This window comes from Pseudochaenichthys georgianus, chromosome 13, assembly GCF_902827115.2.
Source record: "Pseudochaenichthys georgianus chromosome 13, fPseGeo1.2, whole genome shotgun sequence".
Taxonomy (NCBI): domain Eukaryota; kingdom Metazoa; phylum Chordata; class Actinopteri; order Perciformes; family Channichthyidae; genus Pseudochaenichthys; species Pseudochaenichthys georgianus.
Window position 1 is genome coordinate 39,745,615 of NC_047515.1, and position 72,089 is coordinate 39,817,703.

The following is a 72,089-nucleotide window of genomic DNA, read 5'->3' on the forward strand; positions in this document are numbered from 1 at the left end:
CACACACACACACACACACACACACACACACACACACAAAGACACCCTTGAACAAAGGATAAACACAAGTGACAGTGTGTCCGGTAAAAGTCCTCTCTGGTGGTGGTTAATGGAAACACATTCACAAGCTCTTTTGACCTCCTCGCCAACTTTCTTCTCTTTTGACACTTAAACTCTTCAGGGATTTGGAAGTAAAAGCAATTAAATACCAAGGAAATATTTGACCTGCAAAGTGTATTTACAGTTGTGGTGTGTATAGTGAAGGCTTTGGCAGGGATCGACTGTAGCTCCCGGGCTCGAAAGACCCTCAAAAAACCTTCTTGAGAAAACTCTGACGACTGAGAAAATTGCAAATCTCAAAGTCAGAGGTTGATGAAGAGCTCGGAGGCTCGTTGGATGCAGGCTTTCTGGGATGGAAAGAGTGGCTGGAGAAATGAGATGGGCTACGTGTAGACGGGATGAGTAAAAGAGAGGAAGCTGATTTCAGTGAGCAGAAGGTTAATTGAAAAACAAATGGGAGTTTATTTCTAAGTAAAAACTGGGAAAGGACGAGGACGGAGTAAATAGTGGTGTATTGGTGTTGGTGAATACATTAAATCCTCACAACACTGCTGGATCGTGTTTCTCAGGTTCAAACTGAAACTAAAAAAAATGTTCTCACCATGCACTTCCCACAACACAGGGGTATCTGATTTACTGCAGACATTGATATTGTTTCTTTGAAGGGAAAATCCCCAGATGTGTCTGAGTCTGATGGATTGCAGTAACGTGAGCCTCAGTTCCTCAGATGCTTGATACCACTGACACTGAATGTTGACTTTGTGCAAAGCTCACCTACACGCAGCTCCTGCCAGCCGAGGATCTGAAAACACCAGATAATATTTCAGGCTTCAGAATGTTTCTGCTCAGTGTTCATAAAGATGATTTTTTTTGAAGACACCAGAAAACACGCTTTGCTTGTTGCAGGAGGTATTGCATTAGTTCAATATATTAAAGAAAATCACTGGTAAACTGAATGCTACATAAGCCTGACATACAAGAGTGAAGAATTTCCCTTAATGGATGACCTGCTCTCTCCAAACAGTTAACCTGTGACATGTGGCAACAGTGATAAGTTCCTACCATATTTACTGCCATATACAGCTGTTAAGAAAAACATACATAGAGTGGTACATTGATGAGGTATTTTTGTATCATCGCCTTAAGATGTTTACATTTTAGATTTGTATTTCTACTACTGTAAGTGCAATGCCTTGTTTTTGATGCTGCGACACACAAATGTCCCAATTTGGGATCAATTAAGTGCATCTTATCTTATCGTTGGCATCGCCTTGACAACAATCAATTGGATTGTTTTATTGGATTTTGGTATATTGTTGAAAATAAGCTTTCTGGCAAACACACATTTATGTTACTTAACGCGTTTTGTTCAGCAGGATAACCTCCACGTATCGACAACACTTTGATGATTTTGAAGCGTAAATGCAATCGCGTTAAACAAACAACGTCACGGTCACATGACTTCATGTCAACACCGCTAAGCTAAAGGTGGCTAATGTTCAGCGTGATATCGTTTAGTAATTTATTTAGTCACTTTTACACAATTAAAACCAAGAAGGCCTCACAAATCTGTGGACATGTGTAACAATTTAAAGTTAATTTGAAATCCTCCTACGTCTACTCCATATTATACTACTTCATGAAAATATTCACCTCAATCCATCAAGAAATTATATAAAACCGGCTTAAAAAAACATGAAACTTTTGATACTTTGTCTTTTTGTAATGCTACCGCTTTAAATGCAGGACTTGTAACCCGTGTGTTTTTGAACATAAGGCAAGATACCCTTTTGAAAGACATAATAACATCTCCTCCCTACAGTCTAAAATATGTATTAATAAGGTTCCACATAAATATACCACATATTATATAGCATCTTCAGTGAGTCAAACGTACATTATGTAACCGGTAATTAGAGGAAAGGCCTAAGGTCAGATGGTACTTTGAGACTGACAGGAGCGCGGGACATGGGGTTTATATTCTTATTCCAGAAGCTAGTGGAGTTACCTGTGACCTTTTCAGTCCCCATGTAGTGAGCAGAGGAGACAGGGTGATTATCCTCAATAAATATGGCCGACGTTATCACATCTGACAGCGCTCTGATGCTGCGCTGCGTGTTGTGACAGCAGACGTCCTGTACCTCATTACAGAGGAGGCACGGCGGCGCCTTTTGTACTTCTCTGGACTCACTCTGACCTCGTGACGGCACAGTGAGGGGAACGGTGGTATCACACGGGACCCTGAGTGTGTCCATCATAGAGGGGTGAAGGGATTTGTATAACAAATCCCCTCTGGCTGGAAGAGAACTCTCTGCTCCACAGTTTCATTTTCCACGTTTATTTTTTTTACTTTTTAATGTTATTTTATTTCTATTTCAGAAATATTTTGGACTGTTTATTTCTAGTGTCTGCCTGCCTGCCTGCCTGCCTACCCCGTCAATTTATAGTGTTGGTCCACAGCGCAAACGTATTAGTTTAACAAAATCCACTTCTAAAATTGTGGCATAGATACGTTATTTTCCCCTGTGCAATTCCAGTCTCACATCTCAGAGCACATCGTCATAAACAAATACCGGAAACAGACCGAAAACATTTAAAAAAAAAAAAATACTTTATTCTGAGTGTGCTTGCTTTTCTCTTTGAAAGTCATCACATAACGGCATTGTAATACACGGTTCGGCTGCATAAAATATCTGCCGTAGTTCTGTATTTATAGAGCCCTGATGAGAAGACCTCTAGACAAACATGAGGAACTGAAAACGTGACGTGGATCATAAATATATCAGCCATTAAACAACATCTTACATTTCTTTTCACACAATACGTCTCCTTGCAGTATCCACACTAATTCGGCTGACTTTTATATTTGATGATAGATAGGCTGTATTTACACCATAAAGGTGCACAGCTGATAGAAAGGGACACCTAGTGGTTAAAGCATGTTATTGCATTTCATTATTTTTATTATTAGATATTAATAGGATCCCTATAAAGTATATTCATTACTCGTTATTCTCTACTAATGTTACGGTGTGTGCAGGAAGCAGGACCCAAATGCAGATTAAAGTGTCAAAAATATCTCCTTTATTTCAAGGCTATACTAGAAACAAAAACAGAACAGAACACTCACCGAAGACCAAGTCAAAACACAAGACGAACCGACAAAGACAGACAGAAAAACCAGAACTTAAATACACACAAGACTAATCACACAAACAAAACACAGGTGAGGAGGGAGGAGAAAACACGGGGACACCAGGTGAACACAGTCGGGTAAATTAGACACACCAGGAAACTAACAACAGGGAACCACAGACAGATTTAAACAAGACACAACGCAGACAGAAACAGGCAAGACAGGAGGTGAAGACCTTTCAAAATCAAACAAAAGACAAGACAAAATACAATACAGACAGATCGTGACAACTAATAGTTAATTAAAGACTGTATATAATGACTATTTTGCACATCCCTTTCAATATTTCAAGATGTTCTAAGGTTTATTGACGTATCATATAGGCCTACACAACTGTGGTGTAGTTCTGCACTGAATGAAAAACTTGGGTTGCAGGTTCCTCAATAGCGCATTACAAGACATCTATCAATATTTGTGCATACCTCCAGCAATGTTAACTATGTTGAAGCACTTATTTTAACTGATATTATACATATGTATTATACTCTTATAAGATGTATGTAGATAGTATAAGAAATGTGCAGAATACGACAGTTTAATGGTGGAAGTACACACAAATATTGATATATGTCTTGTAATGCACTGTTGAGGAACCTGCGACCAAAGTTTTTCATCTCCGACCTTGTCAGGTATTGAACATTCAATAAATAAAGAACACAGAATTATTAAATATAAAACACAGAATTTGTGTGATTATACTAAATGATTTACAAATAAACACCACTGCATATTTACAACTGTTACACATGCTGATGTAACGCAAATGTTTCCAACTTGGGATCAATAAAGTATATCTTATCTTAAGATGATCGATGGCTACTGCCATATTTGCAAAATGTGCCTCTGAACCTTGACAAGTGCATGTTTCAGGCTTATCAATTAATGTAATGTAATGTTATCACAGGGGTCACACACATAAGACCAGCTGTTAAATAAAGCTCTTCTGACCTTAGCTGGCATGTGGGTATATATAGTAATACTGCCCATAATGGGCACAAGCAATTTTCACCCATTTATTAATTATATGTTTTAAATGAGTGTTTCCTGTCCCCTAAACCTCCAGGGATGTACACAGTTTAATACTGGCAACTTATTATTATGGGAAATACGAAAACGTCTTTTAAAACTACAACTCCCAGTAGAGACGTGCCATAGAGAACATGTTGCGAAACAGAATAGCCAGCATGTGTAGTTCTGGGGACGGGGTGGGGGAGGGGGGACGCGGTGGACCTGTTCAAATCCAGTTTTGGACAGTCTGCCGTGGTTCCATCCCATTTCAAGTGCTGTTCGAGGCTCGGTAACCCTCGGAGCACACTCAAACATCCAATCACAGAGCTTGAGGACTATCACGGGGTTTGTCAAGCGAAGCGGAGAGAATACTTACTTCCCGGTGTAATATTCTCTGAAGCAAATGAGCTGCTCCGACTCTCGGTCCTGACGGACTCCAACTTGTGTTTATTAATCAAACAAATAAATAAACACAAGGATAATTATGTGTTATTGTTGAGTAAATGGAGAATTGCACAGGGGGAAATAACGTAGGCTATCTTTAGATGCGGATTTTGTTAAACTAATATGTTTGCGCTGTGGACCAACACTATACGTTGACGGGGAAGGGGGTAGCAATAAAGATAACACCATTAAACAGTTACACAACATAACAGAAATAATATCGATAGCAGCGTCCCTAGCAACCACCTTGGTAACAATGAAAACGTTGTATCGACACCATTTCCTGAAGTAATCTTCGTAATAACTAGCAAACTAAAGATCATGTACATCCACTGCACACATCATCTGAAATAACAACTCATATTTCTCGCATCAAATGACATGAAAATGCATTTTAATGGCCAAACTAACCTTAAAATAGGCATTTTCCACCGAGAATAAAACGAAGGTCGGCCATGTTTTTTTTTTCTGCAGGAAGAAATGTGAAGATCACGTGACATAGACGCCAGCCATTGGAATGAATGGTTGGAAAAAACGTAGGGATCTTACAATTTCAGAGGCGTTTTTGTAGAAATACTACGTCCTATGTTGTGGCCCAACGTAGTTAGTACACGTTTTTTTGTGAGACTGGGTTGGCCTGCCTGCCTGCCTGCCTGCCTGCCTGCCTGCCTGCCTGCCTATCTATCTATATATCTATCTATCTATTTATCTATGTATCTATCTATCTACCTATCTCTCTATCTCTGTCTATCCATCTCTCTATCTATCTATCTATCTACCTATATATATATATATATATATATGTATCTGTCTATCTATCTTCTCTTGATAACTGGCCTTAAACTCTCACTGTACATTTTATTCAATTTAATATGTAATAATCCATTCCTGGCACAATTATTGTATATATAATATCCTGCTTTATATTCTGTTATTGTCCATTTGTATTACCACATGTATATTTTTAACTTTTTTTTAATGCTAATTTATTTATATTAGAGATGTTTACATTTTGGATTATTTATTTATAGTTTTTTATTTCTCGTACTATGCCGTGTCTTCTCATGCTGATGCAACGCAAACATTTCCCAAATTGGGATCAATAAAGTACTTCTTATCTTATTATCTTATCTTGAGGCCTACGCGTGGAAAGAGTCAGCATGTTAGCACTTGTTGTATGTTTCCTCGTCTTGAACTCAATGTTTTTTAGAATATGTGTTTTGGTTAGTTGCTTGAAGAGAAGAGATTTTCACGCTTTGTTCTACATCGTAAAAAAGGTCAGTAAATGCCCTACTTGTGAATGTCTGAAGCTTTACACGTCATTTAAATAGCTGGGGGCTAACAAGCGACTCAACAGGACTACTTAACGTCATCCCTCTGAACATGAGCACCCTTAAGTTGTGACGTGAAGCGACCACGATGCATTGTTTGTAGCCTATTACATCATCTATTGATCTATGACAAGCCATTTACATGCACAACAACCTATATATCACAAGAATAATAGGACCTCTTTAAGATACACGTCCATGGCCCACAGAGAGCACTCCTTAATGCCATTTTTATCATTCATTAGTATTTCTAAAATCATTATACTGCTGATATTCATGTTCCAATTCAAATGTTTTAATCCAGATAAGAGAAGGATCCTTTTGTTGGAACTGCAATAAATCAAATAAATGTTGAGTCTCTCAAATGTTCTGTTGGTCCTTAACGCCACACTCACAGCAATCCCACACCAACGGGCGGCGTACGCAGCAGCAGCAGCAGCAGCAGCAGTGTGCCAGGAATGTGTACATCACTCTGTCCCCTGGTCTGATTGTTCAAAGACTCTTCAAATTTCAACATCTAGGCAATTATCTCTGCCTCTGTTCTATTCCGGCAGTGGCTCAGTCCATAGGGGCTTGGACTGGGAGCCGTAGGGTCGCCGGTTCAAGTCCACGACCAGACCTACATATAGAGTGTGGACTTCTACTTGGAGAGGTCCCAGTTCACCTCCTGCCCTGCCGTGGTGCCCTTGAGCAAGGCACCGGACACCCCCCTTCCCCCCTCACTCCCATTGCTCCCCGGGCGCTGTACAATAGCTGCCCACTGCTCCTAGTACTAGACTCCTGGTACTAGGATGGGTTAAAAGCAGAGGACACATTTCACTGTGTGCTCTGCATGTGTGACCATGAAAGAGGGGTTCATCCCTCCCAATCTTCGTCTGTCATCCCTCCGATTCTTCTTCTTCTTCTATTCATAATTACAATGTGGAAATCGGGTGAAAAGATGCAGGAACGCAGAGGATGTTTCTGTGAATAGTACCAAACCTGGTTTACAGTTGATTTGTTTTTGTACACTCGCTGTGAGATTAGTTATTTGTTTACTTATGAGGCAAGCGATCTCAAAACAACGGGATAGAATATACAAACAGAAAACATGTTTTGCTTCATCTTCAAGCTTGACAGCGGCTCTTTTCTTCCTCCGCAGGCTGAGGAGGTTCAACGTGGACTCCAGGATACTCTGCTACTTCTACAGAGAGTATCCTGACTGGCTGCATCACGGCCTGGTACGGCAGCTGCACTGCCCTCAACCGTAAGGCTTTACAGAGGGGGGTGAAAACTGCAGAGAACATCACCAGGACGGAGCTGCCATCCATGGAGGACCTTTACTCCCAGCGGCTCGGGAAGAAATCCCTCAGGATTATAAAAGACCAGCCACACACTGTCTGTCTGCTGCCATCTGGCAGGCGCTACCGCAGCATCCGGACTAAAAGCACCAGACTCAGGGACAGTTTCATCCCACAGGCAATACGACTGTTAAACACCTGAACTGTTGAAACAACATCCATAACATTCATCTGCTACTTAGTAATTATGTATCTATTATCTAATATATCATTCTTGCATTTATTGCACTATTTCACTTTTTGTAACTATTTGTAACTATTTTTCTTTTTGTATTTACTATTTTATATGTACTTGCACTATATGTTTCTGTTTATCTGTGTTATTGTGTTGCACTGTTGGAGGAGATTTTCCTCGACATAACGATTTTCCTCGACATAACGATTTTCCTCGACATAACTACACTGTTCGTATGACAACATAAAGGATCTTGAACCTTGACTGTAAGCAAGTTAAAGAAACCTTTCATCAAGCTTTTCACACTGACATAAGTATTTAGTCAGTAAAAAATCATAAAACACCCCGATATGTAGTATTAAGGATAAATTGTTGTGCATATAATTATCCATCTTTATTGTGACAGAAGATTAGGTCTACGTGTGATTTTTCTTTTTAAGTTCTGATATTTAAGTCCGAAAAAGTAAAAGTAACTTTTGCTCAAAGCTGTGACCCGAATTCTCTTCTGTACTTTATTAAACAAGCAGGAGCAAAAATGACATTTTCAAAGTTAAAATGTATGTATTTTGATGTTAGACAAGATAAAATCACATCAAATAAAACGTGCAAACCCACATTGATGATACGATAAAGGTGATAACAGAGTATATTATTAGCTGAAGCCATGGAAATGAGTGTCACGCTGGCCTGCACCTCTTAGTTGATCATCAAATTAGCATGCAAATTAATTTCTAGTCTATCCACCAGAGTTAGGAGAAGGGACCACATTCCTCCTGTTCTGGCTGCCTTACACTGGCTCCCTATAGAACACAGGATAGCATTTAAAATTCTTCTTCTCGCCTACAAAGCCCTTAATGGGCAGACGCCATCTTACCTTAAAGAACTCATTATACCCTACTGTCCTACTAGGGCATTGCGTTCCAAGAATGCAGGGTTGTTGGTTGTTCCTAGAGTCTCTAAAAGTACAATGGGAGCCAGAGCCTTTTCTTATCAAGCTCCACATTTGTGGAATCAGCTTCCAGTTTGTGTTCGGGCGGCAGACACCCTATCCGTTTTTAAGAGTGCGCTTAAGACCTTCCTTTTTGATAAAGCTTATAGTTAGGGCTGATTAGATTCAGCCCCTAGTTTTGCTGATATAGGCTTAGTTTGTCGGGGGACATCTTACTTCTTCCTTCTCTCTGTCTATACCTGTGTCCTCTCATGTTCCGATTAACCCAGCTTCCCCACATGTCTTTCTTTTTGGTGTCTATATACGCTGTGATCCGGAGTCATGGATGATCCTGCGGTCCTGAGTCCTGGATCTTGAGTCGTGGCTGTGGTCCTGGATCATCGGTCCTGGATGGATATCCTCGTGGATTCATCTTCCTATTATACACACATGTATTTCCAAACATCTGGACTACCTTGTAAATGTATTATCTTTTCAATTTACACACGGCATCTATTGCACGTCTGTCCGTCCTGGGAGAGGGATCCCTCCCCTGTTGCTCTCCCTGAGGTTTCTCCCATTTTTCCCTTTAAACTGTGGGTTTTCTTCTGAAGTTTTTCCTTGTACGATGTGAGGGTCTAAGGACAGAGGGTCTGAGGACAGAGGGTCTTAGGACAGAGGGTGTCGTATTGTCATACTGATATTCTGTACACACTGTGAAGACCACTGAGACAAATGTAACATTTGTGATATTGGGCTATATAAATAAACATTGATTGATTGATTTACACCCCATACGTTATGAAGCCACAACATAATCTCATAGTCAATACCGCCATCTGTGCTCTGAGCCTGCTTTGAAATGTACATCCAGCTGTGATTGATGCTGCATTATATATGGGATCCTATCACGAAATACAAACGTAGAATCAATTTACTATCTTGGATTAAGATTATGAATCATTTTTACACAAACACACACACACAACACACACACACACACACACACACACACACACACACACACACACACACACACACACACACACACACACACACACACACAGCCAGATGAAGCGATAACACGGTGCTGTGACTGAGATCCGTACTGCGATCAGAGGATGTGCTAAACATGTGCTATAAGGTCCATCTTGTCTTTTATATCTGAAATCTTCTCCTGAACCTGCAGAGCTTTGGGGATTAAAGATGAAACCAGCCGAACCGCAGGTAGTCCTCTTTTAAGACGACAGAGGAGAATGTCATGGTTATAAAAACTCCTTCAGTTTAACGGCTGAAGCGCCGTTCGGACTCTTGCTTTGATAACAATAAGCTTGTTTATTTGTATGTGAGAAAGTATAGGGTTGTTTCATCGATCAGGCTCGGTACCGCCTGTTAGCACCACAATACAAAATAAAACCTCTGTGGCTCAACTTTTTTCTACCACTTAATTATACTGTGTGTGTATATTCACCAGGCAGCAAATGCTTCTATATATGCCCAGGCAATACACCTGATTCTGATGTTGAATGTTTTTGGGTTAAAAACCGGATCATCCGTGATGTGTCACCATGACATGTTCACTGCTCAGTGATCTCATCTCTGTGTTCCTCTCCCAGGCTTTGACAAACTGAAGTGATGGGGCATCCATCCAGCAGTCCTGACATTTCCAAAAAGAAAGGCAGCCGAGCGCAGAGGGGACAATCTCCCAAACCCCATAATGTTCAAATTATTGCAATGCTTTCTTTGTTCTACTTTCCTCTGTTGCCCCCCTTGCCTCCTAAACACGTATGTACAGCTACCTTCTAATTATTTCATTTGGAATTCATACGTACATTGCCTTGTTTGCATGCTGCGGTGACAAATCCCAAATTGGGGTCTATAGAGTCAATCTAATCTAATCTTATTTTAGATTGCAATCTACGGTTAATTGTACATGTATAGCTGAGAGTGGTAGAAAGGGAAAACTACACATTGTTAAAAAAGTAAGGTGGATAACAGAGAAATGTACCATTTTAATCAAATGTCCCACTCGGTTTTACACTTTTATTAATATAAACGCAGATCTTTCGTTAAAGTAGCCCACTATAACACACCCAACCGTTATTAACATCTGCAAATGCTGGTATCTTGAAGAAGTGTTATGATTGGCATTTACGTAATTCCATAATTGCGTGACGGTCTCAATGAAGTCAGTCCCTCTTCAAACATGCGTGCGGTTCAATCTGCTCTTAAATGTGGAGCTATGCTGACACCTAGTGGAAATTGAAGGTACCGCCAGCTGCAGGAAGTCTAGTCACATCAGATTATTTAGAAGAGAAAAAAAGTGTTCTTTTCTTTCACGCGTCCATCTATTTGTGTCCGTGACCTCACTCTCAACCGATGACTCGGTTTGTTTATTTTCGGAGCTCTTACTTTGGCGGGGCCTGCAGGATGTGACAGGGCTGGATTACCCAACTCTTCCCTCAACATCTGGGTGCAACATGCCCGTCCAGATGAGCCGTGTCCTCACTCCGGTCACCTAATCTTTGTTTTTTCTTTCTCCACATGCTATTGTTTTTACTTTCCTCTGTTGCCCCCCTTGCCTCCTTAAAGCTTATTTACCACTACTCGCTTCTTTTTTTTTAGAATCAAACCATTTCTAATTATTTCATTTTTAAATCTTACATACGTACATTGCCTTGTTTATGCTGCGGTGACAAATCCCAAACTGGGGTCAATAAAGTGAATCTAATCTTAATTACTTGCAATTAATGGTTAATTGTAAATGTATAGCTCTGAGTGATAGAAAGGGAAAACTACCATGAAAACATACAAAAACTTAGAGTAAAGGAAGTCAATTTCCTAAAAGGTCTAACTATTGTTTTTGTAAGAACCTACTCTGTTTATTTTCAGTTTCATATTAGTGTAGTGTCTCTACTGTGACATGTCTCCAGTTCAAAAAGCTCTTTATTTCTCTCATACACTGCCTGTACTGCAGCACCTCTTTTCACCCTCTGTCGAGCCCAGTCTGCTCTGATTGGTTAGCTGACCGGCTCTGTTGTGATTGGCCAACCGCTTAGAGATGCCCCGCCCCTTAGCGTATCACGTACAATGTGTCAGAAGAAACTCCCGCTGGAGGTAACTTCGGGATTGTAGCCTTTGCAGACCATATACACAAACCTTTATAACACATGTAGCGGATTAAGGGTAAACTAAGCACATATTATATTTCAAAAGAGGCCATGTTCTTTCCGACAACTGACATGAAACTGATAATGTTATGTTGACATCCCGGCGATGTTTTCTTGTGTTCCACTCTGACTTCACAGACTGAGCTGCGGGCGGACTCTGATCCTTCGCTCCTGACAAAGCCTCCTGGATCTCAGACCAGACGTTTCCTGTGCCCAGGGGACTCTTCCTCTCATCTGACTGTAATTCTATTACAATAGCGATGTGCACTGAATCCTCCGGGCTTTGGTTAACAGAGTCTGGAGTCTTACGTTTTGACCCCCCACCTCTCGAATTCATTCCAGCACACATTTCATTATGACAGGAATCCTAAATCATATGAAAGCTTTAGGGGATCTGGATAGATCAGAGGAAATAGTTTGTATTTCTGACAGAAGTATTTAACTGAGGATGTCCTGAAATCATCCATCGTCAGGCCTGGAAGACACATTAGCTTCAGTGTTTCAGATATAAAAGTCTTGTTCTTTTCATATTATGGTAATTATTTACTTAGATATCTGTCTTTCCTAATAACGCTCCAAATTCTCCAGTTTTCCATAACTTTGAACAGGATAAATAGAGAAGATTGAGAAATATTTCTACAGCCAATCTTGCATTCAACATAAAATTGAATGACAATAAAAAATTGATATTTTCTCCGATTTAAAGGGAGCAAGTCTTTGAAGGAATTTGACCCGCAGCAATTTCCAGAAGCAAGTATTGTGAAATGTCGAGGAAACCATAAAACATCAAACACATGATTTCACAATTTGGCTTTTTCTTCTTTTAACAATGTGATTTTGACCTCAATCACCATCAATAAATGTTTACTCTGAGTTTGGTTTAGTACTGGAGGTTATATAAAAGTTTCACAACATCATGATGGCAAAAACAGAATGAAAATAAAAGTGCAAAACTCATTGAAACTTAAAATAGGAAAGACTAAAAATACGTCTATTGTCTGCAAAATGGCATACTGCATCATCTCTGTACTGAATTAGCAGTGGTTCAATGTTATATAAACAACTGACCACACGTTGTTTGGTTTCTTTTTAGAGTACTGCATATCTGCCTGGCTGAAAACCAGTGGTTCAATGTAACTAAGTACATTTACTAAAGTACTATTTTGACATACTTTTACTTGACGTGAGTAGTTGTATTTTATACTTCTCCTCCACAACATTTTGGAGGCAAATATTCTACTATTTACTACGTTTTTTTTAATACTTGTTACTTTTCAATAAAGTACATTTTGCTAAAAATACTTTGTACCTTATGTAACCATTTCAACTCAACTTATAGGCCTACTCAAACAGAGTATTTGAAGACCATAGTTTTCGTACTTTTACTTAAAAACAAAAAGTAATAAAAACAGAATCATGCTAATTTTCTACTGGGACATGTCTCCATGCTTTAATGTTCAAAAGCTCTTTATTTGTCTCATACTGCACCTGTTTTCACCCTCGGTCTGAAACCAGAGCCCAGTCTGCTCTGATTGGTTAGCTGGCTGGCTCTGATGTGATTGGTCAACTGCTTAGAGATGTCCCACCCCTTAGCCTATTGCATACAATGTGTTGGAGCGTTAGCCAATAAAAGCGAGTGTTACATAGTGATGTCACTATATTACGGAAGTAAACAACGGAGGCGTTTCAGGCAGGGGGGAGTGTATGGGAGACAAACTCCCTCTGGAGGAAACACAAGGATTTGAGCCTTTGCAGACCACTTACATGCACAAAAACCTATACTATATAGCACACTATGGGAAAGGGAAAACCCAAAAAGCATAACAGGGCCTCTTTCAGTAAAGAATCTGAGACCTTCCAACACCGCTAAAAACGTGCGCTTACACTCTCCACAAATGTTTTTTTAATAATTTGAACCGGTAAGGATAGTTTCCCCATGTTAAGGCTTGCTTCACCAGTCAGGCCAGAGGCAGAAAGAATGTGTGCGGGTCCATTTCACACATACGTTACACACACATGTTTGCAGTGGCTCCTCTCTCCAAGAGGCCCGGGCCCCCTGCTTGGGAGCGTAGCAGAGAGTAAGGCGGAGATAGAGAGTGAATAACAGCAGTCTGATCAGACGCCAGCGCTGGCACAGCTCCTCCGGCCGGACCTCAGGCTGCTGGCCCCTCGGCGGGTCGGAGAGACAGGAGGTTCTGGGACTGTGAAGGAGGAGGAGCGGCCAGCTGGAGCGGCCAGCTGGAGCGCTAACAGAGCGGCATTGTGAGCTGACTGACGCCACAGCGGAGCAGAGACGCAGGCTGCAGGGTGGCCCTCTTTCTGGGCCCCCACCGGGCCCCTCTGTGCTGATGGAAGTGGGTCAAACACAAGAGCTCAGTGGAGAGCGGTCGGAGAGTGGGCTCAGCACCGATCAGAGACAAAGAGGCATCTAAACAGGGAGGCTTGTGTACAGCGAGCTGGAAGAGAGGGGCAGGAGGAGTTAAACAACTTACAGAGCAGACAAGAGTGGGCAGATCTTTTTAAAATAGCTGAATAAATAAAACTCTTCTTTGCAAAAACCTCCATGCACTATTTACACTTTAATTTTACAATATATACATATATTACTGGCTGCTTCGTCAATACTTGATACCTTATGTTTACTTGACTTCTTTTTAACTTCCCTTTTTTGGGGTATTTTATTTGGATGTGTACTTTTTGCCTCTTTATTGCACTTTACCTTTGATGTTGTAATGCTGTACATTTCTCCAATATGGAACGAATAAAGGATTTCTATTTCCGAATGTAGTTAATGCAAATAATTAAGACAAGTCTGCCTTATGCATGTGCACAATTTAGCCCGTTTTAACTACTTTCAACCCACAGAAGTCAAATGATGTACGAACACAAAATGTTCCCTCCTGCCATACACACATATGTGTAATGAACATGAAAAGGCCCTTTTTAAAATCTTCAAAGCAAGAGAACCGTCTTGCCAGAGGGAGGCAGTGTTTTCATTCAATGCACATTAACATTCTTCACAGCATCCATTTTGCCTCCCAATTCGTAGCAGCTCTTAAGCTTCAAAATGATCGCCAGCCACAGAAGCAGAGAGCAGCCAGTTATCTTGTTTTTGATGTGGGCACTTTGAAGAGCTGAGGGCTGGCAGAGGGGAGGCCGGAGAACAACAAGGCAATAAAAGAAGAGATCTGAGAGGACGGAGGAATGTGAAGAATGGGAGGCTCAAACCTCCTTCAGACGACGGACGGAGGCACCGTGACACTCATAACGTGAGATGTGCTTGGAAATCTTATAAAGTTATGTTTAGGAGTTTGTTTGGGGAAATTGTGACCACCAAAGCAGAGGAGTGAATGTGAAACACTCAACCCCACCTACATGAGACAGAATGAGAAGCCCTTTTGATAGAATATCGCGTCTTTGCATCTAAACAATCCTTAAAGAGGCCTTGTTATTTAGGTTTGTGTGCATGTAAATGGTCTGCAAAGGCTATTATCCTGAAGTACCCGCTCCGCTGCATGAAACACCTCAATTGGACTCCTTTGTTTACATCCTGAACATAGTGACATCACTATCTAACACTTGCACTTCTATTAGTGCTCCAACACATTGTGATCAGAGCAGACTGGGCTCTGGTTTCAGACAGAGGGTGAAAAGAGGTGCTGCAGCACAGGCAGTATGAGAGAAATAAAGAGCTTTTGAACATTAAAGCATTGAAATGTTGCAGTGGAGGCACTACATACAAGTATAAAACAGAAAATTAGAATCATGTGGCCCTGTTAAAGCACACAAGACATCCCTGAACAGATTTCAAACCTTGAATAGTTTTGTGTTCCAGTTTGCCGCAACATGTGTTAGCGTGGTTCTGCTTTACATCTGTCCTGGCAGCCTGTCAGCGAATCATCTGGTCACCCTGCAGCTGACCATGCTTTGTGTTCACCCTCCCACATGAAGCCACAGCAGGGGATTCAAATCAAGGGAGAGTTTAAACGACTTAAACGTATTTTAGTACAGAGTAACCCATGAGAGAAAACACCACACCATCGTGCGCTTGGTTCTTGGTAAATACTTTATATGCAATTGTTTCTTGATCTTTGCAAACACTGTATATAAAACACTTAAGGTAACATTTTTCAAACATGTAAAGCGCGTCTGAGCTCTCAGACAGACATGACACAGTAATCTACAGCCTTATAAACATTCGCCCCCCCCTCTGGCCTGTCCATACACACCCCTCACCTTCACACACTTACACACACGCGCACAGCCACCGCGATCAGGCTCTCCACTTATTATTCACAGTAGGTTTTATAACACTGTTTCTGTATCGTATGATGGTTCTCAACATTTATTTTTATTATTTAAAATAGCTATCGACATTTATGCTGTAATATTTGGAAAGTGATAAATGTGTATTTATTTACATAAGCTTATTGAGCAAGACTCAATTACAATGTGTGTGTATAATCGTATGTAGGTATGTGTGTGTGTTGACCAGAGCCACCTGATCTTTCTGCGTGAGTCTGACCGAAGGCTTTTTCCACTGATAGCGTCCAATACAGTCCCGTTAGAAAAGAAGAGGAAGGGGTTCTGATGAGTTTTTGCCCCACATTGGTACATCGTTGCAGGGCAGCATAGGGACACTGGTCACCTACTGCCCTGTACAGCGTGTCTGTGATAGCATGAGGACATTATGGGACACTGAAGTGATGGCGGGAGGCGCTCACAGCACGTTGGACTCATCGTACATTCAGCAGAGGCCATCAGTCGTTACGTTGGACGGCTGTGTTTTTAGCGACTGGCACATTCAGACTAATTTCATACGAGATAAAAGTAAGGAAACGTGGCAAATGGTCACAGTACCATGTCTTGATTTTTTTTAAACGCATCAAAAACGGATGCTTGAGAAGTCTTCCAGGTAATCATTCGTATCCTCCCCCTATCTTTCAGACACAGAGATGCAAGCACTCACATGTACATTCATATACACTAAGTACAGAAGCAATTACACACGTACAAATAGTTTGGCACGCACACACACACACACACACACACAAGGACCTGGGTAAGAGACCAAACTAATGTGAGAGGAAAGTGAGGCACATAATCTGAGAGGAGAAATCCAGCCTGGATTTTGGTATACTCAAAAAAGGAACTGATTAGGGAGACAGGCCTGTGAGGACTTCTCAAATGTAAAATATACAGTCCCTAGCACCTATTTTCTAAAAAAGGTGCTGGATCTATAAGTACCTTTAAAATGACACAGTGGTAGAAGCTGTGTCTCCATTGTGTTAAAATTAAGAAATGTTGGGTATGGTACCATGATAGTTATAGTGCTTAAAGGCTTATCCTTTCTTTCACATCCTCATTTGCTTTTACCAAGGTCGAAGGCATTGTAACAGAGATTCAACATTTAAAGAATTTATGTGCTCCAATAGTCTCATAAACTCTGGGTTGGGACCTCGAAATAGGTAACACGCCTATTTCTGTGGAGGTCCCTACATGGCAAGAGTAGCAATAGATCTGGGGTCAGAAGAACAGGGAATAAAAGTTTGTTGTTGTTTCCTGGGTGAAAAGGCTTAAGAACCACACACAGAGTGTCTGCTGAGTGCAAGAGTAACAGTGGTTTGAAGATGTAGATGGAAACGTCGAGTGAATCTCTTGAGGGCGTTTGCAAAGGTCCTTGAAGCCCCCCGTTAGGTCTTCGAGGACCGTTTACTCAAAGTGGCAGCACTTTGCTATCCCTGTGTGTAAATGTAGGTCTTTTGTACCTCCTTGTAACTCTACCTTCCATTGCCAAACTTCACTATCCTCGGCGTATTGGTTCACAGGGTCGGTTGATATTGTTCCAAATTGATAACAGAAAGAAACAGTAGGGGGGAGATGAGAGAGAAGGTAATCTGTCCATCCTTCCACTCTGTTAGGATGGGCCTCAGGAAATCAGGCGAGTTTTCGATCAACCGTCGTCAGGGGTCGAGTCTTCAGGGGAGAACGAGTCTTCGGCAAAGTCGTCCGACGAGCCACTCTTGTGGATGCGTCCGTCGCTGCGCATGCTGTGGAAAGTCTTGCGGAAAGCCTCCATCATCGAGTGCGCCAGCTTCTTGGCCTCCAGCTTGCTCTCGCACTGCACGGCGTGGCAGTGCATCTGGAAGGTGAGGTCGTCGTTGATCTCCCGGTAGATCCAGGCGAACACGTTGGGTCTGACGCTGTGGTCCGCCGTGCAGTAGGCAATCCGCGCCACCTGGTAGGTGTCCATGGTTACGGAGGCCTCGCCGTGCCCGTCCAAGTGGTGGAGACGCACCTGGAAGGGCCGGATCTCCAGCAGAGAGTTACACTGCTGCTGGCCGTGCTGCTCCACCAGACCCACCACCGCGGACTCGGTGCAGCCGGACAGGAACTGAGTCCCAGAAATAGTCACCTTACCCAGGTAGGCCACCTGTAGGAAGACACACAAAAGTACACTTAGTCTTTTGAACAACACCATTTATAACAAACATATGGAGCAAGCGATGAATGCACCGTTATCATGTCTGCAGTTTTTCACTTGACGAAAAATGTAAGCTGCAAATGAAAAATAAACTGGGCTGAAATCCAAAAACCCTTTAAAATCCTGAAAGGGGGCTTTCTCCCTGTCCCTGATGATTTATAACATAGTTTACCAGACAAAGTTACCAATAAAATACACAGTTGAGGGACAGAAACAGATACAACATATTTCAATATTCATCTAAGATTATTCAAGAGTTTTTCAAGAAACAATTTAAAGATGTTTGTGGTGGTACTGATTCCAAAGAAGTGTCTGAATAGAACAATTGTGGCCATAATGATTATAAAATGCATCTTCAATTAAAATGAAATGCCTCTTCAATAATATAGAAATGCATAGATAAAAATACATTAATAAAGAAAAAGCCTGCAGGCACCAGGCAAGAAAAAAACATAAATAGTACTAGAAATCTGTTCTGATGCATAGTAGAAAGGTGATTTTTAATCTTTCAACTTCAGCATCGTTTTAAGCATGCATCTTCAACTAGATAAGTAAAGACAGCAATGTAAAAGGACCTAACACGTTTTCTGGCTGAAATTAGGTTTGTATTTGGTCAAGAGAGGATCAAAATGTCCTGAATGTCTAGTTCTTCAGTTCTTTTTAAGACCTGTAGAAAGAATCTTGTCACACCCTGATTGTGCATGAGGTAAAATGCATCAAAACGTACATGGGAATCCTGACATTCAGTCAAAATGAAATTATGTACATTTACATTGAAGACGACATCATGGTTAGGGTTAGGTATAAACTGACTGACAAAAAGATGCAAAATGAAAACAACAGTGGGCCAGGTATGGACCCCTGGGGAACACCTCAATAATTAAAACGGGTATCAACAAAGAACATTGACATACAAAAATAGGGACCCAGCCTTTATCTTTTAGTATCTATAGAAATCAACCTTCTGCCAAATACAGATGTCTTCATTGTTTCAGATTTAACATCAAGATACTAACGATGTTGATTTACTGCTGTGATTTGCAACTGTTATCCAGGTTAAAAATAGTCCTAACTGTTGCCAAAAAAGTCTTTATGTTAATCAAGAGTGGACCTTCTTCCTTTTCCTTTCTGGAGGTAATGAGTTCCATGTTCATGTAGGGCTGCTCAATTAATCATATTTTAAATCGCAATTACGATTTTGGCTTGCAACGATTATGAAAACAATATAATTGAAATAAAACGATTTTTTTTCCTTTATTGGTTTTTCAGTTGAATTATTCTTAAACTGTTAAAAAGTAAATGGATACTCGTTTTTAATAATTTTGATATCAATTATTGACCCAAATAATCGAGATTATGATTTTTGCCATAATCGAGCAGCCCTATGTTCATGTACACCTTGAGGTTGATTAACCTAAACACTTGTGTGGTAGTGATGAGAGGCTTTTTAAAATGTTCTGTGGTGGCATGCTAAAGGATGTGTGTGAGCTCTTTCTCAAAGAGAACAGAACAGAGTTGAGCTGCAACAAGGACCATTGAATACCGTAGTAATGACGCCGCATACCAGGAGAGCGATAGACTGAGGAGATGGAGCGAGTTAAGAAGGGAACAAAGCCTGAGTTTTCTAAGGGAACGTGGCCAAATCGAGGGCAGTCCAGGAATAATGGCTGACTTGTGCGCTTCCTCTGCATGGTGTCCTTTATCGCTTTATAAAAATACACAGAGGAGGAGCCTGCTACGAGTCAAACACTGAGAGCGGTATCACTCCTGTCTGTGTTTATACTGGAGCAAGGGAATACTCCTCACTCTCAAGGGTTCATTACATGCAGCACACATGGCTGCAGATAACAGGAGTGCAATGATAAGTGTGAATAATAAAAGGAGAGATGTGTATCGCATAACAGTCTGGAACATTTATGGAAGGTTTGGCTTGAATTCATGGCTCAATGGACATCTGTCAATGTCAAGCCAGGCCGTGGTTTCGATTACATTATTCCTTTAGGAAATGTGTGTAACCATTAGATATAAGTGTAACGTTTTATTATATAACTAAAGCAGAGGTTCACCAAGCATATCAAAAGAGAAATAGAGCCAAAGAAAATGATACAAAGCAGAGGCAAAGATCCTGTTTTATTCAACACTGAACAGACTGCTTCTCTTCTTTCACAAGTGTTGTACAGTATACCTGCCCTCATTCTCCACTTTGACTTTCACTGAATGCGATCTTTCATAGTAGACGGATAGTCACTCAGATCAGCCTCTCAGTAAGACGGGAAGTTCATTCATATGTAGAGCAGGACTAGCATTAACCGATAAGCCATAAAAAACAATATTTCTGGAAAGGATGCACTCCCAAATTGCCAAATATTTTTTTTAATCGTGCACTCTTTTGAAAGCTATGGAGCAAAAACGGTTTCTCATCCAAACACATACACATATAAACCTTAAAGGGGTGATATAGTGCTTTAAAAGTATCCATTAAACTCCTTTGTTTACTTCCTTAACATAGTGACATCACTATGAAACACCTGGCTTTGTATTGCATTTGATAACTAGTTTCAAGATTCAAGTCTTTTATTGTCATTTGTACATAGCTATAGTGTAGTTATGGGAATGGAAATCTTAGGTCACAGTTAATCCAAAAGTAACTGAAAGTAATCAGATGACATTACTTTTAAATGTGATTTTTTTTATGGAACTAGTGAACTGTAAACCGTAAACATTTTTAAAGTAACCCCTTTGACTCTGAAGCTCCTAATGACCCATTAGCCTCCTGATGGCAGCGCAACACGACGTAGATTCGCAGTAAGATATTGAGGAAGAGAAAGCAGCTGCCTCATCACGGCTGGTTTTCATTAGCACTGACCGCAGGGGTGGGGGGGGGCATTGCTCCCGATCCATCATCCAGCTGAGCACCACAGGTCTGAAGAGCTGCCTGGAGGCAGGGCGGTTTGTATCCGACCACACGGACACCCTCAGCTCTACAGCGGTCAGTCGCCCAGCCAGCCAACACATCCAAAGCCCCCGCCAAGAGACATCAAGCATCCACAGCGCTGTGTTTGTGTGTCAGACAGCAATAAAGAGTCATTGTGCACTTCTCTCCTATTTTGATATTGAGTTTCTTGTTTAAACTGTGATCGTTTCTACTGATTTCTTGCTTCCTAGTTGAACGCTTCGCCAGGTTTTTATTCTCTTACAGCGGCTGGGAGGTGGCCAGAAAGACAGTTAATGCTTTTCTCTTAAAACTATATATTTCTGCTGTACAGTCTCTGGTGCGGAAATGGTCCAGTTAATGTGCCTGAATAAATAACGTTGTGAGGAAGACTCAAGAGGAAGAGTTGCGACAGTTTTATATTCAGACTGAACTCAGTGAGTGATGTTGCCTTGTCTTTCCAAGGGAAATATTTGTTTTTTCCAAAGGATGACGTGTCCTCTATCGATAAGGTTTTAAGTTGACATTAATCACAGGGAATGTGAAAACTTCTCTTGTCAAGGAATTGTCAAGGAAGGAAAAATTGAATACAAAAACAAGCATAGAAGATATAATGAGAAAAAAGGAAGACAGTAAGGGGAGAAGAGATCAAGAAAAAGGACAAGAATTGTCTTGATAAGAGGTAAATTAAGAGTCCAAAAACAAAGGGAGAATGATTAAAGAGTGTGTGTGTGTGTGTGTGTGTGTGTGTGTGTGTGTGTGTGTGTGTGTGTGTGTGTGTGTGTGTGTGTGTGTGTGTGTGTGTGTGTGTGTGTGTGTGTGTGTGTGTGTGTGTGTGTGTGTGTGTGTGTGTGTGTGTGTGTGTGTGTGTGTGTGTGTGTGTGTGTGTGTGTGTGTGTGTGTGTGTGTGTGTGTGTTGTGAAGAGATGAGAGGAGTGTATACATGAGGTGGGGAGGTCACCAGACTAAGCAAACATCTAGAGTTTGTTTTCTCAAAGTCCAAAGCAAACCTGCAGCTGAAGAGGAAATTGTTTCATTGCTCGAGCTGAAAGAATGGAACTAAAAGAAAATTGGATAAAACTGGTAATAAAGTTGTGTCCAAATAATCTAACACAAACACCAATAAAAGTCAGGACTTGATTCAGACATTCCAACATGTGTTTTGCTTCAGGGCATTGACACTTAAATAAAGTGACGGTGCGTATAGTAACACTTCAATTAATTGAACTTGTTAGCCAAATAAGTATTGCCATCACTCCAGAAAAGCATGTTTAAATGTATTCACGGCTTTCATGTGTAAATGATAATTAATTGCCAATTAAGGAAGTTGCGAGTCAGGAACAATGTAACACACAAGGTGGAATAAAGAGCACTTCCTTTCAAAGAATATATATCTGATGTGTCCTAAATCCTCTATTAAAGAGAGAGGGGTTAACTGAAAAACAGACGGATTATGACATTATTACATTTGCCAAGAAAACACGTGGAAACTGTGAGTCTTTACTATCGAAAAACAAAACGTTTAGGATCAGCCAAACACTTTTGAAATACTGTTTGAAGTTAGATTGTTTGGCAGACTACAAAAGTAATATTGCCAAACAGACATGACACATAATAAGAAGTCTGTTTAAACTGAGTAAAAAACAACATAACAGCCAAAGCTGAATCTTGTTTTGATTTCTGTGCAAACATTATACAGAGATAAGTGGACAATCATATTAAAAGTTAAGGCACCATCTTTATCCAACATCTGATCAGGGTCAAAGCAGCAGCATTAAACGCCAGCAGAAGCAGCGTGGCTCTGGGCTGGAGCTGCATAATAGTTTTTATGATCGACCAGATGTCATATTGCATGATAAGCACATTCCAGAGGACTGTGACACTGCAATCAGGGACTTGTTTCAGTTAGGTGAATGAAAGTAACGGTAGAAAACTGCACGTCAAATATAGCAACTATTATTTTCTGTTTCAGTTTAATATAAGAATGTTGGAAATCATTTTCTTTCTTAAACTGAACTTGTTGTATTTGAGCCTGAAAGCGGCAGACAATCCAAACTTACTTTAACATCTGTTCACGTATCCGCTCGTACCAGGGTCGGCGTCATGGGGGGTCATTCGCGGGCCATGCCCCCCCCAAATGTGTCACTGTGCCCCCCCCCAACGCAGGGTGGGCAAGCCTTGCCACTTTGTCGTTTTTTTTTGTTTTTTTTAATCATATCAGTGAAAACGTTTCCACTAAAAGTTTTTTGTGTGAAATACGTCAGAAATAAAGAATACAAATATAAAACACAGCCTGAGGCGTGCTCACTGCTGCTCTCTGATTGGTGTGTTGCTTGACCAATGACCCCCGACCTTTGTTTTGTTATCATTACGTGGCTGTGTGTTTAGATGAAAGCCGGTGGCGATCTGTCCATCTGTTACACTGATTATACAGTAAAGCCATCGAAAATAATATGATATACAGTACAGTACAAGTAACCTATACTTCTGAGTCTCTATGTTTCATTCAAGCTCGGCTCTGTGTGTGTGGCACGAGTGCATTTTTAGTGCGCAAGCAGTAACGTGGAATGTTGTTGTTAGCATCTGGTTAGCTAGCTATGCTAACGGATATAAAGAGCTGTTTCTACACCAAGCTGTCAGACTGAGAGGATCTATAACCTCAGCTCAGTGAGGTAAGGACTCTCTCAGTGTTTAGATAGTTAACTTTAGTGTAGGTTATCTCGGTGGGTCTCAAACGGTTTGGTCACCATTTATGTAAAGTATTTGCGAGGAACACCTTTATATGAACATTATAGTTATTAAAAAATAAGAGAATAAATGAAAAACGGGTATGAAATACTATAGGACAGTAACACAAGAATACAGTTAAAAAGGGGAGTGTTTAGTAAAATATCCATAAAGAAAAAGAAAATCTGTGTACAGTTCTGTTTCATATGGATGCTGAGAGATGTAGACTATCCATAGATCTCCTCATGTTGCTCTCAAAGGGCACCAGATTGATGCTTTTAACTTCAATATTTTTAAAATAATCTTCCCGGGGGAGCATGCCCCCGGACCCTCCTAGAGGAGGTTAGGTCCACCCCCACCTAAAACATGTTCACATGGATAGGATACTATATGGTGGCCTATGTCCATGTTTCTGTTTTGGTGGTTGTGCCACAACCGTGCATGTATGCAGAAGTCATAGGTGCGCTATACAATAGCACGACACCCTGCAATGTGTGTGAAAGACACTTTACAGCATGTTTTTTTAAATTGAAGTTGCGTTGGTGTTTGTGTGTTGGTTGTTGACGGCAGTGTGTGCCCCCCCTTGGTAAATGATTGCCCCCCCATTCGATTTGTTCTAGAGCCGACCCTGGTACACCCGTTTTTAAAAGATGTGGGTACGGAGGAAAAGAGAGAGGGTTTTATTTTCTGACGCTGCGTGAGTTCCCCGACACACCGGGGACACATATATGTATAAAAGACATCACAAAGGGCATTTTGCATGGTCCCCTTAAAGTTAAAGATGTGAGCACTTCTTCCACCTCTGCTGATGGTGCTGAAATGGGCTGTAACAAAGCAGGGTCTCCTCTCTGAACTACAGACAGACACCTGCATGAGTCCGTGCACACCTCTCTACACATCAAGCAACATTGATACATCCATCCATCCCAGAGCAGGACACATCTGCTGCTGAGCAGTCGGCTTCGTGCCGACAAACCATTCCAGAGATCTGCAGAGTCCTCCTCTTTGTTTCAATGTTCCATGTGTTTCTCCTCTTCCTCCTCCAACTCTGTTGTCTCCTCCTCCCTGTACTCGGTCCTTCCTATACCTTCATCTGCGTCTCTCTCCACCCCCCCTAGCCTCACATTCCCTTCGTTCATTTCTATCCCGCCAAACTGTAAATATTGAACCCATATGAAGTGAGACCGAAATACAGATCAGTTACAGGAACGGTGGCCTCGGGGCTCAGAAGAAAGGAATGCTTCAAGACACCGACAGAAAAGCAGACAGGATGAGGAGATACTGTGAAATGTAAAACAAGGTATCCACTGGAATTCGGCTGCAGACAGGAAACTGCAAGTGTGTATACCTGCTGCTCAGAAACAACTAAGGAATGGAGCGAGTGATGTGAGACAGAGAGGGAAGGAGTATGCATAAACATTTGCATGTGTGGTGAGACATGTGGACACCATTACTGACTCTTGGTTTATGGAGGACATTGTTCTATTCTATTCTAGGAAGCATTGTCTACGTGTACTGTAAGAAATAAAAGAAACGTTTTGGGAAATGTGCTTATTTGTCCTTCTAGTCGATGAGGATGTGAACAATGTTTACAGATGTTTATCTCCCTGCAGAAATAAAACAGCAACATTATGTTTTCCTGTTCTTTCTTACCTGATAACTCCTGTACTTTCAGGCTCTGTTTCGAACTGTTCTACCATGAAAGCAATCTACAGAAGACAGCTTCCCACCCCGAGGTTGAATAGCTCATAACATACACCTACATAACCTATTCGTAGATGTTATTACACAGCTTAGTTGAATACTCGATTCTGATTGGTCAGTTCGGACATTTCAGAGGGCTGTTCATTCTTGACTGAGAACCGAATCAAGGGACTCTGTGCAGTCATATCAATCCGCAGAAAGAAGTCCGGTCAATTAAACTTCTGCTGTGGACAACAAACATTCGTTTTTATCCATCAGAAAACACCTTGGAATACTTTTTGAATATTCATTTTCATATTTATTGAGAGTGCAAAACGAAGTGCTCTTGATGGCTAAACTGTCCCAAGAGAAGGAAAGAGGTTAAAAGGCAGAGCGCTAGACACCAGAGAAATCAACAGAAGAAGACAGACAGGAAGTAAACACTAACAGGAACAGGAGAAGAAGACAGACAGGAAGTAAACACAGTGGTGTTTAGAGAACTGACTTGGAAAGTTACAGATTAGTGATGCCGTCATTTTAAGTGACGTTGCTGTCGCTGCAGGAGAACTGACTTTTTTTTTTTTAGGGGGAACAGGTTGTTCCTTTATAGTCTTGATCACCATGTCGGTGTTCTTTTTTGATAAATGGCCGTCGCCTCAGTGCACATTATCTCTTACTGACAGTCGGTTGAGTCACAGCTCGTCTTCCCAAGCTCGATTGGTCCGTGTATGAAATCATCAGGGAGGTTGTTGACTACAAGCTGACTTATTGAGGTTTCTCTGTGCATGTCAACAACACAGATAAATACCGTTACAATAAAGTCCAGAAGAAGTGCTAACTTTGTCAACACTGTTTTTTAAAAACACGACAGGTCGATAGGGACTTGGCTTGGCAACTGGAAGGTCACCAGTTCAAGTCCCGGCAAGACCAAGTGCTACCGAGGTGTCCCTGAGCAAGGCACCGTTCCCCACACTGCTCCCCGGACGCCGTTCAAAATGGCAGCACACTGCTGCTAACACTAGGATGGGTCAAATGCAGAGAAACAATTTCCCCACGAGGGATTAATAAAAGTCCATCCATCCATCGTAACAAAGGGTTTTTGTTTCGTGATTAAATGAGGCAAACACATTTTAACATTTAACATTTTGTTGATGACTCACTGGATGCAAAAGCAACAATATCCGAGAAACCACAATTACTGTATGTGGCGACAAAGGAGAAACAGACGGGCATCCGAGACAGAAAGAAACTTATTGTTGTAAACAGATGGAGAGCAAAGCTAGCTGAATGCAAAGAAAGTAAGGGTACACAGAGGGAGAAGAAAAAACATCCGCAGCCCGGCCCAGAGAGACAGGAATACCCTGGTCCTCTCACAGGCGTGCGTGCGTGCGTGAGTGCGTGAGTGCGTGAGAGAGAGAGAGGTGCATAGCTCGGGCAGCTGTTGCTTCTGGAGCCACAGCTGGCTGGGCTATCAGCAGAGAAAGCAGGACGAGGATGAGAAGAGAAAAGAGGGGGTGGAGGAAGAGAGAGACTTCGCTGAGGAGGAGATACCTGTCCCAGCGGAGAGGCTCTGGGAACAGAAGAAGAAGAAAGACGACTGAGAGAGGAACAACGAGGCAGTTGTTGAGAGGAGGTTTGGGCCTGATGGATCAGATCTGGGAACAAGGCTTTAAAGTCGAGGTACAAACAGAAAAGTGACGTAGTTTCAGCATACGGCTCTTTCCCAGAGTCCAAGCAGACAAACAAACAGCTTCAATCTGGTTTCATTTCTTCGCCCCCCCCCCATTGTTTGCATTTTCTTTCCAACCAGTAAGAGTTTGAGTTATTTTCCAAATGGCACGAGATGAGGTGTCGGTGTGAAAATACGATTATCTTTCGGAGTATTTGGAAACACACGGGACGTATCTGGCAGCGGTGACCTCATGGTGTTTGCCAAAGTAAGACAATAAATGATACGAACAGTGTCCAAAAGGAAACTTCCAAAAAGTCATCCTGTTGGATAATTCAGAAAAGAGAGGGACTTATTTTGTCCACAACTCAAAATATGTTAAATTGACCGTCATAGAGGAAAAAGAAACCGATTACTCTTACATTTAAGACGCTGAAATCAGAGAATCTTGGCTTAAAAATGACTCAAATGTTTCAGATTTTCCAAGAAGTCGTCCATTGATTTAAAAGTAAACAATGAATCTTTGCAGCTCAAGCACTTCACATTAATTTTCCAAGTGTTAGACAAGAACAGATCTCACTCTTATGTTTCTAAAGTAAATATGGAGCTATATTAGGTTAGCTTATCTTAGCACAAAGACACGGGGGTAAACAGCCACCGTGGCTCTCGAGGCACAGGATTCAAAATTAACTTTGTTGCCACACCGAGGGGGAAATGTGTCTTGTTGCAGCCATAAAAAGACACCATTCCACATACCAATAACGAAAAGGGAGCAAACACATAACCTGCAGTAATAACAGAAAGGGAAAGTCGCTCTTTACCTCGAAAAGACTCCTCACATTAAAACACGGATCATCCCTTTTCTGTTTCTGAGTTGTATTGGAACCAGGGATACTTTTTAATCCATTTCCTTTCCTTCAGAGCTAGGTTTCCATGCTAACAGTTTAGACTCCAAGAAGTCACTCACGGCCCGTCCACACTACAGCGTCGACAACTCCAATCTGCCCATTCACTTTCAATGGGGTGACGTCACGTTGCCTCGCTTTTTCGCCGAACTGAATTGTGGGTAGCAGAGCGGTCCGTCTCCGCCGTCAGAAGTTGAACAATTGTTCAACTTCTGACGCCGGAGACGCCGGAGTAGCCAGCGCCAGCCAGCGCCAGCCAATCAAATCCCGTTTCGGAAAATTTGACAGCTGAAGCCGTAGCCAATCAAACCGTGTCTAAGCTGGGAGAGATATCCCGCCGTTCATTTCTATATTTCAAAAAAAGTCGGAGGAGAAACTAACTATCGCCGTAGCAATCACCCGGTTTTGTATGACCAGACCCTCTTCACCTCCCGGGATACAAACCGGAGGAACCAGGCATGGAGGGAGGTGGCAGAGGCAGTGGGGGAAACTGGTAGGTTTTCGCCTGTTTGGGGAGTTTATATATATATTGCTCCCATAAAATCCCCGGGTTTTTTTTGCTTTGTATGTCGGGGGCGGGAGATTCATGTGATTGGTTGTTGGTCGTGTTGCTTGAATAAAATCCCCAAGCTCCAGACACGCCCAGCTCCAAGCTTTTTTTGAAGCTGTAGTGTGGACGCTCCGTCATACCTGACAAGACCATGACAACCTGTCGCCTCGTAAGAAAATACATCAAAAATAGACATGAATTGATTGACTAGTGAGAGTTTAAGGAAAGTTCACCATTTTGTACATAAAGAGGAAATATGCTCATCCAGGTAAGCTGGCCGTTTCTGTTCAAATTCAATTTTATTTTTATTGTATTGTCATTGTACAGAATACAACGAGATGTAGTTACTGCTCCAGCGAGTGCTTTAAAAACAGACATATGAAAACACAGATTAAAAGGTCTGACAGTTACGACCAGCAAGTAGCGCACACAGCTTCGCATCGTCATGTCGATGACCAGGACTAGTCCGATGTTGACTAAATCCATACGGCTGTATCCACGATTCGCTTGACAGAGATCACCAGGTAGACAGAGATCACCAGGTAGACAGATCAAAACTATCACAACAAACAAGCACGAACTGGAGCGCTGAGAGCCGCTGCACACTCGCGCGCTGCCATCTTTCCTCACCTGTTGGGATTGGTCAACCACTTAAAATTGGACCGCCCCTATCACATACAATGCCTTGATATAAAAATGTTCCAGCATGTTCTATAGATAAAACCCTCCCACAGTCAGGGAGCGAGGTTACCATTGGAGTTCTCCCCCAGAAGGCCCCTCACGTCTGGATCCCCCCACAGGACTGGGAATCCACTGCTTGGGAATGCAGCATTCCTGAAGAGGTTGTTAACATTCCTCTAAACATATTGAATCAGCAAAGTGCAGCTGGCTCCGCTTGCCACGGCATGCAAAGATGGATTAGGCTTTTTTTTTCTGTGTGTGTGTGTGTGTGTGTGTGTGTGTGTGTGTGTTTGCTTGTTTGTGTTGCGCGGTGAGAAGACGATGATCAGTGTGTGTGTGTGTGTGTGTGTGTGTGTGTGTGTGTGTGTGTGTGTGTGTGTGTGTGTGTGTGTGTGTGTGTGTGTGTGTGTGTGTGTGTGTGTGTGTGTGTTGGAGTACAGAGTCTGAGTGTTTCTATAGACAGGAGCACCTCAGTGTATATGAAAGAAGCTTTCACATTGCCAACTCCTTGCATACATATGGCTAGATTCTCCACACTCATATGACGGCAGTAAAAGCTTAAACTTTCCTGACACTGCTGGGTGTTTTTAAATTCATGCCCACAAAATATGTCTCAGCCACACAAATTTGCAATGCGAAATGGATACTAGCGACCTTTTCCTCAATACCTACACATACTGTAATGTCAATATACAGTATGTACATGAGCACTTCAGTGTCAGCCTACAGAGCATGTTGCAGTTCGTCTTGTGCATCACAGATGTAGGAATGTGAAGCAGACGTCATAGGTTTATCAGGCCATCATGATTCTTCACACACTAGTATACATTAGGGATGTAACGATATATCAAATATCGCGGTTAATAAATGTCTCAATACCGTCGTGAGACTGACAACTTTTTTTTTAAAACCTTTATTTAACCAGATGGTCCCATTGAGATCATCGATCTCTTTTTCAAGGGAGACCTGTCCAACATGGCAGCAAGTAGGTTACAACATGAACAAAAACTAGTTAGAGTTGAGTTACTTGATTTATTCTATTGCAGTGTCTGATTATTATTATTATATGAAAAAAAATTAAAGTAAAAAAAAAAAAATATTCTTTATTTTTCAATATCGCGATAAATATCGTACCGTGGACTTTTTAAATTGCGATATTATCGTATCGTGAGTTTTTGGTATCGTCCCTAGTATACATGGTACATTTTAGTGGAAACATGCAGAGAAAAGTTGCCCGGGGCAAACTAAATCCCGTCCCGGCTCTCCTCTCGCCGCCCTTCTCGCCGCTCCTCACACCGCGTATCGCCGCTCCTCTTGCCGCTCCTCTTGCTGCTCCTCTCGCCGCTACTCACACCGCGTATCGCCGCTCCTCTCCGAGCCTGTGCTACCGGCGGAGATGTAAAGTGGATTAAATAGCCGGTGTAACGCGGTGGGATTACCTTCTCTACTCTGCTGTGCTGCTGTAGCTGAGGCCTGGTTTCACCTGCTCTGCTCTGCTGTGCTGCCGCCCGCTGAGGCCTGGTTCCACCTGCTCTGCTGTGCTGCCGCCCGCTGAGGCCTGGTTCCACCTGCTCTGCTCTGCTCTGCTGTGCTGTGCTGCTGTAGCTGAGGCCTGCTCCACCTTGCTCCGGGAACAGCGTGGATACTGTTGTGCTGGACTGGGAGAATGGCGGGTGTCGTGTTTCTGCTGTGCCTTTTCTTGGCTGTGCTGGACAAGGAGAAGATCGCTAGTCGTCCTGAACAATCTACTGGATTCGGGTATGTTCTGCCGCCCGCAGTGGACATCCCCTGTACAGTTTCGGAGGTGTTGCACAAACAATTGCTGGTTGCACTGTCGCGGACATTCATTTCGGAAAATGTTTGTCTTTCTCACATGCCTGCCACGATGGTCCTTCAGAATTGTTTTTTAAACTCTAATCTCACTTTCGCGAAGTTTGCTGGTGACTCTAGAACAGCTGACAATGTATGTGTGTTGATTAAGAGGAAAAGGTGCTTGGTATTTTTATTGTTGTTACTATCAGGAAATGTACAGCCAAATCCAGGTCCACCGAGCAGTATTAGTCAAATAGCTACTCCTGCTGATTTTATATCTAGATCTGGGCTAGGTTTAATTCATTTAAATGTGCGTAGTCTGTTACCTAAATTAGATTTTGTCCGTATTTGGGCGAGTTCTACTGATGCTGATGTCATTGTCTTATCAGAAACGTGGCTAGATAAATCCATTTTGGCCTCTGACATTTACATAAATGGTTACAGTGTATATCGTACTGACCGGCCTAAAAAAGGTGGTGGCGTTGCCATTTATGTGAAAAATAAGTTTTGTGTAACTAATATGGTTTCCAAATCTGTTAGTAAACAGCTAGAATTTTTAGCCGTGAATATTGAGGTAACAAAGGGTCAACAGCTCATGGTGGTGGGCTGCTACAGGGCCCCTTCGGCTGTCAAGGACTCTTTATCGTCATTGGCAAAACTGTTATCTCAACTTTCCTACAAGGAAATAGTGCTGCTTGGTGATTTTAACTGGGACTGGTTAACTTCTGTGTCAGAGGATTTTAAAAACCTGTGTACCTCTTTGAATTTTACCCAGATTATAGACAGTCCTACTCGCCCAAATATTAAGTCCCCAAACAAATCCTCCTTAATTGATCTAATTTTAACAAATGTTCCACATAAATACTCATCTGTGGGAGTATTTGCTAATGATGTGAGTGACCACTGTGTTGTAGCCACAATTAGGGACACTAAGGTCCAAAAGGTTAAACCACGTGTCTTCACAAAGAGAGACAAAAAACACTTTGTGGAGCAGGGTTTTTTACATGATCTGTTTGATTTTGATTGGGGTAGAATCAATTTGTGTGCTGATGTAGAAACTGCATGGTCTTATTTTTATCTTGGTTTTATGAAAATTATAGATAGACATGCACCTCTGCGTAAATTTAGAGTGAAGGGACGAAACAATCCCTGGTTTTCTGCTGAGCTGTCCAGTCTCCTTCATGAGAGAAATAATGCTTGGGCTAAGGCTAGGAAATCAGGCTCAGAGGTAGAATGGCTACGTTTTAGGCAGCTAAGAAATAGCTTCACATCCCAAATAAAAAGTGCTAAATCAAAGTACTATTTGTCGGTTACCACAGAAAACCTGAATAATCCTAGGAAATTTTGGAAAGCCATAAAATCGATTTCCACTGGTGATATCCCAAATGAGCTACCTCCGTGCCTTACCACAGCATCTGGCATTATATCAGACAGGGCTACTATGCTAAATTGTTTTAATAAGCATTTTGTGTCTTGTGGCTCACTGTTTGGCTGTGTGGCTCCTGTGAACGCTCCAATCCTTGACTCTGAACAATGTGGTCTGGAAAACCCTTTCAGTTTTACTCCTTTAACTGTTGGTATTGTTCATGAAGCATTATCCAAGTTAGATCCTAGGAAACCGGCTGGCCCGGACAACGTAGAACCTTTCTTTTTAAAGATAGCTGCAGATTTTATTGCTCCACCTCTTACTTCTCTTTTTAACCTCTCCCTCAGCACGAACACAATTCCAAAAGTATGGAAGTCTGCTTATGTCTTGCCTTTACTGAAAGGAGGGGAGGCAACTATTTTAAATAACTATAGGCCAATCTCTAAATTGTCAGTTCTGGCTAAGGTTCTTGAACGCTTAGTGAATGAACAAGTAAAGGAGTTTTTATGTATAAATGACATCCTGTCTAAACATCAGTCAGGATTCAGAAAGAAACACAGCACCATCACTGCCACGATGAAAGTGGTAAATGACATTACTACTATTTTAGATAATAAGCAGAGTTGTGCAGCTCTGTTTATTGACCTTTCCAAAGCGTTTGACACCGTTGATCATCGCATCTTAAAGCAGAGGCTACTCAGTATCGGCATATCCAGCCTTGCAGTGGGTGGTTTGTGAACTACCTCTCTGAAAGGTCCCAATGTGTTCACTTTGATGGGCTGTCTTCTGAGTGGTTAAACATTTCTAATGGTGTACCACAAGGTTCTGTTTTAGGACCACTTTTATTCTCCATATATATTAACAGCGTAGGTGATAATGTGGATGAAGCTACTTTACATTTTTATGCGGATGATACTGTGATGTATTGTGCAGGTCCCTCCATTAAAGAGGCTGTTGTTAAATTACAGGCTGTTTTTAACACTATTCAGACTCAGCTCTCTGAACTAAAGCTTCTTTTAAATGTGGATAAAACCAAGGTAATGCTCTTTTCAAAAGCTAAAAAGACTCCAGAGCCTGTTTTAGATATTGTAACTACGCAAGGAACAAAACTTGAAGTTGTTGCCTGTTACAAATACCTGGGTATCTGGCTTGATGATTGTCTCTCTTTTAAACTTCATGTCAATAACCTGCTAAAAAAACTGAGGGTTAGGCTAGGTTTCTTTTTCAGAAACAAGTCCTGTTTCTCGCTTGAGGCCAGGAAAAGGCTAGTCACTGTGACCTTTTTACCTGTGCTGGACTATGGGGATTTGTTGTATATGAATGCACCTGCCAATTACCTGAGCAAATTGGATGCTGCGTATCACAGTGCTCTGAGATTTGTCACAAATTGTAAAGCGCTTACACATCACTGTACACTGTATACCAAGGCAGGTTTACCATCTCTCTCTGTACGGAGGCTCAGTCACTGGTACACTTTTATCTATAAAGCTTTGTTGGGTAAACTCCCGTATTATATCTGCTCGCTGATAACACAGAGAGTTGCAAGCAGCTATTGTCTGAGGTCACATGATGTGGTCTTGTTAGATGTGCCAAGAGCAAGGACTGTCTTCGGTAAGACAGCTTTTATGAGCAGCTCCACTTGCTTGGAACAATCTTCAGCAAGAATTGAAACTGAGCAATCTCATTCCTCTGCATGTTTTTAAAGCTAGGGTAAATGAAATGCTTGCCGATACAATGGGCACTTGTAAATGTCTATAACTATGTATCCTGTAAATATAATGTATAATGTCCTTTATTGTTTTATGTTTCATGTGGAACCTATATGCTGCAGGTCTCCCTTGAAAAAGAGATCTATGATCTCAATGGGACCAATCTGGTTAAATAAAGGTTTGAAATGAAATGAAAAAATAACTTGGTGAACATGAGTGACACAGAGACAAAGATGAAGACTATACTTAAGACAGCTTTCGCTCCATAACGTCTCGTCTTTTATCTGGGAAGAAACAACTGGCTGTCTGGATCAGGAGATCTGAAAAGAAATCCTGAACAGCTGCCAGTCTGGCTCCTCTTCTGGAGAGTAGCACCACTTAAACTGAACCTGAATCCAGACTGCCTTTCAACACCTCTCCCTAATTTAGATGCTCGCAGTTTAATGTCAAACTAACTTCTTTCAAACTCCACACCTCCACATTTCCCAACGCACGGAGTGATGCAGGAACGAGTCCTAAAACCAGAGCATTTTAGCACGTTCGGGAGTTTGTGGAAGTTGGAAAGTATTTTTGGTTAGAACACCTATAAGATCTGTGGTTAACACAAGCTCAGTAAAACAAGCTTTTGTTCTACGACATAAAATAAGTCAGTAAATACCCCACTGTGTCTTAACAATGGCGGATGCTAACAAGTGTCTAAATGAGACGGCAAATGTACTTATATGATTCTGTTTTCTTTCTTCCTGGTCGAATGCACTTATTGTAAGTCGCTTTGGATAAAAGCGTCAGCTAAATGCAATGTAATGTAATGCAATACAGCACGCCGTACATTAGCCACCATTAGCTTAGCGGTGGTGACATGAAGGCATGTCACCGTAATGTAGTTTGTTTATAGCCCACTGAGATTGCATGTAAGCATCAAGCCTTTTAGCGGTGGTGCTAATATGTGCAATATTCCAAAATACAATGAAAAATCCCATTGCTTTTTTCGACGGAGCCGTTGCGATGCTAACTTCCGAGTCGGCCTACAAAAATAGGAAATCCTTGCACCACTCTGTAGTTTTCAAACCCTGACGCTAACTTACGTGACATCACGTGGTCTTATGTGGCTATTTATCAGCACAACAGTTTTTATACATATACTGTACAGTAATTCACATCAAGCCCCTTAAAACACACTTTAGAGTGTAAAGGGTTCTTCTTTATCACAGATGACGAATAGCTAACAATGGTAACAAGCATGTCAACAAAGCAGCCCTTTCTTAATTTATAAAACACACAGATACAAAGGCTCGATTGGACACACACACACACACACACACACACACGACAAATCAGGACGCCAAAAATGTACACATTTTTCCGAGCGTCCCAATAGTGAAGGTGTGTTATCATAAAACCGTCCTCATTTTTTATGAAAACACACACACACACACACACACACACACACACACACACACACACACACACACACACACACACACACACACACACACACACACACCACACACACACACACACACACACACACACACACACACACACACACACACACACACACACACACACACACACACACACACACACACACACACACACACACACACACACACACACACACCATGTATACATCACTTCAGGGGACATTACATAGACTTACATGCATTTCCTGGAGACTTACCCTAACCTTAACCATAACCAACACATGCCTAACCCTAACCAAGTCTTCACCCTAAAATTAATGACCCCCCTCATGGGGACCTCCAATGTGTCCCCATAAGGGAAGCCAGTCCCCACACGTGACTATGTAAACTGATTTAGGTCCCCACAAGTATAGTAATGCTAGACCACACACACACACACACACACATATATACACACACACATATACACACACACACACACACACACACACACACACACTGCACAAGGAGCAGGGAGGCGGCCACCTCACCCGGCTGTTTATCATGTAATGGCGGTCACTGTGTGTTGTGTTCAGGGCACGAGAACTGATGGTACATTCTGCTCTCTGACTGACGACAGAATAGCAAACACGGCGACAAACAGCCTCTGCCGACAGATCAGATAAAGACGTGGTGTGTGATTGACGTCAGGGGGAAGAATCACACACTGGTTCTGTTCACTGTACTGTGAGTGAAACAATGCGCCACTGCTGCTAACATGCAACATGACGGGCTCATGAAACTCATCGTGATATTTCACCGATACTACTATTTCTGACAAAAGCTCTGTTAGTCACGATCTGTCAACACTAACCAGGAAATGACTGTCAATACAACATTAAAACTCCAGGTCAGGGAGACCGTGGAAATCAGTTTCAAATGTACAGACAAGCAATAAGAAACCACTGATGAGATCTCAAGGGGCATATAGAAACACCTCCATCATCATTTTCGGTGTTCAGTGTGTCGACTAGATTTGAGTTTTTAAATAGTTTACTTATTTGAACTTCCTTTTGTTTTTTGCACTGTCCCTTTGCTGCTGTAACATCGCACATGTCCCTCTTTGTGGGACTACTAAGACATTACCTTATCTTAACGTTTTTAATCACAAAAATGTCTTAAAGGAGAGGTGTCATGGCCATTTCCACTGATCATAATTCCATTGTTGAGGTCGACTAGAATAGAAAAATACTGTGCAATTTTCCAAACTCACATTGGTTTCTCACAGCATCCTGTAAAGTATGTGTATTCACTCTCTCCACTAAACGGCTCGCTGCAGCTCTTGCCCCCCCCCTCCCTGTGAGCCTAGTGTGCTCCGATTGGTCGGGACCAGTCGGGACGTTGTGAATTGCGCTAAGCTCCGTGGAGGTGTGATTTCCTTGTTTAGCGATACACAGCGAAACACAGCCAAACTCACCCTGAGCACACACAAAGTCACAGCCGAAGTAAAAGCAATAAGTGTGGCTTGATATCGAGTAAGAAAAAGGTTGATAAACGCTGTGAGAATGGGTCTGCAGGGAGAATGTCGCCGCGATCCCAACTGTCTGTTATCAGCCTGCAGCCAGGGAGGAGAGATCAGCAGAGCTGCCTGCACTGAGTGTGAGGAAGTCCGTGGATTGGTCAATTTGGACCAATCAGCGGGGGCTTAACGTAACGGCTCCACGGATTGGCCCATTTGGTTCCGGGTACCGCATGACCGTATCACGTCATAGTTCTGGGCGTGGCTACTGGGTGCTTCTACGACACAGCACCCAGGAAGTAAAAAATGGACAATGACGTTTCACCAACGAGGCGTTTTGGGGAGGTATTTTCTGTGTTAGAGTTTTACTCGCTACAGGGTGTACTTTGAGGGTTTTGACTCTGCAGACCGCTTACATGCAGAAAAACCTTCATAACACACAAGGGGACGGGTAGCAACCGGAAAAGCATGACATGTCTCCTTTAACAAATTTGAGTTGTCTGTAGTTATAGTACAAGCTTCGGAGAAGGTCTGTGTTAAACACCTCACTGGTTTTACTTTTTATTTTTGCACAGGATGATCAGTCCATGTAATTGTCAAGACGGTGAATGTGCATATTTCTCAAAATGATATCAAAGCAAAACACAATCGAGAAAGGGACATTTTAGGATTGTTGCTTACAGATACAAAAATAGATTTATAAACAGTAACACAATCTTAATTTTCTTGCTATCTGATAATTGACAGTTTTGCAGCTCCAGTAGCATTTATTAAAATATTTTCTTGTGAATGATAAGCTGTAAGTTTCCACCGTCTCACCACCAGGCTGCTACACATGTGAGATAGATGGGAATCAGACACTCACTGCAAAGAAGCTGCATGAAGAAGGTCATTTGGCTAGGTAGGGATACATCTAAAAACATGACTTGCGTGAACTCTCACTCGTCCTATCTTGTGTTTTAATTGTTTTCCTGTCGCTGCTTTAACACCTGAACGTCCTTACAGGAGTGATTTTCTTTTACTACCGTGATAGGAAATTAGACTATTAAAAACAGACTAAATTAAAACGTGACAAAATGCGATAAGGGTCCAAAGTAATTCCATAATTTGTGGAGCTGCCGTTGCTGTGGAGTGCATTGAAGACGTTTTCTCAATGGATGTGAAGTCGAGTGCTCTGACAGCAGCAGGCAGAGAGAGAAGAGGCCTTTCATCCTCGCTAGCTGTTAGCTTTGGCAGAGACACAGCAGCCTTCAGCCTTTCAGTCTGAGCTGAGAGCAGAACCGTGAGCTGTGGACGCAGAGCAGGAAGGAGGGGTGCGAAGTGGAGGAGAGGGGCTATAAAACACACGGATAATGAATGGTATCATATTGTGTGGTCGCGTCTAAAAGCCAAGCAGGAAAAAGGGCAAAAAAAGACCCATTGTTTCCTTCAATACGACTACAGTCTGCTTCTACTACTCCAGTCACATTTAACTCACCGTGGAAACAGCCCAATTGTGGCTAGAAGAAAAAGTATAAAAGGTTGTTTATGCAGTAACACATTTTAAAATGCCTTGAATTTGAAGAAAGAAAGTGCCTTTATTTGACCAAATATGGAAAAAGATAGAATCTATACATCCAATATTTGTCCAAGTGCCCACAAGTTTGACCGGCAGACATGGGGGCAACACATGCTCTGTGAACACGGTGAACCCTGCTCTTTTTAGATCTGCACTGCTCTCTACTTTACTTTCCATTCCTGGACTTTTTAGCCATCATTTCATTTATTGTTGTTTTTTGCATATTTTTAATTTGTGTAAATATTCCTCTACATGTTACATTTACAATTTATTTCTTCATTCTGTGTTTAGGAATGCACCATAAGGTCCTTACACACCGAGCCGATTTACGGCTAAATAAATCGCTCTGATTGGCTGTTCAGCTTAGCGAATCAGTGCATGAGAAGCAAACGGAAGTGAGGGACCCACACAAACTATTAAGAAGGCAAATCTGAGATTTCATTTAACTCCAGCTCTCGACTCAGGTTCGGGAAAGCCCCACGAGCTTCTCGCTGTAGAGTGGAAATGGAACGCACACGCTATTTGTGGTTTGTTTATATCACGCAGTCTGTTCTTCTTCTCTCGGTTATCGCGCAGTCTGTCTTCCGGTTGTTGCCTCTTTTGAATGACGAATACACACTACCGCCGCCTGCTGGTAAGGAGAGTTATTGCCACTCACGCATGCGCAGTTCGTACGTGCTTCTTGGCCGTCGGCTGAAGTCTTTGCGACACATGGCCAAGACGCAGAGACGTGAGGCGACGCGTCCCGACGGAACGTTCTTTGGTGTCAGTTTGGTGTGTAAGGAGCTTTAGAGGCTTTACACACCAAAGCTAATTCCTTGTATGTGTAAACCTACTTGGCAACAAACATGTTTCTGATTCTGATAATAAACTATTTACAATATTGATTGTATTGAAGTCAAGTTTCGTCCGGTGACTTTTGGTCTAAACTGAGTCATTCATGGCTAACAAAATGTCAAGTTTCAAAGCAAGGCAAGTTTATTTGTATAGCACCTTTCAACACAAGGCAATTCAAAGTGCTTTACAAAAAACGAAAGACATTAAGAAAATGGCATTTAAAATCAGTCATTAAAAAGAAAAGCTAATAAAATAAACATTAAAAGAAAAAATACATGGATAAAAGTTACAGTGCAGTTTAAGATGTGAATAGTTCAATTAAAAGCAGCGACAAAAAGAAAAGTCTTCAGCCTGGATTTGAAAGTAGTCAGAGTTGCAGCGGACCTGCAGGTTTCTGGGAGTTTGTTCCAGATGTTTGGAGCATAATAACTGAACGCTGCTTCTCCATGTTTAGTTCTGACTCTGGGGACAGAGAGCTGACCAGTCCCTGAAGACCTGAGAGATCTGGATGGTTCATAGTTTAGCAGGAGGTCAGACATGTATTTTGGGCCTAAACCATTCAGTGCTTTATAAACCAGCAACAGTATTTAGAAATCTATTCTTTGACACACAGGAAGCCAGTGTAAAGACTTCAGAACAGGAGTGATGTGATCCACTTTCTTAGTGTCAGTGAGGACTCGAGCAGCGGCGTTCTGAATCAGCTGCAGCTTCCTAATAGATGTGTTAGTGAGACCTGTGAAGACACCTTTGCAGTATCAAGGCTTTTATTGCCATGTGTTCAGAGCTACAGTGGAGTTATGATAATGACAATCTTAGGTCACAGGCTCCTCCAACAGTGCAACACAATAGAACAGATAAAATAGTGCAAGTAAATAAAATAAAATAGAATATAATAGAAACAGAATATGATAGAAACTGTGCAGAATACACAGTAATTGGAAAATGCACTACAGAGCACAGAACCTAACTTTTTTTGTATCGGACTGCAAACTGTATCTTTTTGGCAATGTTTGAAATGAGGCCTGTAGAAAAAAGGGTATGGTAGCATATCAAAGCGAAGCAGGAAGAAGGGGCAGGAAGAAGGGGCAAATAGCCCCGCTTGTTTCCCGAGTTTCCTCCGTTGAAAGGAGCAGCTCTGACAGTGGAGCAGGTGGGCAGACAGTGACTCAGACAGGACGTTACACCGGCCAACAGATGCAGGCGGCAGGCAGACACACTTGTATATAAAGGAGGCCGCAGACAGATGAGGGAAATTATTTGTCTTTTTTTTTTGTGTGGCTGGTATTCTGCTGAATAGCTTTTTGCAGTATCCATGGCAACGCTGCTTTGGCTGTCTGTGTGATGCTGGAAAGAGCGGCGAGTACAGAAGAGGAGCAGCGGGGGGATGCTGCGATTCACACCAGACAGAGAGGGACACCAAGGGCGATGTATAAATATTTATCTTCTATCATAGCAGTGCTTTCAGTTTCCACTGAAATACTGAGTGGGATACCCGGATGGGGGAGGTGTATTTTAATGAGCCTGCATGTTATATTAGAAGAGTCCAATCTGATTGGCTTCTTTACTCCTATGTTTCACAACAAGGCAGTCCCCATTAAAGAGGAAGTATTCTGCTTTTTCTCAGGTTCATATTAGTATGTTGTGTCTCTACTGGGACATGTCTCCAATTGTCTCATACTGCCTGTGCTGCAGCACCTCTTTTCACCTTCTGTCTGAAACCAGAGCCCAGTCTGCTCTGATTGATTAGCTGGCCGGCTCTGTTATGATTGGTGAAATGCTTAGCGATGTCCCGCCTCTTAGCCTATCACGTACAATGTGTTGGAGCGCTAGCCAATAGAAGCGTGAGTGTTACTTAGTGATGTCACAATGTCCCAGAAGTAAACAAAGGACTAAATGGAGGTGTGTCAGGCGGGGGGGGGGTTGGGGGAGTAACTTCTTCTGGAGGGAACTTTGGGATTTTAGCCTTTGCAGACCATTTACATGCACTAATATGTTGCACTTTCAATGGACAATTTTGCACTAATGTACATTCTCAAATATTGAAGTGACTGTTATTTCGTATATATTGATTGTTGCGTTTTTATTTGGGTCTTAATGTGTGCACATTTGATTATGTATATATACATATTTGCACACATATTTGTGTATACATTTCGATCTCTCCGTCTGTACACACAAACTGGAAGATTGACATTAAAGTTGACTTTGAAATACATATATGACGTGAAAGAAAAGAATCTAAATCATCGTAGGGCCTCTTTAACCTGACTTGGTTTTCTTGTTTTTCAGTTTGTGTGTTGATGCGTAGTTTTCTATACGCGTGTTACCTCGTGGCATGTGGCTAGCTAGCATGGCGATATCTGGTGTTGGAAGTGTGTGTGTGTACTAACTAATGACTTCATTTCTTCCATGTAAATACATATAAAGGTACTGGTAGAGAATCTTCAAGCTATAAATGCTCGTACTGCATTTCTGCTTAAAAACAAAGGCTAAACTGTGCAATCTTTCACAAGGAAGTGAGTTGGTTTATGTCCTAGATTATCTTCAGTCTCAACATTGCATTTATGAAAATCTCACTTCTCTAAAACAATTTCATTATGTGGAAGTTTCCATCTGTGTTGCATTTAATATGCGCATTTGACGATAATGTGAAGCAGTGTTGTGTAAACAGTCTGTGTGCAACGGCTTGATTTTTGAAACACTTTAAATAAACATACCTAAACAATTACATTACATTGCATGACGCTTTTATCCAAAGCGACTTCTATACTCGAGATAATCCCCACTGCGCCACACGCCTCCCATTTACAAGAGGAGAGGATTTTATAGTGCCTGGCAGGATAACAGCTGTCGTCAGAGACTTGATGATGAAGAACAGGTGCAGAGCTGTGTGTGTTCGGTGTGTTGTTTATCAGTGTCAACATGGTGGGCATCTGTCGGCTCGAAACACAGACAACATGTACTATTTCATTATGATCTTAAATATACATGTGTTCGAAAAACTACAGCATTAGTTTGTACTTTTTGTGGTCACTAATACAACAAAACTTCCCTATAAAGCATCTTTTATTGGATTAATAAAAACCTGCTAGTTAACCAGGGCTCCTACTTAACTTTACTTTACTCTACCGGTGCTTTTCAGGCTCTAGCTCCGAACCGGCCCTGGAACCGCGTTGGTGTGAAAGCCCCTTTACTGTGGCCTAAGAGAGAACTATAAAAGTATATATATATAGTAATATAATAGGGTTAAAATACCTCATATCAAAACAAAAGGGAATAATGGATGTTTAAGTTTCCTGGATAACTTATTTTACAAGAAGATGGAATCTATATATCTAAAACATTTCTAAGTGCCCACAAGCGTTGGAAATATTTGGAGTAAATGGGCGCGCCCCATGCTATAAATATTATTACTATTACAGTTCTACAACCTCTACTTCCAGCACAACCTCTCTCTCTCGTGTGAAGTTAAGAGTATGTTTCAAAAAGAGAATATTCGCTGAGAAACGCTGAATTTAGCATTTTTTACATGTGTTGGATGCTAACGGGTTATTTTTGGCAACATTTGAAATAAGATATGTAAAATTAAGCAATTTCGAATGAATATCTCAATTTTAAGGTTCAGTTATTTGTCCTGATGGAAGCTTTGGTCACATGAAAAATCTGATGTCTAATTCCTTTTCGCAGTTTCTGGTTGGGTTAAATTACGCTATTTTGTCCTTTTTTGAAACAGGAAACATACTTTTGAAACGTGCCGGTGGATTAGAGGCTATAAAGGGTTAAATAGTCGGTAACCTTCTTCTTACTGACTTTCACTTCATGTTCACATTTGAAGTTCAGGAGCTTTAAGGAAGTGCTGATGAGGAGTCAGCCCTTTTGGCCTCTTCCCTGCGGGGAAAGCCTTCTTTAGGCAAGGCAAGTTTATTTATACAGCACCTTTCAACACGAGGCAGTTCAAAGTGCTTTACAAAAAACGAAAGACATTAAGAAAATGGCATTTAAAATCAGTCATTAAAAAGAAAAGATAATAAAATAAACATTAAAAGAAAAAATACATGGATAAAAGTTACAGTGCAGTTTAAGATGTGAATAGTTCAATTAAAAGCAGCGACAAAAAGAAAAGTCTTCAGTCTGGATTTAAAAGTAGTCAGAATATTCATCTTGTTTTAATCATAAGACAACTTCTAGATATAAAATGTTTACGTGAGATATTTGAAAAGCTCCTTTTCTGAAAAGCTTGTTAATGGTACAGCATCGGCGACCAAAAACAACATATGTAACAAAACACACACACACACACAGACTTTGGACTGGAAGTGTTATGTGTAATAACAGAGCGTGGCAGCTATTTTAATCTGAGGCCTCGTTTGTTTTCTGCTGTGAGGCGACGGACAAAGAGAAAGAGCTCATTGTGTGACGCTCTAAATCTGACTCTTAGGAAGCCGGGGAGACGATGAAAACAAACGCACCCGTGCCAGAACACGTGCCCGCGCACACACAGATTTAATATCACCTCAAATATTGAATTACAAACTCTAACAACATGTTGTGCCATAATCAGTGTGATGTGCAACATACACCTGTCGTCCAATGTATTAACGTTATTTCTGACTGCTGTGGTCATATTTAAGGGATAATGTGCAGTAAGGGGTTTCAAAGGAAAACATCTTTACTCACTCAAAATATACTCAAATATACCAACTTAGTCCGCTCTCTGCGTACCAACGCTTTAAACTGCGGCGACAGCAACGTAACTTAAAAAGACGTCCGCACTCATCGAGGATTTCTGTAACTGTCCACTTTTGCCGTCTTGAAACACCGACAGATCCCATACTATGTTCCTGTTAGTGTTCACTTCCTGTCCGTCTTCTTCTGCTGATTCAAAAAGTATTCAACGGTCTGTTTTCGTTCGTGAGAATGAACAACCTCTGGAATGTCCAAATTGACCAATCAGAATTAGCCGTGTAATACTTATATATGTTCACTCTTTTTTATGCTGCTGCTGCTGCTTAATTTTTACCGAGGATGATAGATTATATTAATCTCTTTATCTAATACGTTTACGTTCTCATTTGTGCCTTTGTCTGCACTCCCCCTTTTCCCGTAACACTGTAAAGGCCTCCGCTGTGGGAGGAATGAAAGGGATTTGTGAATATTAATCTATAAAATCGACTTATTCAGACACAAAAATGTCCCCCTCGTGTGTCGATGAATGAAACGCGTGTTCGAAAAGAAAGGGAAAACAGTCGGGTTAAGGTTCCTATTAATGCTATTATGGATTTACTGTTCAGGAACACAGGTTGGATTTGGGGGATTACGGGGTTCTTGCGACCCTACCTTGTACCCAGCATGAGTGCGGCCCTTTGTGAGCGGCGTGGTGGAGCACAGCTCGATGGCCTCGGGCTCGTGGAAGATCACCGTGGGCAACGGCTCCTTCCTCAGCGTCAGCACGTTCAGCTTGGTCTTCAGCATGGTCTGAAAGTGCTGATGGAGAGAAGAGAGGAACTGCTTGAGAGAGACTTCAAAAACAGTAGCAGACAACTTGAGGTGAACACTTGTGGCTTCGTGCTGGAGGCTCCAGGAGAACGCACACTCCGCACCATCAGCGGGAAAAACCTCGGAAGTGCTTGAACAAGATTTCACACATTTTTCCCCTTCTAATTATCAAATCAAACATTATTTATGTCCCATTTTTTGTACGCAAAAGGTAAAACAATGTTCTCACAGACCAAAACCTACTTAAAGCAAACATAAAAACAATACCAACCTCCACTTCCCAGATAATAAATACCAAGACAAAACTTCTTGATCGATAAAAACCCTTCAAACCAAACAGAATCAATTCAAGCAGCCACTGAATAAAACAAAAATACAATTAATTAATCCATTAAATACAAATAAAATAGATATGTTTTACTCATGTGCAATACCTTGGGATCAATATAGTACATCTAATGTTATCTTATCAGTTTGTGTTGTAATCTTCGTTTTTACAGAATAATGGCTTCTCGTCCAGATAAATACAGGATTTATTACATGTCTAAATGTAATGTAAGAAACCAATATTCAGCTGGGCGCTCCATAAAAGTTTCACGAGACGTCAGGATATGTCCTTAGCCTTTGTTTGACGTGTTAAAAATACCAGTATGAAATTTAAGTCAAGAGCATTCAAGATGTACAGAACCCGCATGCACGTACGTATGTGCGCACACACACACACACACACAAACTGAAGGCTGGAAGTGAGATGGTGTGAGAGGTTTAATTTCTGCTGATGGTGGAATTTGGAGAGCAGATGAAGGGAGTTTCGCCCTCGCTGAAACCGTCAAAACAAGAGCTCTTATACTGAAAGTGTACGGTGGAGTTTCCTGAAGCCGAGCAGAACCACATGCTGGATCTGGACCGGTGGCATGTACTGGGTTTCCTCGATACGGTCAAGACAAATCTGAGAAGCTAATGAAATGTCTTCCAACTGAGGAAGAAAAACAGGCATGTCTGCAGCTTCCTCCATTATAAAAGATCTATTCAAAGTCAATAGCGGACTACTTTTTCTAAAGAGTCTCTGATATATGGTGTACCAAGGGCTGCAACTAGTGATTACTCTCATTATAAATGTATGTGAGGATCATTTTCTCGATTGATTAGTTGTTTGCCCGGTTAAATACCAAGAAAATTGGGAAAGACGTCAATCAGTGTTCCTTAAAGTCCAAAATGGTGTCATGTATTGTCTTGTTTGGTCAGTAAACCGTGAAGGAGTAAAGAAACCGATAATTATTCACATTAAAGAATCTGGAATCAGAGATTTCTGGTCTTTTATATAATGAAAATGGCTAAATTGCTAATTTTTCACTTTGATTTTCACTTGCAAGCTTTATGCTAGCGCCAAATACCTCAACAACTGTCGAATGGACTGCTGTGAAATATACTTCAGACATGAATGGTTCGCAGAGGATCAACCTTAATGACGGTAGAAGCTCAGACATCACAACAGCTGTGTTGTTTGAACATCAGAAAGCTAACGTGCTAATCTGGGATGCCAGCTGGAAACTAGCACCTTGCTATCCTGTTAGCAATTACCTTCACGTATCACAGAGCTGCTATGACTGCAAACGTGTCGTCGTCTTGTTCGTACGTGTGTGCGATTCCTTTTGTTTCTCACCTTTATTATGTTACTCACAACCTGCTGGATACACCTTTAAAAAATATATAGTAATATAGACAGAATATGTGACCACTGTTTAACTACAGATTATTTTATTCCATTCACTTTTTCCCCTTGAGATGTTGGACCTGCTCAAAGACCCTTTTCTAAGCAACAGATGCTCAACGGTTTCAGGCAACAGAGAACGGTTAGACCTGCCAGAACAGGCCACCATCAATCCTGCTGTTGGTTTGTTCCCCAAAGCCAAGGAGAACATCCTCAATCAACTTCAAGACGTGGATAAGGTTGAGTGCAGTACTTAAATTCAACATCGCCGCATCGGACAATGTTATATCATAGGTAACACGTACTCAAAACATTCTTGAGCGTGTTATGGACTTTCTTGCACCGGTGCTTTGTCGTCCGACTATATTAATGTGGCTATATTAAAATACCACCACCCTATAAATAACATTATTTGGGGTTTTTCTCATTAATTGTTTTATAAAATGGTACGAAATTGTACACAAAATGAGTTAAATATAAAAAAGAGATTTCACCAATACCAGTTTAGTGCACTCTTCACTATCGACCTCATCTCATGATGGTAGGGCTGTGCGATTATGGCAAAAATCATTATCACGATTATTTTGATCAATAATTGATATTGAGTGTTGTATGTTTTGTAATAATGGACCAAGAGTCTCTCTTTAAATAAAGATGATGATGATATCACGATTATTAAAAACGATTATCTATTTACTTTGAAAACATCCATTTATTGAAAAAAAAATGTGAACAGTATGTTTTTAAGAGTTGATTACCCTGAACTTTATAATTCAACTGAAAAAACAATAAAATAAAAAAAAACAATTACATTTATTTTTTTTTAAATAAAAATAATAATAGTTTTATTTCGATTACGTTGTTTTCATAATCGTTGCAGGCCAAAATCGTAATCGCGATTAAAATACGATTAAAATACGATTAAAATACGATTAATTGCACAGCCCTACATGATGGTGCGCTAAAGTACAACACACAACCTGTTGGAGTAGAAACCCAAGAAACACCTACCTAAGTGAACCTTCATGTTGAAAAAGACCCGGATGGGGGGGGGGGGGGGTAGGGGGCTGTCAGTGAAGAGGAAGATAAGGCATGCAAAAATCGCAGAGCAGATGAAGGAGAAAGGGAGAAAGGAGCAAGATGGAGTTGTGAAAGTAAAGCCACATGTGTGTAAACGCTCGCTGACCTCCGCGTCAGCACTTTACAGCTTCCTGACAGCGGCTCGCATTCCTGCGGTTGGCCTGTACGGAGAGGGGTGGGTCTCTCCGACTCCTCCACCCCCCACCAGGAGCAAAAGGCCTGAGCGGAGGGGCCGCTTGTGGAGCCGCTTCTATTCATAATATTTTCTCTGAATGTTAATGTTTTTTTATTTCTCAAGTCCCCACAGTGTCCTCATCAGGTTACTGCTGCTGCTGTTGATTCTATTTCTGACTTTAACGTGGACCAAGGCAGGCTTTCTGTCTCCAGCATCAGGCGGTGTGGACCGGGTACAAAACACAGACCGTACAATGGCTGCTGTCATAACGAAAACCTCAAATCTCAAAATAACTGATTTTTTCAGGATTTTAAGAATAGAATAAAATAGGTCCTTTTAAGAGGATCTATTCTGCTCATGCTCAGGTTCATATCTGTATTTTGAGCCTCGACTGCCTGTGCTGCAGCACCTCTTTTCACCCTCTGTCTGAAACCAGAGCCCAGTCTGCTCCGATTGGTTAGCTGGTCGGCCCTGTTGTGATTGGCCAACCGCTTAGAGATGTCCCGCCCCTTAGCCTATACTGTACAATGTGTCGGAGCTAGGGCTGCTCGATTATGGCAAAAATCATAATCTCGATTATTTGGGTCAAAAATTGACATCACGATTAATAAAAACGATTATCCATTTACTTGAAAACATCCATTTATTGAAAAGAACTTTAAGTATAATTAAAAAAATAAATAATCGTTTTATTTCGATTATGTTGTTTTCATAAGCGTTGCACGCCAAAAGCGTAATTGCGATTAAAATACGATTAATTGAGCAGCCCTCGTTGGAGCGCTAGCCAATAGAAGCACTAGTGTTACACAGGGATGTCATTACGTTCCTGAAGTAAACAAAGGAGTCCAATGGATGCGTTCAGGCGGGGGGGGGGGGGGAGTGTGTGCAGTGTATACACAAAAATCTATAACACACGACAGGAAAGGGGAACCTGATGTTGTGGCATCTTTGTTTTATTACTTCCACTCTTTATATATTTAGACTGTCTGTGACTCCAATCACAGTATGCTGTCATGTGCAGGCCAGTTATGACATCCGCTGCCATAACATGAAACTGTCTTCATCTTGAGCTGCATGACTGTACGCTGGAAGAATCCACAGTGACGCACCGCGGCCTGTCCCGTGTGATTAACACGTATTTATAGTGCAAAGAAGTCACAATAAAAAAGAGCTGGACTGAACATTTCCAGAAGTCTTTTTATAAAACAATCCAGTTATTTATGTTATGGATCTCAAAGCTCATGATATGTATTTGCTTAAAAGCAGAACTTCAAATGGCCTGTATCCAATAACATTTAGCATCGGCTTTCTCTCTGAAGAAAGTAATGTTTACAAGTCGGGCTCACGACCAAGATCAAACCCCGCAGACTGAGTAGCTCATTCTGAATGGTTGCCCGCGTTTAAAACGTGTGTAAACCCAGTGTTAACTATGACATCCTGGAGAAGAGCAGGCAGACTTGGGAGAGCTCGCCTCCTGCAGTGATGAGCTTAGCAGGTCACAGATGGTAAGTTGAACAGTAGTTCCCCTGAGGGAGCATTCTTACAGAAAAGAGGTTCTCGGGTCAACCTCACGGTAAGACACTGGGTAAAAACAGACGTCTGCCTCGCCTACTGCCCGAGACACTCAAGCTAGGGGCTACAGGGATGTGATCACATCCAAACGGTAGGAAACAGCTGGGAATGAGGTTAAAGGACCGGCAGAAGCTAAATGGAGAGATGATGCGTATCTAAAAAAGCGTGATAATCTGAGAAACACACCCCTTTGGTTAGAAATGGCTACTGGTTCTTTCTGGTAACGGTGGTTAGGAGCTTAACACAGACCTCAAGACCAGATGTCAACAACAACATTAGCCTGACTCAGACACATCTGCATGTACGGGCTGGAGATGGGAGTGTGTAGAGCTCTGCACCAGATGTTGTATGTCTGGAGACGGAGGAGACAAGACAGTACGACATCCCTTCCTGCTTCGATCTGAATCCCATCGTCTCACTTTCTAAAAGGGAATCCATCAGGTCGCGTTTCAGGATCACAATCGGTGTATTCCCATCAATAATAAAAACGTCCCACTGTGTGTCTGTCAGCGGCGTGGGGCTGAACTTGGGTTTGACGCCTTCACCCAGCACATCGAGGTAGGCCCACACGGCAGGAAGCCAACCGTGAACATGTGGATTTAAAAAGAGATTTAAAAGAATGTCACTTTATCTCAAGTGGGACCAACTTGTTATGGAGAGACAACTAAACAAGTCAGGGCGTCATGAGCTACACCTTGAGCTACTTTACTGGCTCCCAAAACGTACCGGCGCCATGTGGAGTAGTTCTGTTTACAAAAAAGAAAGCACTAAAACAATCTCTTTACAACATCACCACTCTAATAGCAGTCGGACGGAAGACCGGTATTGTCCCTTTGCTTTGTATTACGTGTTCGGGTATACTATCTATTTGTTTGACATCCAGAGGACCCTCTAACCTGACCGCAGTAGAGCACAGAGGGCGACCCAACGCATACACTGATAAACGAACAACACTCAAAAGCCACACATCGGCTTTGAGGTACACGATAGTGTCGACCTGACTTATTAAGCTCAGCATAGACTGACAGCCAAAAGGAGCCGTCGACTCCATTTTCGACCGCGGTGTCGCTGGCGCTTTTCTTAGAGATTCAGAGATTCAGAGATGCTCTGCCTTTTCACCAAGAAGAGCTGTTAGACATTCCTATATGTTTCTACTCATTTGGAACAATTTAAAAAGGCACTGGCACCAAAGATAAATGTATTCTGGACACTCAACGTTACTCACCAAAATGCTGTGTTTTCTTAAAGCTCCAAAAATATGTTCCCTTCTTCAGAAAAAAATGCACCGCTGATTTTTCTTGCATGGTTTGCTAGCAGTCTTCTTCCCTGCCTTTCTGCTGAGGAATATGTTGTAGCCGCCACTTGTTGATCAGTGGAGTAGTAGGAAACTATTGGCGTGACTCATGCATCTTTTACTTTGTGCACGAGACACTAACGGAATGTGTACACACTCGTAAAAACATGGTCCAAGAGTGCTTCTGGCGGCCAAAAGCTCCACAGGGAACCTCGAAGGCTGGAGCAAAATATATTGCAACAATTTGCATCAAACCTCTGCCATGTACCAGGAAGTAAACAGCACACAGGCTGAAGCTACACATCAAATGAACTGTTCACAAACTGGTGCAGTTTAAGCAACAATGCCTTTCCAAACAATACCCACCCCAGAAATATGCTTAGTCCGCAGATGGAGCAAGACCCAGAGTGTGGTGGCATTTACTACCAAAAGCCATAAGTAGGACGCGCCCCCTCCGGGTCGTTGCATGGGTAAGCACTGGGTAACTTTGTAAGATGTGTTTACAGCCTCCCACTCTGATCCGGGGACAGTTTACAAGAGGAGTCTGAACAGGCGGGAGGGAGGGAGAAGGTCACTGATTGGGAGTTGGGATTGGTGGGCTCCTTCTGTGGGAGGAAGTGGGTATTAAAGTACCCAAACCTCAGAGACTGGGGGAGGCCATTTCTGACTGGCAGTAAAAACATCAACAAGTCGTTGTCGTAAACAATGAACCCCCCGCGACATCTCGGCAGTCTACATGGAGCCAGGGCACATGGAACAGACACGAAACACACACCACTGTCAAGGGCATGGCCAATTTGAATGGTTTCCATGATTCACCTCCTGACAGAGGGAGAAAGCAGGCTCTAGAAAAACGACCTAATCAGGGCCCCCGCTCGGCCCCCCCTCGGCCCCCCAGGTGGAGACGCAGGATTTACTTACAATGCCCAACAGAGCTGGAACTAACTTGCAGCGGATATTAAGACTTTCACTTTGACTCAACATTATCCTGAACGATCTTCCCGCCATCCGGTATTCCTGTGCTTCCTATTATTCCATGAGAACTCCGAATCTTTTCCTCGGCATCTTTATGTTTTAATGCAGTTTCATTTCTTTTAAATGCATTATGGAAGCCATTTTGAATTTGAAATGTGTACGAACGACTGCTTTACAAAGAAAGAAATAAATGTTCCCTCGCTTGATTAATGTTAGTTGTTTTAACTGTAAAATGTTGTGTCAAATTTGTTCAGGTCAATAGTGAAAAAAACGGGACAATTAGAGGAATTTCGATCATAGATGTTCCCCTTTCTATTGTTATGTACCCACGACCTAATGGGAGTGGAACAACTATCAACATGTCGAACGCTCAGGTCCAACTCTTTGGTAATTTGGAGGATAAGAACAAGCATCCGCAACCTACATTTACCCATAATGCACCACTATTTGTAGACATGCAGGAATATATTAGGTGCCTTTGGTTAGCACCCTAACGGCCCGTCCACACAGCGGGCGTGTCTGACAACCAATCACATGAATCTCCCGCCCCTGACACACAAGCAGCGGTTTGATTGGCTAGAGCTTGTACTGGCATATGATTTGATTGGCTGACGCTTCTGCCGAGGCGTCAAAAGTTGAACATTGCTCAACTTTTGCAGCGAGCCACTTCCCACGATGCAGTTCGGCTAAAAGTGACGTCACCCCATTCAAAGTGAACGGGCAGAAGCGTTGGAAGCTTCAACGCACGCCGCCGTGTGGACGGGCCGTAATCCCACCCTTAAATCTAGCCAATCGATCTGAACCCTGTTACTGTACATACCAAACACAAAGCCCTAAATAACGCAGTTCATCAACAGGAAGGATAAGACGCTCTTTGTCAAAAGCAAACCTTGAGAAATGTAAACTTCCACAAACAGGAGTTTACGCTCATTCGTCAGAAACTGAAAGAGCCAAAAGCAATTTCTTCACAAGAGGCAAATTGTGTGTTGGTTGTAAAAAGAAAATGGTGTTGAACCCTGGGAGTTGTGTGCCAGTCTGCTTGATTCCTTTTCCTCACCGAGGCCACAGTCGCAACAACGTAGCAGCGCAGCCACAAAGCAACCTCAGCCAGACGGAGACAGACAGACCCGGAAACAGAAACACATAAAAGCCAGGAGGAGATTTTCACACGGTAACAACAAGTAAAGATGCGCCGACAGCGGCTGCCTCCGAGTCAGCGCCTACTGCCGCGTCTCTGTAAGAGCTCCCGTTTGTCACACATTAAAGGGTCAAACCACGGCTGAAGGAAGATGTGCTGACAGAGGGAAATTAGACGTTTGGTAGCCTTAGGGAAAACTAAATAAGGAAGCATGCTTTACCCGCCTGACAACGTGGATATACGTGTTTGTGTATTTGTGCTCGTTGCATATTGTGAACTAACATGGCCCCTGCTCAGGAGGAAGACCCTCTGAAGAGGAAAACATGATGACAGGACATGATGCAGCATCAACACACAGCATAGCAACACACACACACACACACACACACACACACACAAGACCTCCGATTGTCAACATGAAAAGCAGCTTGCGATTGGTCGAGGGTAAAACCTAAACTCACGCCACGAGCTGTATCTCCTCACCCCTACGCACCTCCATCTATCTCACCCCCGTCTCCCTCCTCTCCCCTGCCTGAGCGCGAGACAAAAATGCAGCAAGACATCAGGTATTGCTATGGCAACAGAGGACAGCACAAGTGAGGATAATGTGGACGGATGCCAGAGTGAATGAAAACAACAAAACGGAGGATAATAAACACCGGTGCATTCCCAGATACCTGGCTCGAATAAGGGAAGGACGTTATTGTTATAAAACCTCTTTTACTTGACATCTCTATAAGGGTTGCAATCTTCTGAGGATATGGACTTTTTACAAATACTTTCTTAGATTTTGCAGACAATATAAGTCAACAATTACCTGTAGAATTCAATGTAACTGGGAAAATGTGTTGTAGAAAATAGCTATACCTCAACTCATACATAGTTTGCTCATAAAGGGGTTTGCTCAGTATGTAGTGTCTCTTTTAATTGCAGCACATGTTTTGTTAGTCAACAACGATATCGATATCGATCAAAGATATTTAGTTGAATATGATAAAAAAAAACATAAAATAAGAAATTCTCAACAGCATTTCAGCATAAAAAACAAATAGATTATCAAAATATGACATTTTTATTTTGTTGACTAATGGCTTAGCCCACTGTTGTTTACATCTGTAACCCTTTTGCCGTTAATTTGAACAATTACCTTTTATTCCCCGATCCAAAAGACCCTGGCAGGACCGCGGATCATTTATAGGGCTTCTGCTGTTTACCCCGAGAAAAGAACAACCTGTGCAGACTCCAAATTCCCCTCAGAAGTCATCCATCAAGTTAAACATTGCCGTTTATTGTTCCACAGTTTAGAAGTTGACAGCAGAAATATGCTAAACTCTTTAGCTACTCGGGGCCAACAGCTGGTCTGCAGGAGGTAAGCTGCGAGCCAAGTGGCTGTTATCGAAAATACGACTTCTTTAAAAGCCTTGGTGCCTTTTTCCTGCACCGAGCATTGCACTTGCTCCGATCATTCAGATGCCATGCTGCCAGTGTGTTAAAGGAGAGGTGTCACGGCCATTTCCACTGATCATAATTCCATTGTTGAGGTATAGCTACTAAAATAGATTTATACTGAGCAATTTTCCAAACTCACATTGGTTTCTCACAGCATCTCTGTAAAGTATGTGTATTCACTCTCTCCACTAAACGGCTGGCTGCAGCTCTTGCCCCCCCCCTCCCTGTGAGCCCAGTGTGCTCCGATTGGTCGGGACCAGTCGGGACGTTGTGGATCGCGCTGAGCTCCGTGGAGGTGTTGTTTCCTTGTTTAGCGATACACATCCAAACACAGCCAAACTCACCCTGAGCACACACAAAGTCACAGCCGAAGTAAAAGCAATAAGTGTGGCTTGATATCGAGTAAGAAAAAGGTTGATAGACGCTGTGAGAATGGGTCTGCAGGGAGAATTTCGCCGCGATCCCAACTGTCTGTTATCAGCCTGCAGCCAGGGAGGAGAGATCAGCAGAGCTGCCTGCACTGAGTGTGTGAGGAAGTCCGTGGATTGGTCAATTTGGACCAATCAGCGGGGGCTTAACGTAACGGCTCCACGGATTGGCCCATTTGGTTCCGGGTACCGCATGACCGTATCACGTCATAGTTCTGGGCGTGGCTACTGGGTGCTTCTACGACACAGCACCCAGGAAGTAAAAAATGGACAATGACGTTTCACCAACGAGGCGTTTTTAGGAGGTATTTTCTGTGTTAGAGTTTTACTCGCTACAGGGTGTACTTTGAGGGTTTTTACTCTGCACACCGCTTACATGCAGAAAAACCTTCATAACACAAGAGGGGACGGGTACTAACCGGAAAAGCATGACATGTCTCCTTTAAGCAGACTTCCTGTTTGAGGTACATTCAAAAGTTTCACAATCACAATCAAAATTCCCATTTGTAAAACTATCCATTCACAAAAAGAAGACATGTGATACTATGGATGCATCCTAATGAACTGTTAAAGGGGCCCTATTAGGCTCATTTTCAGATTCCATATTCGTATGTTGTCCCTCTATTGTGACATGTTACCACGCTTTAAAGAGGCCCTATTATGCGTGTTTGAGTTGTCCCTTTCCTGTAGTGTGTTATATCGGTTTGGTGCATGTAAATGGTCTGCAAAGGCTAAAATACCAAAGTTCTCTCCAGAGGAAGTTTCTCTCAACACAGAAACGTTCAAAACGCCTCCATTAGATTTGTTTGTTTGATTCCAGAACAGTGACATCACTATGTAACACTCGCACTTCTACAGAGTGCCACAGTGACGCGTCTTAAGTTAGCATGTTACCACTTCCGGTTCCTTCGACAAAAAACAATGCAATTTCTCCATAAGATTTTGGAAAATAGCTCGAAATAAGGTTTGTGGTTGACACGCATTGGATCACGTTTTGTTCAGCCATGTGTCTACCCTACTTTAATAATTTTCGAATCATAAATCTAATCGATAGATTTATGATCGATAGATTTATGATACGATAGGACGCGTCACTGTGCCACTCTATTGGCTAGCACTCCAACACATTGTACGTGATAGGCTAAGGGGCGGGACATCTCTAAGCTGGCAGATCAATCACAACAGAGCCGGCCAGCTAACCAATCAGAGCAGACTGGGCTCTGGTTTCAGACAGAGGGTGAAAACAGGCAGTATGAGAGAGATAAAGAGCTTTCTGAACATTAAAGCATGGAGACATGTCCCAGTGGAGACACTACATACTGACATACTAGCATAATATGTCCTTGATCAACTTGTACCATGAAATAGCGTAGTGTTCAGTATAGAACTGATGCATTCTGTAAGTTGACAGAACATGACATCCTCGTTCGATCTCTCTTTTTTAAACACTAAAAGAGTGGAAGTTGAAAATGAACATTGGAATATAAAACAAATACAGTGCATGTGTTAAGCTGGGAGCCGTGTGAATAAATAACCAATTAATTATTTGTTGAGAAAATGAACGGCTGCTGTGATGGAAAAAGACCAAAATGAATGTCAACCTTGCATCACGGAGCTATTTGTTTTGAGTGTGGAGTTAGCTGGCACATTTTACGAGAATGATTCACTACACAAATACACAAGAAGAAAAGTGAGATATATGTTGACTGAATGACACTTGTTGAGCTTCATTGCTGAGTTCCAAATGTCCAATCAACCTTAACCAAATACAGCAGAGGTGGGAGAAGTACTCAGATCGTGTACCAGAGTATATGTCACAATAAAAGCCCTGCATTCAAAATGTAACCCAAGTACAAAAGTATCAGAATCTAAATATAGTTAAAGGACCAAAAGTAAAAGTAGTCGTTGTGCAGATTGGTCCATTCCAGAATAATATATATGATATGTTTTATAATGATTGATCATGGAAGTGTTCTCAAAGCTGGTGAAGGTGCAGCTAGTCTGAATGGCTTTGTAGACTGCAGGGTAGCTGGTGGATTTACTCCAGGTGGAACTAAAGTCTGTTGATCCATATTTCACATCATTCATCCACATCTGTAAAGTCACTAAAGGTATTAAAGACATGGAGAGAAGTAAAAATACACCATTTACCTCTGAATTGCAGTAGAGTATAAGTACCTAAAAATGTACTTAAGTTCTTGAGTAAATCTACTAGTTACTTTACACCAAAGCAAAACAGCCTGAAGACAGAATCCAATGATAGTTATCCAAGTGATAGCCGGTTACATAACTAATGAAAGAGTCGGGGTCATGCAGATGTGTGTTTACAGTACCGATCTTCAGAGGCCCCTCACTCCACATGTGAACACCGGAACTCTCGCTTTTAAATACATCGTGATTCCATCTTCTTGACGCCCGGGCAGAAGAAGGGATTGTGCAAGTTGACTTGGCAGCCGTCCTGCAGGAGGCCGACATCTGGAGAGTATTAGGTCTGCAGGAGACGTGAAACCAGGCACGGCACGGCTCGGCTCGGCATATCAAACTACGTGTCATGAACGCTGTTTCCCCCCTGGTTCTTAAACAGGTTGCAGGTTACTGACCAGACCCTGCTCTAATGTATTCTCTCTTATTGGCTGCGATGTCACACGGGAACGGAGAGGGTAAATAAGCATCCTGATGTGACAACATGACGGGGAAATAGAGTGACAACAGGAGGAGGCCTGCAGTGCATTCTGTAGGTTAGTGTGCACTGTGCAGGTCTGAATGGAAACAGGCCTCTGGAGCCACGAAAAAAAAGGTTTTTAAAAACAACATTAATGTGCTTTTAAGGAAATCTGCAGCGGTGATTTGCACAGAAATGCAGCGAAATGCAGCGGAGGTATTGCGTGTGAATAGGTGCATGTGAACGCCTCACAGAGAGCAGAGCATTAGCAAAGAAAGACGCTGATTGTTTGAATTCGCAAAGCTGGTTTATAACAATTAAAACATCTAGATAAAAGACATCTGTAGCTGCACAGAAACCGAGGATGGAGCCATGCACAGCACCACGGCTTTCACTGGTAACACGGATTTATTTAACGCTGCCCTGTCGACAATGAGCCCCACACATACACACACCCACACGAGCGCGCGCGTCTTTACCTGCAATCGCTCCGACGCAGGTTGCCACATATTCGCAGTCTCGCAGGTTCTCCGTGTCTCACTACAGCGTGTTCTCCTCCCGGGGTCCGGCTCACATCTGTCGGCTGTCTCGGCTCTTCTCTCTGTCCCGCTCCGGTTTGCGAGGCTCGGTCATGAAGGATGTGTTGCTCCGCCTGGCTGCAGTGCTGAGAGCCGCCGCCAGGTGGAGCTACCTGCCCCGTGGCGTTCAGGGGGTGCAGGGAAATCAAGGCTTCGAGCATGAAGAGTGCAGACAATGAAAGTGTTGTTTTGAGCTGTTTTATGTTGGAAAATCAGTGTACTACAAGTCTTCGGTTCAAATCATTTAATGACAGTTAAATAATATGAGTACAATCATGAGACATAATCGAAATATGTATAAGATGAGCTAATAGAAAGTATTTAAAATGTTAATTGCTAAGACATGCATAATTGGAGAAAGAATGTATTATTATTATTGTTATTATTAAGTATTGTAACTATTATTATTCTCTTATTATTCCTATTTTTATTATTATTATCACTTTTATTATCATTTTCTATTCATTATTTATTACTACTATGATTATAATTATTGTTGCCTGTAAATTGTTGTGCCATATCACTGCTCATTTTCGATATGTTCACGTGCAATTATTACTTTACAATCTATTAAAACAATTTTTTAACGCTATCAGCTCTTTCAATATTTTCATGTTTACCATTTAAAATACTGCTATTCATTTTTCACCACGGTGATCTTATTTCCTTCTGCGACTTTGGGATTTGTATTCCTTTGTAGACCGCTTACATGCACACAAAAACATATATTATAACAGACTACAGGAAAGGGAAAACCACAAACGGCATAATAGTCCCTCTTTAAAGCAAACTGAGTTCCTTAAATGGTCTCCACCCTAAATGAATACTTATCTCTTGAAAATAAAAAGGACCATCTTCTCCAGTGACATCGTAGGAAATGAGCTGCTAAAACAATCAAGCAGCCAATGTAATACAGAAGTATTCATTTTCTTTTAATGTAAAATCAACATGAAAAATGAATGATTTTTCCGCTAGCATTATGATATTGAGCTTCATTATGTATAAAAAAAAGACTTCAAGGCCTCAGAGGATGAGTCATCCAGACCGAAGCAGCCAGCCAGCGCAGGAATGCAGTTAAAATGGAAATTATCGTATAACAACGTAACATAAGCGTGGCATTATTTCAGTGGTTGGTGGTTTTTGGAAAAAGTGGTTTGTTTAATTCCTCCATTCTCATTATTACCAAGTTTCACAAAGGCAGCTAAGGACAGAGTCTCTGTAGTCGTGCCGACACATTTTGATCTGCCTAATTTCTCAATAACAAGTCAAGTTGTACCAAAAACAAGCTGTCCTCCTCCTGCCTGATTTCAAACAAGCTAGGTTTTTGTGACCTTGTTATTCTAAAAGTGCGGTCTGGCAATCCGCTGAAGCATCATCCATTATTTGTGAGAAATGTTGAATGAATTTATTCTCCTGCTGCCAGGACGCTTCGACCGTAAATCCTGAAATATGAAAAGTGATATTGTTTCTGATGAAACCACAGCCAGGAGAGACAATCTCAGTTGATCAAAGGGAAGGCCTTGAAGGAGACGTCGACTCTCTGTCATAGCTCTGTTGTGTTCAGGGACTCGAGTCAGGCCAGTTTGGGAATACTCTGACCCTCCAGGGCACACAGGGGGCAAAGGTCAAGCACAAGGCCTCCAAAGCAAAGGTGAGAGCCATCAATAACATGTGGTGCGCGCATGTGTGTGTGTGTGTGTGCACGTGCGTATATGTGTGCGTGTGTGTGTGTGTTATATGTAGGTGTGTTTCTCAATCTGTATTTAGCGATGTTTACATGAGGAACATCTGGATAAAGCCTCAGGTCACAGAGTGTGTTCTCATTACCAACACTCCATAAAAGGGCTTTCCCACGATGCAGTCTGGTGGGTATGACCTTGGGACATTGCAGAGACACACGCTGTTGTTGATTCTTCTTTCTTGTGGTTTTTGTTTGCATGTTTATAAAGAAAATACAAAACAATAAACAGGATCCAAGCATTCAAAACAATTCAGACCAACACTCATTGCAGCATGTCATCTAATCACGGCTCCATGGGTCAAAGGAAAACTGCCCAACCGACAGCTTATTTTGAAATAAAATGGTCAGTAGTTTACGGAGAGTCATCTTTCTTTGTCCCTTTTGAATCGTGCCAGGAATTAATGAATTAATGTTTGTTAGATCATTTTGAAGGTCAAGAAAGTCAAGTTTGCGCTAAAGCTGTTAAAATATAATGCTGGGTTCGTTCACACCGGACGCGATGCGATGTTTGGGGGCGGCGCGATTACATGTAAAGTCAATGCAGAGACGCGGACAGACGCGAATTCGCTCCGACGGCGCGCATGAAGCGGTTGATGCGAATGCCACGGCGCGATTGAGGCGATTGGAGGGGGCCTCGACAACCGCTCGAGTTACATTTGTTCAACTCAAGCGTCAAATTCGCGTGACGCGATCTCGCGGTAGCCAATCAGCGGTGAGGATCTCAGCCAGCCGTCAGTGACGTTGAACCAGAAAACCAAAACATCAGCCGTTAGCTCTTAGCACTCAGAGCTCACAGCTCCTCATATCTGTTCAGAAACTAGACAGAAGTGAAACCAGTTCAAACCACAGACCGCCTGTGTCATGGAGAATACAGTCGCTGGTTTATTTATGTCTGTAGGCCATTGTTGTGAGTGTGGACGGTCGGAGCATATACTGCGTTAGCTTAGCCAAGCTACATTTAGAAAACACGCATTTTAAAAGGTGTTTCTCTGCCGTCTGTCTGCAGACTTGTCAAAGCATTAATTCATGGTTTTTACTAACCGGTATCAGTATGTTGTTACTTCGGCATCATTTTGAAACATTTATTACAATTTAATCACGGTCAAATATGTTCATTTTATTGTAATTGTAGCCCCCTAGCCAGCGCGTCTTGTTTGAATGATGCGAGTAAACAGCTGACAGGGTGAAAGTCGGGTGATTAGAGCGAAGCGAATATTCGCTTCACGTCCGGTGTGAACCATAGCCTGTATATATAGGTGTGAACGCAGCATAAGACTGTTACAATACAGAATTAAAAAGACTACACAACCAGAACTAAAACACCTGGGTTTGGTACAGGGATGTAGTCTAACGATCACCGTGACTTGCTTGTTCATTCATGCTCTTTAGTTGATCAAAAGACTACAAAGGTCGATAAAAAATATCAGGTGTAACGTTACATTTGTGTGTGGAACATACAGTAGCTAAGTTACCCAGCTAGCTAGCGCAGGTGACCTATACGAGAAAGGAGATGTAGTTCACTACGCTGTTTCTCACAAAACTAAATGGAAGGACTTGACTTTCAAAATGATATTTTAAAGAGGCCCTGTTGTGCTTTTTGGGTTGACCTTTTCCTGTAGTGTGTAATATAGGTTTTAGTGCATGTAAATGGTCTGCAACGGCTGAAATCCCTGTGTTCCCTCCATTAGACTCATTTGTTTACTTCTGGAACACAATGACATCACTATGTTACACTCACACTTCTATTGGCTAGTGCTCCAACACATTGTACGTGATAGGCTAAGGGGTTGACCGATTAAAGTTCATTAGAAGTGGGAAGTATTAGGAAATGGAAATACTCAGATTGATTACAAGTACCTTAAATATGTATGTTAGTACAGTAATAAGTACATTTACTTAATTACTGTCCAAAAGTGCCCACATAAGATGAATGTAGTGCAATGTTCCCCCTGCTGTCGTCACTGCAGAACAACAACAACAACACATGAGACACACAGACACCTTCTGTTGTTCACTTGAATCTTTATTGTTACATCATTCAACATAGATAATAAGTAACCATGTGGCAAATGTGTTTAAAATGAGAGAGAAATCAAATTAGCTGAGCCTATTGGTAAAACATTGCTTGACCTTGAGAGGAACAACACAGCTGCACGGACAGAGAGTTTTCCAATGGCAGGACACAGAAGCACATTTAAATCACCCTCCTCTTCTTCATCTTCCTCCTGCATTACATCCACCCTAAAGCCAGTAAATAATCACCCGTCAATACTAGAGGTGAATGTGTACACTGATTAAAACCAACTATTCGTCTGTGTATTGAGAGATATACCTATTATCCTAAATATCACTGATATACATACAGCAGGATGGTAGGGTCACAGTACTTCTGTAAACTGTCTTTACTAATCATACACCAATGATAAAACTTGCATGTAAAGACGATATGTATTTAAAAAAAAAAGAAAAACTGTGTAACTAGTATTTTTATACTTGTGTGTATTTCCTCTACTAACCACAAATCACCCCCTCCGAAAAAGATATTTGGTACAATCTTGAGAAAAACAACAACAACCAAGTACAAAGGATTTGGAAATAATACATAGAACATCTAATCTAACCATGCACGAAGTAAGGCAACCTACTGCAGATTTTTTTTTTTAAGATATAGAAAAAGATACAGTGTATGCACCGAGAGGAATGCATCTATTCCTACCACACCATCAGCGCTGCCTGCTGACATTACACGTAGAAATGTTGGGCCGTGGGTCGCAGACAGACAGTCTAAAGTCATCTCTCTTGTACAGCAGAGCTTACTGGAAGTGTCGTCAATAACTTAATGCATCGTATGCTACAATAAAGCCTTATCGTGGACTTTGACAGGAAAGTAGATGTATCAAATTCCAGATGTTTTAAACTACAGAGTTTGTTCCCCCTAACTATACATTCAATTTTGTTCTGCTGTTGTTTTTTTCCTAAGAAATACTTCAAGATGTATACTGACGTTCTGTTTATATATGTGTGTGTTTGTGTGTAGCTTGTGAAAGGATGGGTGTGTTTTACAAATCCTTGGTCTTGATGAGGGTGACCAGAGGCTTGTCGTCAGGACTGTAGTCCTCGTAGGCGATGGGAGTCGCATCGTACATGGCAGGCTTGGCCTTCTTGCCAAATCTAAAAAAAATGAAGCATAACAGTGCTCGTTAGTACATAGAAGGAAAGTAACTAAGTACAATTACGCATTAAATCAAATCAAGTTGTATTTATATAGCACATTTAGAAACGATTTTTGGTCGAGCCAAAGTGCTGTACATATAATAAAAATAGCCTACAGTAGAGACACTTTACAGCAAATACAACAACACAGATTGTTCAGAATATCAGTATGAGAAAAACGCAGTGGCGAACCGTGTCTATCACAACTGGACCTTCTGTAGACACACACACACCCCCCGCCGCCGCCGCCCCCCCCCCCACCTAAAAACAATAAAACGGCATCAATTGCTTCGCCGCGTTCATCTAGATCAGTGCTTCTCAAAGTGTGGTCCGTGGACCACTGGTGGTCCGTGAGTGCCCCCTAGTGGTCCGTGAGTATATTGGTAACATTTCACATTTGAAATTAATTAATTAATTTGAGTTTTCCGCACTCTCGCGGGAATATCTCCGCAAGGGAGCGAGTTTAAGTTTCACTTCCAATTGCATGATATAGCCCCGCGCAACACCTTCATCACACATCTTGCCACTTGTTTGTACCATATTCAGGCGATTTGTAATCTGTTCTAGAAAAACTATGTGATTTTGGATATTTGTAAAGTTAGGTGGTCCGCGAGTCTTTTTTTATTGGTTAAGTGGTCCTTGGTATGAAAAAGTTTGAGAAACACTGATCTAGATCCTCTGTCTGGAGGTTTAGTTAGTTTAGTTTAACGTTTATTTTCTTGCTGTTTATAGTGTTTATTATTATCATTTATTTATATGTATTCTTAGTTAGCGTCATAAATCAAAGTAGTTGCTATGCTTTTATTTTGAAGGCATGTTTTGGGCACTGGGCGATTAGAGCACCTGGTGTAATTGTATATATTGGAGACAGGTGGGAGGTGGGAGCCAGAGCACTAGTAGGCAAACGGGTTTTTACCAGGGTGTTTCAAGCCACACAAAGGAACGGCTTAAGGAAAAGAGGTATAGGAAACCTGTTCATTGTACTTTGTTATTGGAATAAAATGCACAACGGAGAATCTTGTCTGGACCTGGATCATTGCCCTGCGTAAGATCTGCTAACGAGTGCCTCAGCGGCTGTTAAGTTAACTATCTGTTTTAGTTCTATATGATTTTGGCCGCTACAAAACTAAACACTGTTGTAAATCAATGGATGTTTTAAATCCCCGTCACTGACCTGGCGTGGCGGATGGAGGCGATGGCGTTGCTGAACTCGCTGTCGATGCTGCGGCAGTTGTAGAACTCCTGGTAGGCGTGGCGTGACGATCCCTGGTACTCGATGCGGCTGATGCGGCAGATGCCCACAATGAGGATGATGAGCATGAGGACGAAGGCCACGCACAGCGCTCCGATGATGATGTAGAGGGAGTGGCGGGGCATGTTGGTCAGGGTGTCCTCCGTGTGGGCCGGCTTCCACTGCAGGTCTGAAATAAAGAAAGACGGAAGTATAATAATAATTCTAAAAAACTATAATAAAAATGCAATAAATAAAAAATCATAAATATAATAATAATACACAAATTCATTTTATGTATTTTTTTACTTTAATTCTTAGTTTTTTGTTTTACTAATACGTATCATTTAAACATAATCTAATTAGATATCATTTTGTCAGGTCTGATAATAAATCATTTCGATGTAGCTGTAAGGCTGTAAGGCATGTCAGTAGGGGCTTAGACTGTGAGCCGTAGGGTCGCCGGTTCAAGTCCCCGACCAGACCTAAATATTGAGTGTGGACTGCTACTTGGAGAGGTCCCAGTTCACCTCCTGCCCTGCCGTGGTGCCCTTGAGCAAGGCACCGGACACCCCCCTTCCCCCCTCACTCCCATTGCTCCCCGGGCGCTGTACAAAAGCTGCCCACTGCTCCTAGTACTAGACTCCTGGTACTAGGATGGGTTAAAAGCAGAGGACACATTTCACTGTGTGTGCTGTGTGCTCTGCATGTGTGACCATTAAAGAGGGTTTCATCCCTCCCATTCTATTCTATACTTGATTGTTGGAATAGATTTGTTATGGTATTTAAATAACGTTTATAATTGGCTAAATACATTGAGATTTCTATTTATTTGATTAATGATATTTTCTGAAATTATTAATGGTTTATTTTGAGTGACTGATACTGGTGGAAATAAATGCAGGTCAAAATAACAAAAAAAGACTGTGCTGTGGCTAACAGGTTTATTTTGTCTTTTAAGCTATTTCCAAATGTTGTCGACCCGAAAATGTAGAAAAATGTAACCATATTTAACTCAAGACCTGTTTAAAAAGGCTTACAATAAGAAAAATAAAGAATTTAGTTTGTGTGATATGTCTGTTGTTGTCCTCCAGCCTTTAAAATTCAGACAGACATTCAGAAGGAGAGGAAAGCCTGACGGAGAGAGGGGGCATGTCGCTGTTTCTCGTGTGAGATGAATAGCTGAACGCAGGTTTAGTGGCAGGCTGACTTACGGATCTCACAGCTGGGCCCCACCCACCCAGGTGGACAGTGACAGGTGAAGCCGTTTGATTGGTCGACGCAGGTGCCTCCATGGTGACAAGGGCTGCTCTCGCACTCGTTAACGTCCACCTCACACTTCTCCCCTGGAGGGACGGGAGAGGGTTGCGTTCAATAACAAGTCGAAGAAGCAGAATCTGAGGCGTACAGTTTTCACACTCCTTGATAAAGCTGTTTACAAGACCACGGACTTAGAAGCAAAATGCAGAATGTCATACATCAATATTATTTTAAAATAAGAAAAAGTTCTATTAACCCTCTAGGGAAATTGAGGTGTCAGAGCAGCGGCTTCAATAAGCGTGAAACACAGCACAGGACATGGATACAAATAACAACAATAGGTAAACACAGAGTAGCTGAATGGATGTGAACAGTTATAGGTGCAAGTCCAAAAATAAGTCTTTATTACATACAATTCAGGTCATAAAGATGTGTTTTAAGAAGTATGTTTTAAAACCGTCATCGTGGAGCTGCTGCTGGATACCACTGGCTCTTCTGATCTAATATTACTACAAAAAAAACTGTCAACAAGGGCATCTTCTCGTTTAGTCATCACTATCTTGAATGCAGTCTATCAGAAGCATTGTTTACCATATCCTTACATATAGATGTATAACCATATACATGTGCAGTCGGCAGTAGCTCAGTCTGAAGGGACTTCGCTTGTGAGCTTAAGAGTCGCCGGTTCAAGTCCCGATCAGACCAGAAAGACAGAGTGTGGACTGTTAGCTGAAGAAGTGCTAGGAGTGTCCTTCAGCACCCCTCAATGAGAAGAAGTTACTTTATTAATCATCACAGAACAAAGTGGGACTGAAAAAACTCTGCTCTGGCACCTCTCCATAAAAAAAGTGCATGTGTGCAGTATCTGTATGTGTGTATCAAGACCTAGTGTGTCCTTTGTTCTAACAGAGTGAAAAATTATTAATAAAGTCACTTCTTCTTCATTTCATTCCTCTAATAGGCGGTGAGTGTTCTGCCGATGCTGTAGTGAAATATTTGTATAAGCTTAAAATGGGAAATGATTTGTGTAAAAACTGTGAGCTGGATTTGAGGCCGGTTGACATGTGGTGTTGAGAACAAAGGAAGATGGGGGAAGGTGAGGGTTTGACTTGCAGTCAACTCAGATCTAGAAGATAATGAAGCTGAGCTACTGTGATTGGGGAGACTTAAGATTTGAGGTATTGGTGATATTTGGGCGGCCAATCACGGAGGTCTGGAAGGGAGGATCAGATAACTCCTCCCATTGTAAGCAATGTATTAGACACAGGAACCACGCTGTGTTCAGCCTCTTTCCTCTGGCTGGCTCACGTGACTATCAGGTAAATATGGGATCCCAAAGATAACTGTATTGAATTTGTACTGTATTGATTGTATTGCATTGTCATATTACCATTAAAGTGGATTATTGTTTAACGGTTACTTGGTAGCTCTGGATTCCTTCCTGTATGATAACCAGCGTGTTAGGGACGCGCGGAGATTTGAAAAGCGGACGAGTAATCCCTCAAAATCTCCATCGATGCTCACCCAGGTATCCCGGCTGGCAGGAGCAGGACACGTTGAGCCCTTCGCTCTCGCAGCGCCCTCCGTTCTGGCAGCGCATCTTCAGACATGGATCCTTGTAGACTTCACAGTGTCTGCCTGCACACACAGAGCAGACCCCATTGACACCACAACGTGCACTCGTCTACAGCAGCAAATGAGCCGTGCACTTGTCTGATATTGTACTTCTCAAAATATGTTACACACCACTCATGTGTGAATGTGTGAAGTTGAAAGCATGTTCTAACACATTTAAGTTGATAAGAAAAAAGCCCAATAACACGTTCACATAAGAACCGTGAAATCTACCCTTCATATTTCTTCTATGATAATCGATCTGAAGCTTCTGTTTTACGGAATGAGCTGCTAACACAATTAAGTGAAAGGCTGTTTTTTCTCACAGCATTCTCAAGTATCAAGAATAACTTACCGACATTGGATTGATTTGTCCAACTTGTAACTGAATATATGAGGCGACATATCTCTCCTCTAATGAGCGACCCAGCCCTTCCTATATGTTTCTGTATGTGGAAAACAGTGCGGACACCCCTGCTCTACAGTATACAGAGGACACGCATCTAATAATAATAATAATAAACCCAAACTCAGACATACCTTCAAACTGTGTAGTGCAGACACACTCGTAGGCGTTGATGAGGTCCTTGCAGGTGGCGTAGTTCTGGCAGGGGGCCGACAGACACTCGTTGTACTCCTCCTCACAGTACAGCCCGTGGTAGCCTGGATGGGAAACAGAAATAGAGTATATTATCGAGTCATTAAATATTTAGTTATACTATACATTTCGCTGCATTGCCCTATTTTATCAAGGGGAGGGTTGAACTGTAAATGAAAGCTGTGATAAGCAGTTAATATAACTCATTCACATATACTCCACGGACCCTCAAAGTAACTCGCATTTTGTTTAGCATTCGGTGGCGCTATGGTACGTGCATGACTGTAAAGACAACCACAATCATGACCTTTAATCATCATTATCAATTCATTGCCTTCCAAAAAAAGGATATACTTTCATGTAAATAAGGTTTAATAAGTGAAAAGGTGTGGGAAGGGGTGGCCTGAAGTAAGACTTGATTTGACGATGTGCTTCAACAGTCTAATGGTGTGGCAATCTGGAGGACGTTAGGGTGGTTACGATTGGTCTAACATTTGTATTACTCTATGCATGTGTGTATACTAGTAAAGAAGGAGAAAGAGTGCACGTGTGTAAAAAAAATGCAGAAAGCAGGTTCCTCAAAAGGTTCCTACGTTCATTCTCCATGTACTTCACCAAAGAACCTCATGCAGCTAACGGCTGACAGAGCAGCCACATATCTGCAAACAAATACAAGGACACTTTAGATATCAATCACCTAACATTTATTAAGTGTAGGAATATATTGTCAGTGCAGTATTCTGCGACTGAGCTTCAATGGCATTGGACAGAAGGGCAAGTAGCATGCAGTGCTCCGTGTTGTCCATAGGGTGGCAGCTGTGCCACATCCGAGGGCATGGGCAGTGCATGAGTCACAGACAATCTATTATTCTCCAGTGACATTGAAGAACGTACAATAAAAACTAAAGTGTAAAGTACAGATTGTATCTCTGATGTGATACAGTTTGTCATTTAGATAAATCTGTTAAAAACAAGAAAGGACCTGAGGAAAGAGTGGATGTCCATTTATTTTATGAAAGTCACTGTGTATTAAATCTAAAAGGACTTTAGCTGGAAATAAATCAGTCAGTAACAAAGTACAACATAAAGTATATTGCTAATATTTATTTAGTTTTTTCTTAAGTAAGACAAATAACAAAACATGTAATCAAAGTGTATATTCTAATATGTGGTTGTAATGTATAGTATGTCAAGAAATTATAATATCTAAAAAAATACATTTGAAAAGACATAGTATATGTACTTAGGGGAATTCATCCACAGAAAACTCACTGGACGCTGCACGAGGTCAGAAACCAGACTGTGAGGTCCACCGCAGACGGACCACTTTTGGACAAAATGTCCTCTCCATTAAAGGCAGCTCGTTGTGGAACAGCCTCCCAGCTGAGATACGGATTGTCCCACTCTCAATCGCTTCAAAGGTCAACTCAGAGAATGGATGAGAAACAACCAGACGTGCAACCACCGCTAAATGCACTTTAACACGGGGGTATCTCCTCTTGCACTTTAGGTAGCTCTTGTATCTCCTCTTGCACTTTAGGTAGCTCTTGTATCTCCTCTTGCACTTTATATGTCGTTGCTGCTATATTGTATAACCATGTCATAAATACTTGTGTGTGCTGCTTTTGCATATCATGTATTTTGTTTTTGCTATGTTTGTCAAATGTAAACTTCTTAAATGTTTCATGTAAGGGACTGCAGATGGAAATTAGCTCAAAGCTAAATCTGGCGCTGTTACGCTTGATACATTTTAAGGTTTTAAGTGTTCATTACTGTGCATGGTCCCTGCCAGATAAAAATGTAGAAAAAGTATTTAAAAAGTCAAAGTATATAAGTTATAATGATGTACTTTCCCACTCCCAGCTGCACTTCATAGAGATGCTCCACCATGCGTGTACAGTTTGTAAAGTACATGACTGGAGTAGCAATCTGTTTTCATTAGCTCCGCTCCCACTGACTGCGTTTCTCAGTTGGGTCCCAGCGCTGACGAAGTTTCAAACAATCCCGCTTTAGCGAACGTGTGTTTGGGGATGGAGAGGAATTAATGAGGAGCCCAGTTAGAGCCTCGAGGGTCTGTGAAATGCCAGTGAAATGTCAAGTGCCTTTCCAAGACTCGCTCTGCATGCCGGCTGGTGTCCTTGGCAGCCGCTGACGGGAGCGGGATTACAGGAGGCTGGAGGATGGATCCGTCTACATATCAGCTCCTTAGCAGCTTTCTATCACGCATTTACACAACATACACAAGGCAGATTAACACAGACACACACACACACACACACACACACACACACACACACACACACTGCTGTATTCATGACAGAAATCCACATAAATCAGACGTTCATATGTAACTCATACCTAAATGACCAGCTGGCATTCTGAGGAGGTGGAGAAAAAGGTCAATTTCGGTCCAAAATATTTAGTATGCAAGGTTGGTAAACGTGTTTCTTTCTTTTTTTGTTTTAATTTCTTTATTAAGGATTTAACAGATAATACAACCATTGTTCCCATTTCCTGGTTTTGCACTACCACCCCTCTTCTAAGAAAACAAATGTGTTTCTTTCTTACAAATGAGCCAAGATTTGTTTTGAATGGTTTTATATGAGAGGCCTTACAGTATATGCTTTTTGGGGTTTTCCTTTTCCTATAGCAACTTTTTAAACAATAAAGCATGTAAACATGTCACAGTAGAGGCACAATATACCCATATAAACCTAACAATGAGCTAAATATGTCCTCTATAAAAGAGGTGACCTTGACATTGATATGTCTTTTTAATTACTTTACTTTTAAGCAAAAAGCAATTACATATTCGTAACATACTGCATTATGGGAAATCACAATTTGATTATTCCTTATTCTTTGGAAATCATTACATGTTTACCATTTGTAAACATAATCTACTGGCCACAACACCACATATCTTCTTCTTGAATCTTATATAATGGTATTTATTTAGCAAAGCGCTAACATACAGTATTACACAAAACGCCATCTCTCATAATTATGATTCTTGTGCTATTGTGTGTGTGTGTGTGTGTGTGCGTGCGTGCGTGCGTGCGTGCGTGCGTGTGTGTGTGTACGCCTGTTTTGTCTGCAATGCTAATTAGGAAACGCCAACTCACCAATCCCATTAGACAGGGTGGTCTGAGTGCAGACATTTGATTGGACGACAGCATCTGCTCAATCAGCATAGTCACAGCCACAGACAATTGATTGGGAGCCAGCCACAAACACACACACACACACACACACACTTCTTCACCATGGCAATCAGACAACGGAGGAATAAAGGGGAATGAGGTGGAGTGAACGGCAGGAAGATAAAGGACAAAGGGACAAGGACTAGAAGGAACAAAAAAAGAAGAGAAATGCAAAATACATAAAAAAATATGACTGAGGATGCGAGGAAGAAAATAGATATCTGAATAATTGGAAAGAAGCGGTTGACTGCTCCGAACGGCAGGACACAGCGAGAGTGAAAGCTTTTGAATAAACATGAGAAACATGACTTGTGGGGGGATTATCGACTCAAGCAATAACTTTTAAATATTCAGGAAACTTGTTTCTTGGGCTGAAAAAGAGCTAAAAAAAAGCCTAACTTCAAACCAATTAGTGATAAATAAAGTGGTGCACCTCAGGGATCAGCCCTAGGCTCCCTTATGTTTCCCCTTAATGAAATAATGTGCAAATATGGTATTAATTTCCCTTCTATTTTGATCAAACACAACTCTATGTACGTGTAATCCAAATGACCTTTTTAAAACTGCTAAATTTAGAGGCAGGTTTATCATGACATTTAAAAAAGGATGCATATGAACCTTTTGCTGTTGAATGCATACAAAAACGTGTTGAAGGTCTAGTCAAAAATGTGCATTTGTATTACATATTGAGTGTCACCATTGATGGCTGTATAACTCCTAAACCTGACCTTAAAAAAAACTGTAATTGTTTTTTTTTTTTATTTATTGCCTAGTATTTAATTTCAGCATTTTTCATTTAAGTAATTGCCAAAATCCAACGTTATTACATGGCTTAGTTGAATACTTGATTCTGATTGGTCAATGTGGACACTCCAGAGGTCTCGCTAGCAGAACGTTGCTAAAGAGGATGCTCCTTAGCTACAGTATGTGGAGTCATATCAATCCGCAGAAAGATGTCTGGTCACTTTAACGTCTGCTGCGGACAACAACCATCAGAAAACACAGTTGAATACTTTTTGAAGAAGAAGACAGGAAGTAAACACCAAAGGGAACAGCAGAAGAAGAAGACAGGAAGTAAACACCAAAGGGAACAGCAGAAGAAGAACGACAGGGAGTAAACACTAAGAGGAAAACCTTCATTAATTAATTTGTATTCCCAGACTGTAGTTTTTGATTGCTTTCCA

The 72,089-nt window shown here is 41.7% G+C and overlaps 2 protein-coding genes across 2 annotated transcripts in view; both read right to left on the reverse strand.

Annotated features, from left to right (window-relative positions):
* Positions 1 to 15,700: 15,700 nt before the first annotated feature.
* On the reverse strand, positions 15,701 to 58,163 carry pid1 (phosphotyrosine interaction domain containing 1). The gene is made up of 3 exons (XM_034097698.2): positions 57,947 to 58,163; positions 44,825 to 44,971; positions 15,701 to 18,085 (listed from the first exon to the last, which is right to left on the reverse strand). Exons 1-3 carry the CDS (start codon positions 57,974 to 57,976, stop codon positions 17,606 to 17,608), a joined length of 657 nt encoding a protein of 218 aa, XP_033953589.1. The 5' UTR covers positions 57,977 to 58,163; the 3' UTR covers positions 15,701 to 17,605.
* Positions 58,164 to 61,794: 3,631 nt separating this feature from the next.
* dner (delta/notch-like EGF repeat containing) overlaps positions 61,795 to 72,089 on the reverse strand; it is a 95,647-nt gene continuing 85,352 nt past the window's right edge. The window contains exons 9-13 of the mRNA XM_034098155.2: positions 67,645 to 67,767; positions 67,015 to 67,128; positions 65,445 to 65,576; positions 64,174 to 64,420; positions 61,795 to 62,957 (exon numbers count right to left, since the gene is read on the reverse strand). Of these exons, the coding sequence (XP_033954046.1) occupies positions 62,846 to 62,957; positions 64,174 to 64,420; positions 65,445 to 65,576; positions 67,015 to 67,128; positions 67,645 to 67,767 (728 nt within the window). The 3' untranslated portion in view covers positions 61,795 to 62,845. The remainder of the gene's footprint in view (positions 62,958 to 64,173; positions 64,421 to 65,444; positions 65,577 to 67,014; positions 67,129 to 67,644; positions 67,768 to 72,089) is intronic.

Excerpts from the sequence above, each read along its gene's own strand:
- pid1 (XM_034097698.2), bottom strand. The coding sequence starts at position 57,976 with ATGTGGCAACCTGCGTCGGAGCGATTGCAG. Across the intron at positions 44,972-57,946 it reads CTGCGTCGGAGCGATTGCAG|CACTTTCAGACCATGCTGAA; the intron begins GTAAAGACGCGC and ends TCTCTCCATCAG. Across the intron at positions 18,086-44,824 it reads GCACTCATGCTGGGTACAAG|GTGGCCTACCTGGGTAAGGT; the intron begins GTAGGGTCGCAA and ends GTCTTCCTACAG.